Source organism: Lactuca serriola, chromosome 4, assembly GCF_051521515.1.
Source record: "Lactuca serriola cultivar US96UC23 chromosome 4, Lser_US96UC23_V15, whole genome shotgun sequence".
NCBI classification, from domain to species: Eukaryota; Viridiplantae; Streptophyta; class Magnoliopsida; order Asterales; family Asteraceae; genus Lactuca; species Lactuca serriola.
The window spans coordinates 54,307,464-54,379,552 of NC_136411.1; the positions used below are offsets into that span (position 1 = coordinate 54,307,464).

At 36.0% G+C, this 72,089-nt stretch overlaps 3 protein-coding genes and 1 non-coding gene across 5 annotated transcripts; 1 reads left to right on the forward strand and 3 right to left on the reverse strand.

The window, feature by feature from the left end:
* Positions 1-25,188: 25,188 nt before the first annotated feature.
* TRNAL-CAA (transfer RNA leucine (anticodon CAA)) lies at positions 25,189-25,272 on the reverse strand. Its single transcript has one exon. It is a non-coding gene; the product is annotated as a tRNA-Leu (tRNA).
* Positions 25,273-25,356: 84 nt separating this feature from the next.
* LOC145101589 (U11/U12 small nuclear ribonucleoprotein) lies at positions 25,357-27,820 on the forward strand. 2 transcript variants are annotated; one of them, XM_079038816.1, is made up of 9 exons: positions 25,357-25,515; positions 25,886-26,060; positions 26,145-26,500; positions 26,617-26,700; positions 26,783-26,848; positions 26,948-27,020; positions 27,087-27,421; positions 27,498-27,538; positions 27,652-27,820. In XM_079038816.1, exons 2-9 carry the CDS (start codon positions 26,006-26,008, stop codon positions 27,725-27,727), a joined length of 1,086 nt encoding a protein of 361 aa, XP_078894942.1. In that variant the 5' UTR covers positions 25,357-25,515; positions 25,886-26,005; the 3' UTR covers positions 27,728-27,820. The 2 variants fall into 2 exon arrangements, with proteins under 2 accessions (XP_078894942.1, XP_078894941.1); XM_079038815.1 differs by having other exon boundaries at positions 26,161-26,500.
* A 3,256-nt stretch (positions 27,821-31,076) lies between these two features.
* On the reverse strand, positions 31,077-32,062 carry LOC145101590 (RING/U-box superfamily protein). The gene has a single exon (XM_079038817.1). It carries the CDS (start codon positions 31,858-31,860, stop codon positions 31,276-31,278), a length of 585 nt encoding a protein of 194 aa, XP_078894943.1. The 5' UTR covers positions 31,861-32,062; the 3' UTR covers positions 31,077-31,275.
* A 37,175-nt stretch (positions 32,063-69,237) lies between these two features.
* LOC145100129 (Late embryogenesis abundant (LEA) hydroxyproline-rich glycoprotein family) lies at positions 69,238-70,080 on the reverse strand. The gene is made up of 2 exons (XM_079037515.1): positions 69,723-70,080; positions 69,238-69,568 (listed from the first exon to the last, which is right to left on the reverse strand). The coding sequence occupies exons 1-2, from the start codon at positions 70,052-70,054 to the stop codon at positions 69,238-69,240; spliced, it is 663 nt and encodes a 220-aa protein (XP_078893641.1). The 5' UTR covers positions 70,055-70,080.
* Between the last annotated feature and the right edge of the window lie 2,009 nt (positions 70,081-72,089).

Genomic DNA, 72,089 nt, shown 5'->3' on the forward strand with positions numbered 1-72,089 from the left:
CTCTTCCGAACTGAAAAATATTGTGTTGGGTCCTAGCGTTAATATTTCATTTGGGTGTTATATTAAGGACTTAAATCAACTAACTTGAATATCTCCATTGTAGATGTCTAGTTCAGACAACTATGGTCTTCCTAAATCTCTTGAAACAAGCTTTCCTCTTGAAGATGATGTTCCACGATTGGACCGTGGAAGTGGAAATCATGTTTCACTTCCTCCACCTCTTATAATTATTCTCCCTAACCCACAAGTTCGAAGACTTGAAAAGTTCAAGATCACTCAAGCCCGATTGGATTGCAAACACAAGGATGGAAAGTCTGTGTGTGCACATGTCTTGGATATGAAGTCACACATTGACAGACTGAGAATGTTGGGTGTCGTGTTCCCAAGGAAGTTGGCTATTGATTGGGTTCTTCAGTCATTTCCCGAGTCACATAGTGAGTTTGTTAAAGACTACTATGTGACAGATCACGACATGACCATTATTGATCTTACTTATTTGCTGATTGCTGCTGAATCAGCAATGATTTGGCGCAATGGTCAAGCAACTTTGACTGGAAGATCTACCTCTCAAGCTGACATGGGCAATAACATGGATATCCTAGAAATGATTCCTTCTCCTAAAGGAAAGGAATTGGACATGATCAAAATTTTTGATCATAATGGAAAGGCCAAATCTGAGATTGTTCCATATGCCTGTTTGTTTCTATTGCCAAGGAAAGGGACATTAGAATCGAAGCTGCCTTGACTAACTAAGAACTTTAGTCAGATTGTATGGTTCTTCTTCAGGTAAGTCCACTATCTAACTCTGTTAAGTTCCTAATTGTTGATTCTTAATACATGATGGGACAAGGTTGCATTTTGATGTTTTGTAGGATCATGCAAAAGGAAGGAAGCTTAAAAGAAGAGTATGTTGAATCTGGTCGCGAAGATGGAATTCTATCACATGGTTTGATGATCGTATTTTTGAGCTACTGTTTAAAGAGTTATGATAGATTGCTTAGAAATATGTAGTAACATAGTTTTCATTTGTAATTGCATTGTAAGGAAAAGTTTTTCTGCATTTTATAAATAAATAAAATTTTGTTTATTTTTATACTATATCTACTTACAATGACATTTATGAAAATTGATGTTTGTATGTTTCTATTGTTAGCAATATGAATTTGATTCTTTCGTTTGTGGTAGTGTCAAAATTTACCAAATAAGGAAAGATTCTCATCACGCAAGTTTCAATTGGATAGAAACTTGGAATCATGCAACTTGTATTGTGTGATGAATGAGAACTTCATCTTTGGGAAATTAAGACTAATTCCTTGTTCACATGAATATGTGAGTCAAGTGAAGGATTAGGGGATCAGGTACACTGGGTGTGCACTGGTTAGGTCCACCACAATGAACAATAAGACTATTAGTCATGATTTACTAAAGTTAGTAAATATGGTTATTCTTACAAGTTTAAGTATAATTCTAAAACATTGAAAAATTTTCAATGTATGGCAGAACGAATGAGAAGAATCAAATTAGGCAGAAAGATAAAAGTTTCTTCAATCGAAAAAGATGGGAGAGTACTTTAGTATCATGTTTTATGATCATCTTAATGATTATGGAAAACCATGTCACAATTGATCCTCTAAGGATATCTTAATGCATTTTTATGGCTAAGAAGAGGAATCGTGAATTGTTGAAATGGTTAAATCTAGAAGATGAGTCATACTTCATTCCAAAACAAGTCTTAGATTCATACTCTAGGATTGAGCCTCGAGTGACATAATCTTAAGAAAGGTTTATAACACTTATCAAATATAGAGTAAAATGTTTTCTACTCTTGTACATTTGAAATTGGTAAGTTGTGATGTTTTGGATAAGACAAAGACCGACTAAGGTCAATTGTGTGAAGTGTTTGTCTTGATAAGAATCCACACTAACTCTTGAATATTTGTTTGTCAAGTAATGTTCCTTGACAAAGTGAATCTTATATTTCAAGAGGTCAGTGGGAGTCTTAAAGATCTTGAAAGTTTCAAGAAATAATCAAGAGCAAACCTATTGTTAAACACTAGCACACGACTTGAGGTTTGTAACCTATCGTGTTGACATATTCTTGTTTCTGTGCCCATTCAAGTTAAGTTGACTATACATGTGAGTTCTATGAGTTCTCAGTTATTTGCATAACAACTTGGAAGCAATGGTAGGCCTTGAGCTACCAAGTGGCAAGAAATTAAGATTGAACAAGTTCAGTCCATATGGGTTTGGATTTGTCACCAGCCTTGTCTTGTGATTATGGTTATGAAACATTCACATGGATAGGAACACATATACCATAAAATCTAAGTGTCATAAGGTTTCTCTCCAATTCATGAAAATGATTGTGAGGAAACGCTAACACTAAGTAGATTTTAATAGTTAGCAATTGTGATATTTGCATTCTCAAATTTGATTATGATTACGGCATCCCTCTTCATAGTTCGAATTGTGAGAAATGGCAAAAGGTCTAAACATTTGAGACTTATTGTTGTTGATGGGTTTTGGTCCTAAGAACATCCTATGTGCTCATACAAACCCTAATGCTTGGATCTAGGTTTCTCTATTGTACATGCAAGTTATCCAAGACTATAAACCCTAATTCTAGCATACAAGTAATCATATTAACACGAGAATAGGTTTAAGATATTACCTTGATTGTTATGTAGCAATAACAATCCCAAATCTCCTTGTATTGACTTTAGAAAGCTTAGAGTCACAATTGTCACTCCTCTAATGGTTCACAAACACCATAAGCAAGAGGATGAAGAGGAGAGAGGATGGAGGCTGCCCAAAACGTGTTCTAACCCTAGAAGAATGCTTCACCACGTTTTTGGGTCATAAGGGTCTTATATATAGTTAGGCAATTAGGGTTATCTAACAATGAAACCCTAATTTGGATGCTTAAGCCCTAAGCAACCCATGGACTCCTTTAATTAGGGCCTTGGACGATTTCCTTATGGGTTTCCCCATAGAATTCGTCCCACCTTAATTTAAGACAATCCATGGCCCAAATTGTAATTATCTTATATTTACAATTCCAGTCCCTTAAGTTTAATTAATCTCTTTTAGTCACAAAACTAATTACCAATTAATTATTGACTAATATTAATTAAACAATATAATTTCTCCTTTAATATATTATTCTCATAATATATTAATAAATCATATTTAATCCTTTCTCTCCATAATTCATCCTATCAAGTTGCTTTGGTGAAGGCAACCCAAAAGGACCATGCACCATCGGGTCAAGTACATACCAAAATAGTTATGGACTTAGACACTAATCCAACAGTCTCCCACTTGGATAAGTTTAATAACTATTCTGCGTATGACTTCAGATCCTGATCTGCAATCGTAGCTTTCCAAAGCCGCTGTCAACTCTGATCCTATCAGATACGCGTGTCCTTAGATAAGGGATCATATATTCCTCCATTCTAGATATCGTATAAGACATGATTTCAAATCATTCTCTTTGTACTATATCTCGATTCCCGATTTATGACGACTGACTAATTTGAACAAATCAAATTAGCCCTAGCCCGACCGAGCATTTACGTTTGTCATCACAAAATCATCGAAGGTCCCAAAGATATCGCTTTTATCCTACTTTGGATAAAAGGAACGGATAAACTTTGATACAATGCTTGCTTGCACTTACTCACCGAATCACACACAACAATATGTTTTATAACACCAAGTTAATAGTGTGTTTACATATTATCAATGTGCAACCGATTTGCAAGATACAACTCACACATCTCGGTTTCAAGAATATAAGATGTTATCGTCTCACAAATCACTCATGACACAATCCATGGAGTGATCCAAGTAAGCGTGGGTTTAATCCAATGCTCAAATTCATATTCATAAGCACTCATGAACGTTGCAGAAAACATTTGTTTATGTCTAATACTCTTTTAGACAATCCACACACCAATTCACGACAGTCTTCATTCATACCTACTTCCAACATATGAACGACTGTGGCCCGTTTAAATAATTTGACTGTTCTTAACCAATTAATACTAATCCCATATGGCCTCAAACCTTTGAGTATAAATAAAACTCCTTTTATTTATCACCATATTGATTACTCATTATTTGTCATTTCGGGTAATCAACTTCTTACTTGAATTATTACACTTGTCCCATGCTCTTAGCATGCACACAATGTTTACCTGTGGTTCTTACTTTGTGAAATAGACCAAATTGAGCACATTTCCAATCATTCTCATTTCACAACTCCAAATCCTTTTTCATAAGTGAAAGAATATCAAATTCTTGCTACTTATAGAATATGCTAGATTCTAACATTCTATGCAACGATCCTTTCGTAATGTCACTGCACCAAAGTCACAAAGACTATTGCCAATGATATTACAAAGTCCTCTATCGGAGATTGTTACAAGACAATTCCATAGACGTGATGTCTCTCACTCAAAATACATTCTTTGAACATCCTTTTGCATAAAAGTTTCTAATCTAGTCACAGATTTTCAATATTCAATTCCCAATATGGAAACGTGATAGTTAGTTTTGTTTACTTCTTTTTATAGTTTATTTTAGCATATTTCATTCATAATTTAGATAATTTCCATGCATATTTTCCCTTTTGTTATTTTATGACTATTTCGGGTACTTTCGAATCTTGTGAGCATAATTGCAAGTTTTCGAGTCTAGCGGAGCTGGAGTGTTCGGGACGTATGGGAAGCGATGAGATTTGGTAGACAAAAATGATGTTAGGCTTGGTGATTGTGGAGGTGATGCATGGAGCGAGCTTGATGGTTATTTGAAGGCTTGGAGAGAAATAGACTTTAAATTTGCAAGATGCGGGAGTTTATTCAAGCTTGCATAGATTGTTAATCGGGAGAGTGCACGAGCTTTGGAGGATTTGGAGAGGTCAAATTGGGCTTAAAATGAAGAAAAACTTGAAGAAAATGGGCTAGGAGGTGATTGGATTCGATCTGGGCTAAGTGGGCTAAGCTATGGAGGCCCAAAACCTCAAAGATGTTACATCCAGAGACCACCCGCGCAACAGCACGCGGGTCGCGCAAGGCTCTGCAGGGGTAATTTCGGAAATCCATTTGGAAGGCTATTTGAGGAAGGTTGGTGCCCATCTTTTGGAGACTCTTGGACATCCGATTTTTGGAGATTTTCTCTGGAGTTTTGAAGACTTTGGAAGGCCAAGAACACTTGAAGAACATCATATTTTTACCTCTTTATTCTTGCCTAATGTTTGGTACAATTTTCTCTAACTTTGTTTCTTTGAGTTTAGCCATGCTTGGCTAAACTAATCTTGGTTGACTTTTGGTTAATCCTTTGAACTTTTGTTGAATGTTGAAGAATCCATGAACATGTTCTTAAATCTTTATGGGAATGTTTTGTGTTTTAACATCTTATCACTACTTGCATGTTTTATTTCATGAGTTTAAATGTGTTTGTGGTGATTAGTTGGTTAATTTCTTGATTAAGTAAAGGATCCTCAAATTAGCAAGCAACAAATGATTTTTGTGTTGTTTTTGCTTCACACAATCATAAAAACATTTCCTCCAACATGGTGGTGAAAGTATTTGACCCCTCTTGGATTTGGTGACCTTTTGGTTCTTAATGCTAGTTGACTTTCACCAATTACATGCTATTTGGAATTAGTGACTTTGACTAAGGAAATTGTTATGAGCTTCTCTAGCCATTTCAACAATTAAGAAAAGTCTAGGTAATCTCAAGCTCCTTGGATTACTATAGCCAAATTAAGGATTTAAATCAAAGTATTGCACCATTGGATTCTAATGATATGTTCATCAAAAGTCAAAGTGAGGAAACTTTAAGTCAACCATCTCTCCCTTATTGATTTTACATCAAACTCTTATTTTTGTTGCATTTGTCTATTTAAATCATAGTTAATTCTAGTTTGTTTCAAGTATTTCAAAACACCAAAACCCCCCATTTTATTTTTATTGTCATTTTACAAGTATTTTTACAAAGAGATTTTTCATAGAGTTATAAATTGAACCAATCTCCGTGGATTCGATCCCTTTACCACTATACACTATTTTAGTGTGTAATATTTAGGGTTATTATTTGTGTTGGCCTCGACAACCACCAAAACGTTTCTATATTCTCCATATGACAACTCATTTTTAATAATGTCGATATGGTCCATCCAATATGGAAACATTTCCATATTTTCCAATACTATACTTCCAACTACTCACAAGCGACCAATCGTCGTCGAACTTTGGATTGTCCTTTGATAGTTGTTTAATTATTTTAGTCAAAACCGATTCTAGTCCTTTTTCCCTCTAAATGCGCTAGACATTTGGAAAATTTTAGAATGGTCAAATATTATAGCCTATGCAATCAATCCTATACCCGAAGCGTACGGGACATAATGCAAAATGTCTTACATAAAGATTCGATACTTTATCAATCTTCCGCCATAATATTTTATTTGCTATGTTCTCAAAAATTCGAATTGTGAAAAGGAATGCCGTAATCATAATCGAAATTTTAAGAACACACTATGTTTCTTTGACTAAGTTATTAACATTCCACAACCTAAGCCTTTAGATTTGAAATGAAGCATAATATTCTCTCCCTTAATTATAGCAAAACAACTATTCCATCCTTACGACTTTGCAAAGAATGACTCTTGTTTTCTATAATTAATATTGCCAACTTGCAATACTTTCCTTAATAATCATACAATCATAACTTTTATGCTCCCACTATCATGATGATTATTATAAACATAACACTTATGCTCCCACTAGCTTTGACATGTATTCAGAAACAGCTTAACTTTCAGAAAAACAATGCTTATTGAATTTCTTAAGTTCATGTTTCTAATACTTAGTGCTTTGATAATCTTTTATCAAGGCTTCTTGAACTTATATACATTTGCCTTAGATAGTTCATATGAGTGTCTAAACAATTGCCAAACCTCACAATTCAAATTATGGAAAGGGATACCATAACCATAATTGAATTCGAGAATGCAATTTTACAATCACTATCTTCTTAAAATCTTTCTTAGTGAAAGCATTTCCTCACAATCATTTTCATGAAGGAGGAAATCTTATGACACTTAGATTTAAACAGTGTATGTGTTCCTATCCATGTGAATTTGCTAAAACCAAGGTTTACGACAAATTCAAACTCATATGGATCGAACTTTCTTAATCTCGATTTCTTGCCTTATGGTAGCACAGCTGCCCACCATGTCTTCTAAGTAGTTAAGCAACTCACCTTTTCTTATCAATGTACTTTCCATCGATCAAGGTCCTTGCCTTTTATGCATTCAAATGAGAACTCATAGGACTTACATGCATAATTAACTCAATTGGAACGGCACAGAAACAAAATAATGTCAACACGATAGGTTGTAAACCTCAACTCATGTGCTAGTGATGATCGATAAGGTCTATTTGATTTGTTCTTGAAACCTTTCAAGACCAATAAGACTCCCACTGACTCCTTGACATATAAGATTCTCTTGTCAACAACCATTTCTTGACAAACAAATATTCAAGAGTTAGTGTAGCTTTTATCAAAACTCTTCATAAATTGGTCCTAGTTGGTCTTTGTCTTATCCAAGACATCACAACTTTCCACATTTGATGAATGTTACAAACCTTCTTAATACTTTTCACTCAATATCACAATCTTAACTTTAAGACTTGTTATTGGAACGAAGTATGATTGACTTCTTGATTTAACCATTTCTTCAATCCTTGATTCCTCTTCTTAAACATACAATTGTACTAAGACTCACTTAGAGGAGCAATTGAGATATGGTTCTTAATCATTAAGACCTATCATAAAGCATAAAAGGTACTCTCCCTTCTTCTTAGAATGGAGAAACTTTTATCTTTCTGCCTACTTGATTCTTTTTATTCGTTATGTTATTGATTTAAACCTTTTTTAATCAATTCAGAATTACACTTAATCTTATAAGTATAATCATATTTACTAAACCTTTAGTAAATCATGAAGAATATCTTTGTTACTCTTATGGTGGATTTGATCAACACGCAACTTTGTGTGTTCGATCTCCTAGTCCTTCACTTGACACTTTGTCAATGAATTAGTCTAATTTCCAAATATGAAATTTCTCATTCATCGTGCAACCAAGTTGCATGATTCCAAGTTTCTGTCCAATTGAAACTTGGGCGATGAGAAACTCTCCCTATTTAGTAAACTCTCGACTTTCCATAAATTAGATAATAAGAACCAAATCCATTATTGCTAATAATAGAAACATTCAAACATCAATTTTTCATATACGCCATTGCAAAGATAAATAAATAACATAAAATCAAAATTTATTTTATTGCGGAAAATTTTTGTCCTTACAATGCAATTCATTGAAAAACTATGCTAATACATCTTTCTTAGCTATCTAATTCTAACTCTAAGTAGTAGCTCAAGAATCTAATCTTCGAGAAATGCAATCAAAATCCATTCCTTCACGGTAAGATTCTGCACACTTCTTCCCTTAAGCTTCCTTTCTTTTCTTTGATCCTACAAAACATCAATTGCAATCTTATCACATTATGTATTAAGAATCTAGAATAGAAGCTTAAAAGAGTTAGTTAATGGGTTTTACCTATATTAGAGCCATACGTTTCGACTCTCCCATCTCTTAGATCTCTTAGGTAAATGGGGCAGCTTTGTCTCCAATGCCTTTTTCTCTTGGCAATAAAAGCAAATTGACTCTTTTGGAACATGACATGGAACTACTTAAGACATTGCCTTTCTCTTATGATCAAACTTTTCGATCATAGCATGTCTTTCGTTGCCATTGTCTATATCCATAGAGGTCTTGAAGGCAGATTCACCAATCAACTTTGCTTTTCCATTGCGCCAAAACATGTATGATTCAGCAACAATAAGCATATAGGTGAGATCTATAAGGGTCACGTCGCGGTTCATCATATAGTACTCTCTTATGAACTCACTATATGAGTTAGGAAGTGACTGAAGAACCCAATCAACAGCCATTTCCTCACAGACAACGGATCCCGACATTCTTAACCTATCAATGTGTGACTTCATCCCTAGGACGTGTGCACACACCGACTTTCCTTCTTTATGTTTACTTGCCAAAAGGGTTTGAGTGATCTTGAACTTTTCAAGCCTTTGAACTTGTGGGTTAGGGAGAATAATTGGAGGAGGTGGAGGAAGTGAAGCATGATTTCTTGTTCCTCGATCGAATCGTGGAATATCATCTTCATGTGGAAAGCTTGTTCCACGGGATTTGGAAGACCATAGTTGTCGAACTTTGACATCTACAAAACGGGAGAAAACGAATTCAAGTTAGTTGATTGATTGAGTCCTTAGTAAATCACCCAAATGAAATACTAATGCTAGGACCCAACACAATATTCTACAACTCGGGAGAGGGATGTCGTAACCCAAATTGCAGAACATTTGAAGGTAAGTGAATGACGATTCACTAATTTCCATCATGAAAAACGAAAAAGAAATTTAAGTTTTAAATCTATGAAAACTCCTAGATCCTATGAGATTCATTGAACACTTCAACGGCATGTTTAAATCTCGATATGCCCCTCTAGTTTGTGACTGGGATGCCGAGGATCACAAAGCGGGTGTGAATAACCATGCAAACTTACATGGTGTCGTCACATGTTACAGTCACCTATTCGATGTGCCGGTAAACCACACACGCTCCACCGAACTATGACAAACATTGAGTCACCCTTTGCTACCTTTGCTTAGAACCATTTAGTGTGTCGGTAAACCACACACGCTCCACTAACGTCTTCGCAAGGGTACAAAGTGTAATTTCATGGAATTGCATCAATTCACTTTTGCCTAAGTAACTAACATTGGGAATTTTAAAAACATTTAGTTACTTTAGTAATTCATTATACTTATAATGGAAGGTTTTGTCCTATCCTACCCGTTCGGCTAACGACCCTCCACTACTCAAGAGTGTGGTGGGTAAGAGTGGATACCCATTCAATCGCCATTTTATAGGCAATTTCCTTAAACACCCCTTATAGACCAGCTTCGTGAATGAGGCCTACTAACGGTAAGACTGACTTTTACTCATACATATATATAATGTTAGACTTTTAATGTTATATATACAGTATAGGGTGTATTTTACACTTTTAAAAATACTAGGTGGTTTAATTTAACAATTATACTTTTAATTCAATTAAATTGTTAACCTAAACTTTTATGGATTTATTAAACCTCTTTTAATTATACACCTTAATTAATTAATAAAACCATAAGGGAGTGATTTGAACTTTTCCAAACATTACTAGGGTTTTAGAATTTAACATTCCTAATTAAACTTTTAATCAACTTTTAAATTCCAAAACTTGAGGGCAAGTTTTGAAACATTTCAAAAACATTAGGGTTTAGAATTTAAATATACATCAAAATTAAACTATTAATCAAAATTTAAATTCCAAAACTTGAGGGCAAGTTTTGAAACCTTTTTCAAAACATTAGGGTTTTAACTATTTAAATTTCAAAACAACAAAACTTTTGGGTTCAAATTTAAACTATAAAACCTAAAGGGGAAATATGAAACTTTTCATAACAACAAGGATCAAATAACAAATAATCTTAATTAACATTTAATCACATAATTATCCATATTTGATTTATTTAATGATTTCTTGCAAAACAATTTACCAATTTAATCAAAATAATCAATCAATTATCACATAAGGAAACAAATATTTTATTAATTGATAAATATCTTCAATTAGATCAAGAATATAGTCAAATATATCATAAAATTGGATTTATATTGATCTAATATGATAAGGCAACTATCCTTAAGCAAAAATAGCAAGAAATCCCGGAGTTTGCTCCATCTGACGAGTTGACTCGTCGAGTCAAGCATGGACTCGTCGAGTCACCATGGACTCGGCGAGTTCATCTATGGACTCGGCGAGTCCAGCCTCCAGAACCCCAAAAAATCGAATTTTAAGCAACATAAAGCATCAATACAATAGAAACCAATCTAGGCTCTGATACCACTGATGGGTTTTGGTCCTAAGAACATCCTATGTGCTCATACAAACCCTAATGCTTGGATCTAGGTTTCTCTATTGTACATGCAAGTTATCCAAGACTATAAACCCTAATTCTAGCATAAAAGTAATCATATTAACATGAGAATAGGTTTAAGATATTACCTTGATTGTTATGTAGCAATAACAATCCTAAATCTCCTTGTATTGACTTTAGAAAGCTTAGAGTCACAATTGTCACTCCTCTAATGGTTCACAAACACCATAAGCAAGAGGATGAAGAGGAGAGAGGATGGACGCTGCCCAAAACGTGTTCTAACCCTAGAAGAATGCTTCACCACGTTTTTGGGTCATAAGGGTCTTATATATAGTTACGCAATTAGGGTTATCTAACAAGGAAACCCTAATTTGGATGCTTAAGCCCTAAGCAACCCATGGACTCCTTTAATTAGGGCCTTGGACGATTTCCTTATGGGTTTCCCCATAGAATTCGTCCACTCCTTAATTTAAGACAATCCATGGCCCAAATTGTAATTATCTTATAATTACAATTCCAGTCCCTTAAGTTTAATTAATCTCTTTTAGTCACAAAACTAATTACCAATTAATTATTGACTAATATTAATTAAACAATATGATTTCTCCTTTAATATATTATTCTCATAATATATTAATAAATCATATTTAATCCTTTCTCTCCATAATTCATCCTATCAAGTTGCTTTGGTGAAGGCAACCCAAAAGGACCATGCACCATCGGGTCAAGTACATACCAAAATAGTTATGGACTTAGACACTAATCCAACAGTTGTAAGTTCTAAAATTGTTTGGACACACATGTGAGCTATCTAAGGAAAGGTGTTTGATTTTGAGAAGCCTAGATAAAGTCTTATCGAATCATCTCATATCAGAAATCTAAACTTTTTTAAGAAAGTCAATAAGTATTGATTTCTAGAAGTCCAGCTGATTTATGAATACATGTCAAAGCTAGTGGGAGCATAAGTGTTATGCTAATAATAATGTAATTATTATGCTGGTGGGAGCATAATTATTATGTAAACTGTTGCAAGTTAGCAATGTTAATTATAGAAAACAAAAGTTTCAAATCGCAAAGTTGTAGGGTTTGAAAAGTTGTTTTGCTATAATTAAGGGAGAGGAAATTATACTTCATTTCAAAATCTAAAAGCTTAGATTGATATTTTAATCAAATTTAGTCAAGGATATATATATATATATATATATATATATATATATATATATATATATATATATATATATATATATATATGAATGTTATGTTGGAATGGTTCAACATAAGGAAATTCTGTATATGGAAATGTTAATTGCGTTCTCAAAATTTGATTATGATTACAACATCCCTCTTCATAATTCGAATTATGAGAACATGGCAGATAGAAATATTATAGCAAAAGGCTGATCAAGTATCATGTCTTTATGTTAAATATTATGAATTGCGTCCCATATGCTTCGGGTATTGGATCGATTGCATATAGTATTCTCGTGTTCTAAATTTCCAAATGCCTAGGGCATTAAGAAGGAAAATAGGAATAGAATCGGATATGACTAAAGTGGTTAAACAATTGTTAAGGACAATCTAAGGTTCGCCAAGGATTAGTCGCTTAAAGATAGTTGTAAGTATAGTAATAGATGGAACATATTGGCATTATTATGAATAGACAGGATTCTATTAATAATGAGTTGTCGTATGACAAATATGGAATGTTTCCATATTGGGAGTTGGAGATTAAGAATATATGAGAAAGTTAGAAACTTTTATGCAAGAAGGATGTTCAAAGGAATGTACTTTAAATTTGAGACTTGGTTTCCATGGAATTTCTCTTCATTGGAATACTTTGTAATGTCCGTTGCCATGTCTATGTGACTTTGTGCATGGTCATTACAAGAGGATCATTGCATATGAGTTTAGGATCTACTAGATTATAGTAAATTGCAAGAATTTGGTATTCTTACATTTACGGTAAGGATTTGGAACTGTGAAATGAGTTTCATTATAGATGTGTTCAATTGATCTATTTCAAAATGGAAGGACCATAAGCAAACATAGTGTGCATGCTTGGAGCATGGCATATCTATTGTTTTAATTCAAGTATTAAGTTGATAAATCGAAACATTATACAATGAATAATGAGTAATCAATATGGCATTCAAAAGTTTTGGGGCCATATATGATTAATATTATTCTTGTGTTTCACTTTGCATGTTTTGACTTCCCGAATAACTAGGTTATTCATAGGACTGTTCACTATTCGGATAAAACCGAATTATCCAATTGGACAATTTGGATTGGACTATTTGGTTCGGATATTCGGATTTTTGGATTGGTTTTCAACAAAACCGAATTATTATTTTGGATTTCGGATTGGTTTTGGTTTTTAAAATAAGAACCGAATAGTCCAAAAAAACCGAATAAAGATTTATTATTTATCTATTTATAATATATATCTATCGTTATTTATTAATTTTGTAATTTATTTTTTTAAATAGGTTCAAAATGTTTCACCCGATAAAAAAACATTAATATGCAATATCTATAAAATATTTAACTATAATATATCTTTGTTAGTTGTTTATAAATTTCAAATCACAACTAAATTATTTGTTTTTGCTTCTTGTGTAAAGTTGGATAATATTATAATTATATGTCGTTTTAAAATGTTTCGGTTTTGAAAACCGAATTATAAAAACCGATCCAACCGAATTGTAATTGGATTGGATCGGATCGGATTTGAATTTAGTTTGGACAATTCGGATTCATGTTTTGAAAACCGAAATCAATTTGGATTTACTTGATTGGATCGGATCAAACCGATCCATCCAAACGAACACTCCTAGTTATTCAAACCATCCACAATCAATCATACTTTGGAAGTAGGTATTGAGGCAAGACTATCATGAATAGGTATGTAGTTTGTCTAGGTGTTTTAGACATAGATGCAGTGTTCATGAGTACTCCTGGAATAAGATTCGAGTATTGGATTCAACCCACGCTCATCTAAATCACTTCATGGATTTTATCACGAGTGATTGTGAGACGATAATATCTTATATTCTTCAAACGGAGACATGTGAGTTGTAGTTGCGAGTCGGTTGCACGTTGACATACGTAAACGCACCAGTAACTTGGTGTTATAAAACATATTGTTGTGTGTAATTTGATGAGTAAGTACAAGCAAGCATTTGGGTCGAAGTTTATCTGTTCCTTTTACCCCATGTGGATAAAAGTGATATCTATGGTGTAACGCCCGCATATCCGGGCTAGTCAATTTAGAGGCAATAGGGGTCGAAAACGACTTTTCGACAAAAAGATTATTTAGAATAAATAATCTTAACCAAGTTGTAGAATATTTCACAAGGTTTCCGTACATATAAAGAACGCCGAAATCCGAGTTATAACAAAGAAGTTATGATCCGTCGAAGTTTCGCGTCGGAACCGGCACGGCACCGGGAAGCGTAAATAATAAATTTATGATAGAGCGAGATTTAACCTTAGCGCTCTAAACGAAAGTCGTAGAATATGTTAAACTAAGAACATCGATAAAAAGAACACCCAAATCTGACTTCGTATGAAGAAGTTATGATTTTTCGAAGTTTTGGATTAGCGGTGTACAACCCGAAATTCGAATTTTAGATCGATTGTTTTTTTGCCGACACAACCTAAACGAGAATAGAAGATCTCGTTATTAGTAGCGTAACGATAAAAAGACAGACAAAAATGGACATCGGATGAAGAAGTTATGAGATTTTAACGGACCAATGTTGTCTCGGCCTGTTAAAAATATAACTTTAAAAATAAATTGAAAATTAGCCGACGGAGTCTAAACGAAAGTTGTAGGGTACGTTCCCGCCTACGCGTGGATGTAAAGAACGTCAAAAACGGAGTTCGTATGAACGAGTTATAAAATATAATAGCATATTTACGTATTAAAATAAAATATAAATCATATATACGTATACATATATATACAAATTTATATATCATTAGAAAGGTATCGACGATGCGGTTATTATAAGACTATGGTTGAGTATTTTCGATATTAGTTTAATACAAAAATCGTTAAATCTATTTAAAATAGTACTATAAAGGGGTGTTTAGTCGTTTATATAACTATAAGGTCATTAAGTAATTATGGAGGGTAGTTTTTGTAAATTCAATTACTGTAAATAAGAGGCTTGGGCTCTCATATTTTTTGCACCATTCTCTTGATTCAAGAGTCTTTCTCTCCTTATCCCTCGAGCATTTCGGTCGCTCGTGATTCGACTTCTCTTTCTGTAGTTTTAGTATAGTAAGGTGAGCGCTGAAGCGCTGCACGAATCTTTCTTAGAAAGATTTAGCGACGAAGTTCTGCCCTTGCAGAGCCCGACTCCTAGCTAAAATCCTTTTGTAAGTAAGTTATGTTTACCCTATTTTAATATAGTTTATATTTAAAATTAGTATTGTTATTATGGACATATAATAAATATTTGAGCTATTATTATGACTTATATAAGTGTCGTTATAATATCTTTTTAACTACTCCCGGTACGGGGAATCTGGTTTAAAGGGCCGCATAGGGTTGTTGGATTTCAGAAGTGCTATACGCCAAAATGGCCCTTCCCTCCGGTGTTTTATGTTTGGCCCTTGTCCGTACATAGTGGTTGGAAAGTATTGTTTAAACGCTTATATAATAATAATAATAATAATAATAATAATAATAATAATAATAATAATAATTAGTCACGGTAAATATTAGACTAAAATCTAGTGGTAATAATACTAGGTTTCGTCGAAGGAAATTATTTTGAAGTAAACGAAGCGTTGTCCGAGTACCGAGTCACCACCTTCTCAAGTGAGTGCATAGTTACTTTCATCTTACACATAGATATGAAGTATTTAATATATATTACGTGTTGTGAGTGCATGGTCCCTTTCATCTTACACATAGATATGAAGTATTTTACTATAAATTTACGTGCTATGTGTGCATATTGTCTGAATACTTGATGTCTATGCTGGTGAAAGATTTTTATACATGTTTTAAATGATGTAAACTGTATAAAGTATTTTATATCTACAAGATATGTTGGGTAAAACATGGGTAGATGAATGATGAGGGATAAAAGCTGAAATAGAGGAACATTAGTATCATGGACCTAGTGCCCTATAGGTATACATTGGCATCAGTGGACCTAGTACCATATAGATGAGCACTGGCAGCAGCGCCACAACCCGTATATGTTTTAGATCTACGGTAAACGTCCTAGCAGCTACGATCTAAGGACAGTATCGGCAGCTGCGCCTAATAGGGAGCCTTATGACCATGACAGTGGCGTTAAAAGGTCAATACCGGCAGAAGCGCCTCATAGGAAATGTCCCAATTCTGGCAGTTGCGCCTAAGTGACAAGATTAGCAGCTGCACTTGACCAAAGTGTCATTGGCAACAATGGACTTCATGTTGTTTCCTTAGGATGATCCTTAGGAATGAATGAATGAGAAATAGCTGGTTCTTAGGGTAGAGCCTTAAGAATAAAGAAGATAATGGGGATGGGTAATTGGGTTGATTGTTTGATTGTTAAAACATAATAATTATATTATTGTGGGTTGAAAACCCTATGTACTCACCAGGTTTCCCAACCTGACCCACTCAGTTTATTTGTATCACAGGTGTCGATATGAAGTCACATTACACTGAGAGATTTAAAAGAGATGTAGATCACTAGTGTAAATAAATGTAAGTACTGTTTATGCTTATGTTTCCGTATTGACGATGACATCCCAAATGTTTTTAAAAGTGAATAAAAATATATTTCTTTAGAAATGCTTTGATAACGCGATTATCATGTTTTTCTGGGAACAAATTCCGCAACTTTTTTATTAAAAGAAGTACACTGATTTTTATAAAGCATAAACAAAATCGGTATTTTTTGGCCGCGAAAATGGGGATGTCACATATGGGCCCCTCGATGATTTAGTGATGACACCCCTAAGTTTTTGGCCAATCCTGGATTGATTTGATTTGTTCAATTAGTCGGTGTCATAAATCGGAAATCGGGAAACAAAAGATGGACATAGAGAATGATTATAATCCATGTCTCAGTCCATATGATATCTAGAATGGAGGAATATATGATCCCTTATCTATTGGGCGCGTCATTGACTAGGTCAGAGTTCGACAACGACTTTTAAGAGCTACGATTGCTAGTCGGGATTTTGAAGTCGTACTTGTAATAATAGTTATTAGACTTATCCAAGTGGGAGACTGTTGGATTAGGTATCTACGACCATAACTATAATTGGTTTGTACTTGACCCGAGAGTAGCATGGTCCATTTGGATTGCATATCACCAGGACAATTTGATAGGATGGACTTTTGAGAAGAGGTTATTTATGATTTGTTAATACAGACTCTCCATCCTTCATCTTGCTGGTAATGAGGGACTTCACTATTTCGTACCTTTCTTGACGAGCTCGTTGATGGTACTTTTTCATCAAGTCCTTGTTCATCTCATATGGCCAGAAGTCCTCATTGAACCTTTGTAGCTCAGGATTCATAGTAGCCACCATGATGCAAGACACTTTGGTCGCATCATTGCAGTGTCTCTTATACTAAACTATTTCTTCAAGAGTAGTTTTGTTTCATCAATCTCATTCAACTCTTTTTCGAGAACACATTCCTTGTCCTCGAAGCGCAAAGCCATCTTGATGTTGCGAATCTAATCATTATAATTGGATCCATCAAAAGTGACTTTTGAGAAGTTGCTCAAGAGCTAGAAGTGGTTGGAGTTGTTGTTAGAGGACCTAGAAGCGTTGTTGGAAGTTGGCATCTTCAAAATAAGAAAGGCAAATTTTAATTAGACAAGAAAATCCTTAATATGACACCCCAAATGAAATATTAAGTTTGCCCAACTAAATAATTCACAATTCAAAAGAAGGATGTCGTAATCTAATTGCAAATTATTTAAAGGTATGTAAATGACGATTTACCGATTTCACCACGAAAAATGAAATTTAAACGAATTAGGTTTTAAATGAAATTCCTAGATTTTTTGAGATTCATTAAATTATTCAATGGCATGTTTAATCTCGATTATCCCTTTTCCATTTGTGACTGGGATACCGATGATCAAAAACAAGGTGTGAATAGCCATGCAAATCAACTTGGTACTCTCGATGTCATTTATCACCTAATTAATGTGTCGGTTAACCACACACGCTCCATCAATCAATGATAATTTACACAACACCCATTTTCCACCCTTTATTAGTCCATATTAGTGCGTCGGTTAACCACACACGCTCCACTAACGACTTTTATAAAGTGCAATGTGCAATTTCATGGATTAACATCAAATTCATATTTTCCAAAAGTAAATAAGATTGAGAATTTAATAAAAACGTTTAGTTACTTTATTTATTCCATTATACTTATTAATGAGAATTAAGTATCCTATCAAACTTGTTCGGCTAACGACCCTCCACCAATCAAGGAAGCAGTGGGTGAGAGTGGACACCCATTCAACTACTATTTTATAGGCAGTTTCCTTGTAACCCCCTCCCCCCTTATAGATCGACTTCGTGAATGAAGCGTACTAGCGGTTCGACTGACTTAAATATTTGAACTTTTAATATTACATATTGTATAAGGGTGTATTTTAAACATTTCAAAAGACTTTTCAAAATACTAGGGTTTTTAAATTCATTTAAAATTTTGAAAATTAAAAAATATTTAATTTAAATTTTAAAATTAAAAACTTTGATTTAATAATTATCCTTTAATTAAACCTTTAATTAAATTATTAAATCAATTAAGGGTTATCCATTAAATTCAACAAATTAATTTAACCTAATCCCTTACCCCCTAGATTTCGAAAATGGGAAAAGATAATTATAAGATTCTATAATTATCTGGTTAACAATTAAAAAGTTAATTACAAAATATAAATACCCTATCCAAAAACCCAAGATTTCGAAATCCATGACTTGGGGTGGATGGCAAGGCTTTCAACCTTGCCTAATTTTCGAAAACCCTAGGGTTAGGAAACCCTAGATCTCGAAATGTGGAGGCCAAAGGAAAGGGTTTAAAAACCCTTAGCAATTTTAAAAAAAAAAAAAAAAAAAAAAAAAAAAAAAAAAAAAAAACAGGGTTATGAAACCCTAATTTGCAAAAAATCCATGGCCTAGGGTTTAATTACCATAAACCCCAATTTTGTCAAGTTCAACAAATTGCATCAAATCTAATTGAAAATAAAAACCATACGCTTTGATACCACTAATGGTATTTATATATAACAAACAATCCTATGTATGCATGCAACCCTAATTGTTGGATCTATGTTTTCTCTATTAGACATACAAACATTGAACACAAAAACTAGAAACCCTAAGAGGCATGTATGATTATCGAAATTAACATAAAACTAAGGTTTAGATACATAACTTTATTGTTATGTAGTAATAACAATGATTTCCTTGAATATCTTGACTTTCAGAACAAGTGCCACAAATGTAACACCTCTAATGGCTTACAAACACACTAAAGCAAGATGATGATTATGAGAATGAGAAGAGAGGAGGGAGTTGCTATAAAATTCGGCTCTGCTAGGTTTTCTTAGGATGGCCGAAATCTAAAGGGGTGATGTTCCTTTTATAGTCAAGGTTGCTTAGTCCCAAAGCTAGAGTTTTAAGGTGGAAACCCTAATTTCCAGCTTAGGGCCCAAGCAGCCTATGGATCTCCCTTCCTTAGGCCATGGACGAAAATCCTTAGGGCCTCCCTAAGATTTCCGGCCAACCCTTCTTATGGTGATCTAAGAGCCCAAACCACAACTATTAATTAATTGCAAAACATCCCCTAAACTTTTTAATTAATTCCTTTAATCCCAAAATTAATTCCAAATTAATTTCTAATTAAATATTAATTAAACAACATGATTTCTAATTAATATATTATTTTCATAACATATTTCTAAATCATTTTAAATACCAATTTATTATCAAATAATAAATTCAACCTCTTCCTCAATTAATCAACTTGTCTAGTTGCTAGTGTGAAGGAAACCCATACTATCAATTTAAGTACATACCAATTATAGTTATGGGCTTAGACAACCAATCCAACACCATCTCTCATATGCTAGGCGTACTAAACAATCCCATGTATGTGAGGCGTAAGTTGAGTATGCAGGACGTACTCAACCAACTTTGGACTTTGACTTTTGTTGACCCCGTTGATTGATGACTTTTGACCAAGTTTGACTTTAGGTCAAACTTGAGGGTTTTGATTGGTGATTAAGATTTTATATGGTTCTGATGTTAGTGGATCCGCTAAAGCAAGCAGTGTAGCATGGAGCATATCACAATGTTCACGGGTTTCTTCATTTTAGGTGAGTTTCGCCTCATTGTACCATGGGTCGAAGGCAATAATGTCGACCCACTAGTTTTGGTTATCTATTAGTAGAGGGATGTCTTGGGCACTGTATATAGTCATGTAGGATAGACTGATGACTCTTGATCTAGGCTCTTTTACATGTTCCTTGTTTGGTTATGGTTATAGAGTAGGATCACATGTCCGGATGTCTATCTCACATCTGAGTATACATGGTTATAAATTCCTTGGATTGTTGATATTTAGGATGTTGCTATGTTGTAGTGATATGTTAGATTTGTATCCTGGTATTTAGGATGTTGTTATGTTGTAGTGATCTATTAGATATGTGTTCTAGTATTTAGGACGTTGCTATGTTGTAGTGATATGTTAGATCGGTATCCTGTTATATAGGATGTTGCTATGCTGTAGTGATCCGTTAGATCAGTATCCTGTTATATAGGATGTTGCTATGTTGTATTGATCTGTTAGATCGGTATCCTGGTATATAAGATGTTGCTATGCTATAGTGCACTGTATGTTTATCTGTACTTGCTAGTTATTATCGAGTGGAGTGCCCTATGGACTGTATGTGGTCATGTAGGATAGCCTGAGAACTCTTGATCTAGGATTTTGTTGTCTGTTCCTTGTTTGTTGTGGCTCTAGAGTATGATCATCTATTCGGGTGGCTATCTCACCTCTGGTTACACATTTCATAGAGGATAGTAGGTAGAGAAACTGTGTGCGGTGTGAGGACTAGTAGGCGGTAATGAGTTGTATGATTGTTGTTTGTCTGTATTATATGCCTACTTGATCCTAATTGTTTATATGTCGACATATGGTAGTTGTGGGTTGAGGCGGTCCTGCTTTGTGTTGTAGCCGAAGATACCCGGTGCGGGCCGACTGTAAGCCATAGGCACGGAGGCTTTGGAAGAGCATTTGGGTTGAGGCGGTAGGCCAACAAACCCTGGGTATTCCAGCCCAATGGCTGAGTGGACCCGATGTGTGCTTGTATGTTTATCATATGATGTATTTTGGGGGAAACTCACTAAGCTTTGTGCTTACTCAGTTGTTTATTGTTTCTGGTATCATCGGTCATCATGGGAAGGTGAATGTGTAACTGTACACATTCATCAACAACAATGAAGATTCCACGCTTTAATATTATTCTAATTTTTTACAAATGTATTTGAAATAAATGGTTTTCTCCATAACGAATTTATAATTGGGATGCTTTACTTAAATAAAATAAAAATTTCTGGTTGTGAAAATGGGACGTTACACCCTAGAGTGAGCTCCTTTTACTTTGATCTTGTATGGGTATTGCTAAACGTTTCTTTGGCCTGAGGACATGCCAACCCGTTTACATGGAGGCTGCTTTGTCTTTTGATAAAGGTTTACGTGGGTCGATTGAGGACATTGTGGTTTGTGGGGGTCCTTTCTTTTGGGGACATTCAATGGCGACTTGCTTCGTTACTAATTAGGTTTGGTGGTTTGGGGTTGTACTTAGTGGTAGAGGCTTCCTCTTATGCTTTTGTGGCCTCATGAGCTCAATCATGGGTGTTACGAGACCACATCTTATGAGCTCAATTATGGATTCAGATTATGTTTGTGCTTTGGCCTGTCTCCGTGATACGATTCTAGGCTTTGACTTTAGCGGTTTCACTAATAAGGACACCGCCCCTCCAAAAGCCCAACACTCATTGGCGAGTGCCCTTTTTAGTAAATTGTCCAAGACATGGAAGTTCACTTCGACATGACGATTAGGCAGAAAGCAAATTTTGAGTGTCTAAGGGCCCTACATGCTCAGGATTTTCTTATGACTATTCCTATTGACGGTCTTGGCCAGCATATGTCATCAGTGGAGTATCGTGTCATCCTCAAGTATCGCCTTATGATCCCTTTATTTTCGGATGATGAGACTTGCCATCTTTGTTACAAGGCATGCTTGGACTCCTTTTGGGAGCATGTAGTTCATTATAGAGAGCTCCCGAGTTTTAAGTACCGACGCGATCTGGTTAGAGATGTTCTTTTCGACATATTTAGGCGTATTAGAGTTTCTGCCAAGAAAGAGGCACCTGTGAACTTTTTGACTGACCCATTGGAAGGAAGATCAACACTTAGATCAACTGATGTTTTAGTATTTGGATGGGCTGGAGGGAAGCATGTATGTGTGGATCTAACAAGAGTTTCCCATCTTGTGGGCTTGGGGAGTGGGGTTTTCATCGTTGGGGCAAGATGCATTATGCAAAGTGGCAAAACATGAGAAAGTGTGCATGAAAAATTAACACACATTTATACTTTTTGCATTTAATACTTTTGGTTTTCTTGCGCCATAAGCTCTGGAGCTCCTCAGTAAGGTCTAATGGGCCATGCATAGTAATGTTATGACCCCAAAATCTATGGATGTTGTTTTTTAAAAGAATTAATTTTGTCATTCGAAAATGAGTTGTGATACAGCTTATTGGTCGTTTACCCGCTACGTTTATATAAAACTTTCTTCACTTAATATGTTTTAGTAAAAAACTATATATAAAACTTTCTTCACTTAATATGTTTTAGTAAAAAACTATATAACCTCTTGAATACTTTAAATTATATTACAACTTACATAGATCCTCTTGAATACTACATACTTAGAAAGGAGATTTTGTATTATTTCCTCTTAAAATATTTCGAAATAGATTCCTCAAGAAAAACCTAGAATTTTGTAGCGTGTCTCTTGTGGGACATGTGTTCTAGATCCTAACATGCCTTTTCAACAAGTATTCCTTAATATGTACGTCCCTTTATCACATGGCCTTGTTTTCCTTTTCTATTGGTTCCTTTATTATGTGATATCACTTGTCAACTTTCTACGTGTAAATCCAACGACTTATTTCATTTGTCTTATAGTTACTTAAATAAAAACTAAAAAAATGTAGTATAAACTAAAACGGATATTTCATACGTTTTAGACTCCATCTCATATTGTACTAGTTATGTCGACCAAAATAAATACATATATCCACAAGTAAAGAACAATGTCATACGTAATTTATATAATAGCTCAACATGGACTTGAATTTCTTTTTCAGTGATTGACGATGAGGATTCCAATTCCATTTACAATGATTGTGTAAAAGTAATGCCTCGCTAGCCCCATTTTTCTGTCTCTAATATGATTTTACACTGTGCATAGTGCATACGCATACAAATTATGATATGTAATTTTGATGTGCATGTCTAGTAAGTGACTACTCATATTTGACGTATGCTCTCTATATGTCGTCTTCTATGATTTGATGCTTTTACTACCGACATATATCTTTAAAATGACGATCTGATAGGGGGCCATGTGTCTATTTTGGTCTTATGCGAGCTTTATAAAAATAGAAAAATTTAGCCAACAAACAACACTTTTGATTGGGTAGTTGGTATAGTTCCACGTACGTTTCGACATAGATAGTCAGGGATAACAAACGTGTAGATATTTGCTTAATGATAGATAAAAGCCAAGGCTTGTTGGGTACACTTATGTTTCCTATTATTTTTGGAATGTAAATAGAGTTTTGATTTCTATTTGACAACTAAACGAAAAGAGAGATTAATTTGGTTATAAGATTCTTTCTTTTAAAATGCATGATGAAAAATTAAAAAGTAAAACGAGAAACTGTGTTCATTTACGTCAGAAAGTATAATCTCATTAAAATCATGAAGTCAATGTAAACTTTTTCCCGGTATATAGTTTTTTAACTATTGTATTGTTTGATTTTTTTGAACCACTAAATTGTATTAAGCTAGCAAGAAGTTATAATGAAAAAAATACAAAGAGAAAATAAACTATGGTTAAGTTTTACAACCAATCAACCCAATTACGCACCTTGATGTTTAGGACTCAAATTCTATAATGGCTCTAGTGATATGTAAAAGATTTCGACCTACTCATGTTTAATTTTTGCATGAAGGCTGAAGCTGGCTAAGTTATGTTCTTATTGTTAGTATGATCATGTTAAAGATTATTGATGTGGGTTAACATCATCCACGCCAATCACACATGTAACCCGAAATGACGAATTGATGGGTGAACAGTGGATGGATGGATTTGGGTTAATATAATGCACGCTGATCACACACGTAATCTGAAATAATGATTTGATGGGTGAACAGTGGATGGATGGATTTGGGTTAATATAATGCACGTTGATCACACATGTAATCTGAAATGATGATTTGATGGGTGCACAGTGGATGGATGGATTTGGGTTAATATAATGCACGTTGATCACACATGTAATATGAAATGATGATTTGATGGGTGAATAGTGGATTGATGGATTTGAGTTAATATCATACATGTTGATCACACATATAATTTGAAATGACGATTTGATGTGTGAAGAGTAGATGGGTAATGGAGAAGATGCAAGGGGTTTTATCATGCATGTTAACCACATACTAAAAAGCCCTCGTGTAAGCTTGTGATGCCTCTAAACGGAAGAAGACAAATAGTGTGAAGTTAATGGAGTAAAATTAAAATGAACCTTGCAATAAGACATAAACTAATAGTGTGAAGCTAATTGAGTAAAATTAAAATGAACATTGCAATAACAATAAGAAATAAATTGGAAAAATGGATCAAATATGGAAAAGTAATCAAGAATTTCCATCGATGATCTAATAATAACTATTCATGCGTATACTTGAGTAAATTTGATGTAAATGGAATCTCCATCGAGACAATATTTGATATCACAGAGAGACTTGATATAAACAAAAAAAAATGTTAAAATTGTCAGAAGTGGGATTTGAACCCACGCCCTCTCTCGAAGACCAGAACTTGAGTCTGGCGCCTTAGACCACTCGGCCATCCTGACTTGATGTCTAAAAAGTGATTATAATTTATTTATCGGATTATTGCGAGGTTTTAAGGACTTCATCAATGGCTTGATGAACAGTGCTTTACTCCATCTGCTACCTTACGTCTTCTTCTTCTCTTCACCCTCTGCCTCTGCCTTTTCTCCATACAAACAAAAAGCGCGTCCTTGCTCACTACCACCGAAGTCTGATCCGGTGTCCGATTTACGGTTTTGGTTTACGACTGTGGCCTATTTCTACAGGTACAAATAAATATCTCCTTCTTTCTCTTCGTTGTTTCTGTAAATCCTTGGTGTTGTGGGGGATTTGAGTTTGCGATTTATGGTGAAGTGCCGATTTCTGATTTAGGGTTTTTGTTTCTTCGTTGTTTGTGTAAACTGTAAAGAGCTAGGGTTTGGGTTTGCAATTTTTAAACACAGTTTTTCAAATGTGGAACGTATGCCAATACCTATAGTCTATAGATAGATACATACATTTGGGTTTGTGATTTTTAGATTAACTCGAAACTTATGTATTATCACAAAACCATGACTTTTACCACTTTTGTATGCGTTTTAGGGTATCAAGACCTCTGACTTCAAAATGTTCCATGATTTTGTAATTTTTATGCAGTATCTGTTTGTATGAATATGATGATGCGTCCGATGAATCCACCTCCATTTCATCCGGTTGCACCTGCACCATGGGTCCCACCAATGCCACCATTGACAAGTGGCTTTTGGAACCCAACAAATGTGCAAAGCTCCCTCAAGGAATTACAAAACACTCTTCATCTTGCAGAAGCAATGTGAGTATAACTTATAAGATAATCATTTAGTTTTGATTCGTGATTCCAATAATTATTCTCTGATTCCAACTTCAAGTTATTTAGTTAAGAGTTGTTACAGGGAAAAGGAATTGGAGATGCTTATGGCAATGAAAGACGGAAACTTAGAAGAAACAGAGAATACTGATTCAAATGAAACTATAATTGGAAGATTCCAGAAGTTTCTTGAGAACAACATGATGACATTGGATACTCAAGAGAAAATCTCATTAGAAGCAGCAAATGGATTGATATCAAAACTGAACATTGATCTTAAACCATTTAAGATCATCACTGATGATAAAACACCATGGGAGGAGAAATCTGCAGCTGTGAAATTAGCAAATAAACTCCATAAGCATAAAAGAAACAAACTTTGGAGGAAAAGAAAGAGACAACAAATAGGTGAAATGCTTACAAAGGTCAATAATACATCCACCTGCAATTTTAATTTCATTTTCTTTTATATTTTTTTTTAATCATAGTATGAACTTTTTCAGTATGTTTGAGTTTACCTAATTTTTTCATGTTTTACAAGGAACATGAGCAATTTGAGAAAGCTGATCAAGAAGCTGATGAATGGAGGGCTAAGGAAATTGCAAAAGAAATCGCAAAGCAAAGGGTAATATTGGAATTTGAGACTAATCTTTAACTTAAGACCCAAGTTTTTGCACATAATTTAATTAGTTCAAGTTTGTTCACAGGTGGAGAAGATGAAAGAAATTGCAAAACAAAAAGCTAAAGAGGAGCGAATAAGATTAGAATCAGAGGTGATAAACGGATAATAATCTAAATCTTCAACTTTTTATAAAATCATTTTATCATAATCTTAAAAATTCAGATTCTCATTTTTTTTTTTTAAATTTCAGCTAGAATTAGTGTTGATTGTGGAGAAATTACAAGAATTACGCTCGATCAGGATCCAGAAATTAACAAAGCAAGGTTTGTATTTGTAATAAACATAAAGTTTGTTATTATTTCAGTGTATAATTATTAATTCTTTTTCAGGGCATTTTCTCCCAGAGGAGGATGACAAATTTCTTGAAAGAATTCGTGTTGCAGTTGAGGAAGAGGAGAGGCAAGCAATGGCTGCAGCTGATACAAATACTGCTAAAGATGCAATTACAAATTTTTTAAATTCAGAAGATGATCAAAGTTTTGTTAAAAATGGAGATAAAGTAATTGAAGAAAAAATAAATGAGATTGAAGTAAAAGAAGGAACAAATGCAGTTGTTGATGTAAATAATCATGGTAACGGATATTATGATTATTCAGCAAGTTTACCACTTGAATTTTATCATTATTATCATGGAAGTAGCACTGATATGGGGACGCTAATCGAGGTGAGTTTTGTAAATTTATGATTTGTAATAATTACTACTTGGATTTATATAATTATTTATTTAATTTTACTTACAGGTGAGACGAACATGGGATGCATATATACGACATGGAGGAAGGTGAGTTTAAAAAAAAATCATAGAGTTGTAATAAAGTTGTAGATGTGTTTATTTTATTAAATATTAATTTGGTTTGATTTTTATTTTTATTTTATTTTATTTTTTTGTTGCAGTCGAATACCAGGTCATTGGGTTGAACCTCCCCCACCAGCTGATGAAGTATGGGCATCATACCTTGTGAAACATTGATGCTAATTTTTTTTATTTTTTGGGTAAAATATTTAAAAATTAATTTTACTAATGATATCTTGATTTTGGTCATATAAGATTTTTTTTACTTTATTATCTTTTTAAAGCTATATTTTAATGTTTAACTGATTCATATGCAACTAGGAAAATATATTTCTTTTACCTCTGTGTTATTGAGGAATGAGGATGATGTTTTTGACCAATGTACAATGTTTATGAAAAATAATTTTTGAAATTATAGTAATTTTGCTAATAAATCAAAGTAATTTTGGAAAATATAGTAATTCAAGTGGTAAACTGGCTAATAAATAAAAGTTTTTGACCAATGATTAAATGTTGAGTACTTCTTAGTAGAATAAAATAGAAAAACTTAACGACAACTAATATCGTGTAATAAATAGCGAAGTAATGTTTTTCAAGAAATAAATCTTTGAATTATTTTTTTGGACCAAGTATTTATTTTTTTAATTGTTTTTGCCACGACTCAACAACCAAGTATGACGTACTCGGTACTTCTTATTCAGTCATTTTGTATGATTTTCTTTTACCATTATTTTGTTGTTGAGTATGATTACATGAAGTGTTTGGCTGGACGAAGTGAAAGTTTTACATTATATTGGAGTTTAATGAAAAAACGGAGGTAAACAAGAATACATATTTTGTTTTATATTAATAACAATCATGTGATGTAAATATAATAAATAAATACATAGTAGAACATACAAAGACCGGGCTGAACCAGGCTTTTTTCATACCAAGAAAAGACCGGTCCAGATAACCCTGAAGCCTACATTGACCAAACTTTTTTATAAACTTCTAAATTTGTTTTCGGTCGTGGGAGTACCATTTCTTTTTTACTTCTACTTTAACCCTTTTTTAACTTTAACCTCTTACATTCATTGTTTTGAAAACCGTACCAGATCGGCTAGTTCGACCCGTTAAACTGGTCATGTTATCGGTTTTTTGAAAAACAAAAACTTTTTGTATGATAATTCGTGAAAACCGGTCGGTATTTACGAAAACCGGTTCTACCGATACTGGTTCAACCACTAAAAAATGGTTTTAGAATATATATATATATATATATATATATATATATATATATATATATATATATATATATATATATATATATATATATATATTTCCAATTCCTTTTCTAATTCTTTTTAATTAAACTTAATCTAATTTCATTGGAAGTTTTTATACGAACCAAAACCATATTTCTTGCCTCCAGTCTATTTTCAACTTAATTTTGGAGGCGTTTTGTATTTTTTTTTTATAATTTTAAAACTGTTATGATGTAATAATGATGTCATCAAGATTTTTAGACCGGTTCAAACGGTTGAACCATCAAATCGATAAGACAACCGGTCCGGTTTTCAAAACCTTTGCTTATGTTTCATTTTGAACCATTTGAGTTCGTGTGAATGTCAAAGTTATATAATTTCGATGAATGTCTTCATTGTTGATAATAAAATTGTAAATTGATCCAATTAAATTATAATTTGAATAGTTAACATCGGGTTTTAATTTAGTTTGTACTACATATTCATGTTTTGAATACCGAAAACAAACACTATTCATTGGCTCGGATCACATCGAAACTATCTATTCAAACGAATGCCAAGCCTTAGCCCTAATGTTTTAATGACAATGAAAAAAAAATCTTAAAAAAACTTCATAAATTATACTTTTTTTGAATGGCTAATACACACCCTCTAATTCTACTCTTAATCTACTTATTTTATCAACGATCAGATTGGAACCCTCAACTTTTAACGGAGTGACACGTTTTCAAATATTTTGATATCGTTAGACCAAAGACTCTTTTATCATATTAATCTATTTTGTTATGATATTGGTTGTATTTACCTAATTTGTTATGATAATAACAATATTTAATTTTTTAAAATTTAATTGATATATAACTAAGGATCCTTGACTAGTTGTCAAGTAATCATCAACTAGGATGATAATCCATAATCGCTACTTAACCCACTTAATACCACTTTTACAACCTTCGTAAAAAAAGTAATTGGAAAAAAAAATCATTACGTGACAAAAGATTCAGAATAGTTTTGATTCCAATTTTAACCATTTCTATTTACAAATTGATTAATTAAAAAAGAAAATGTGACGAAGCAAACACCCCTACTAACATTTTTTTGTTAGTGTCGGTAGGTACAGCATTGGTGGTAAGCTAAAGGACACATCACAATTAGTTGATTCTTGATACAAGTACAAGTTGGCACATGATGTTTAATCAAAGCCACCTCTTCGTTGTTCCACCGAAGTGACTTTCACACTTGCATCATTAATTCTTCAATAAATATACAATTTAAAATATAGAGTAAATTACATGAATGGTCCCTATGATTTAGGATAGTTGTGATTTGGTCTCAAACCCTCTTTGATTCGCACCATCCAATCCATATAGTTTTGTTTTGTTTCAATTTTGGTGATCAATGTAAAATAACTACTTTGCATATTTTGATTCTTATGCATACATCATAATGTTTTTTGTTGCAAATTTCTAGTTATGTTTCGATTTCACGTTAGGGTTTGATTTTTGTTTCGTTTTGATTTAATTTCAAGTCTAATTTTAGTGACCGGAGGTGAATGGAGTGGGGTTACACCTAATCTTTAACATTGTGCGGAGGAACAGGTCGAGAAAGAGAGTGAATTTTAGTCATTTCAGGTTTGATAAGGACTAAAATCAAAACAAAATCAAACAATAGGGATTGTCTGAATTTTACAAACCACATGGATCATTTGTGTAACTTGCTCTAAAATATATGTCTATAATACACCAATTATCCATATGTTTTAGGGTCTACATGTTGGTCCATTGTCCCTTCATTATATAGTTTTCTGTTTTTCTATAACCAGACTATGAAGCAAATTTCCAAATGTAAATTAAAAAGTTTTCCTCCAAAACCGTTGGTTGGACCAAATGAAAGGTGACCCTGACCCTACACCATACACCATATGCATAAAGCACGAGTCAAGGACATGGGTCTTGACCACTTGGAAAAAGATGTCTTGCCTTTTTGGGATTTCGAACCATTCAACCTTCTCTTCATGTATTTAAGTTTGAAATTAACAAATTGCTTCACAAAAATGTAGATTAATAGTAATAATAATAATAATAATAATAATCATATACCAATGTTAATGATGCCCTAAGATACATAAACTGATAAAAGTTTCAGAGAGAAACAGATATGCAGTAATGGAGTTTGGTACCTTTGATGAGAAGTAGGAAGAATTTGATGTCAGATCTCAAGAATCAAGATCAAACAACTTGATCATAATCCTCAAACAATTCTTCTTCCAATCCCAATAATAAGAAAATATTCAGTATAATATTAAGATCCAAAACAATCTAGATTTACATAAGCTCAAATCAAGCTACAAATATAGGAAACCAATGAAATCAACTAATATAATTCATCACTTGAGGACAGATAAAAGAAACAGAAGACAAGATCTTCTTCTGGTTCTTGTTCCGGTTGGTGAGTGCTGTTACATTGACAAACTGACGATCACCTCCGGCGACGGCCGTCGGAGTAGTGTGAGAGAGGAACAACCTCCGCCAACGGAGTAGATAACGGCGTCGGAAGCGGCGAGCTCCGACAAACAGGACAACTCGCGTTCAGTTTCAACCAAGCGTCGACGCAAGTCAAGTGAAAACAGTGCTTACAATCAGGCAACATCCGCATCATCTCCGCCTCTCTATATTCGCACAAACAAATCGCGCAAAGAGTTTCAATCCCTTTCGGAATCCCTTTCGAGAACGGAAACTTAGGGTACGAGTTGATAACGGACTGATCCAGTCCAACAACAACGTTCAGATCTTCGTTGTTCTCTTCGTCGACGAAAATTATGCTGGGGACGAAGACGCCGTTATCGGAACCACCGCCGTTAGGGTTTCGAATTTGGTTGCGGTGTGTATGACGGTGGCGGAAGCAGATGTATGATGCTAGAAGAAGGGAGGAGAAGAGGACGAGGAATCCGAAAGCGATGGCGATTGCGTAACCGAGACCAAGGTTGGTTATGTAGTAATGAGTGACGCTCGAAAGTTGCTGCTGCTGCGGCGGCGGCGGTGGGTAAAGGATGGTGGTGGACATTGAGGAAAATGGTGGTGGTCCATTTGGAGGGAAAAGAATAGGGGAGAATATGAACGGGAAAGGGGTTTTAGAGGGTGGTGGTGATGGTGGTGGTGGTTGGGTTGCTGAGCTGCAGCATTAAATGACTGCGTAAGAAATTAGAGAAACTCCATTAATGGCGATTCAAACCATTAACAAACGAAACCAAAGGACCCCCAACCGAATTTTTAACAACTTATCCTTGCAAATTTTATAAAAGAAATGATTATTCACATTCACATTTTTATTATTATAAATTATCTATGTTTTTAAAAGTTTTCGAGTTTTCTATTTTTATTATAAAAAAATCAAATTGAAAGAATAAAATTTCATTAAAAGTGTTATTTTAGAACAAACAATTCATAATCTATTAAATATTTTATTTCAGTTTTAATCTTTTATGAAGTTGATTTATATGTAACTTTATAACTTCAAAATTTTTATGAAAATGTTTTTAATCTAATGGTATCAGGTGTATCTTTATTTAGTGAGGTTATGGTTCAATTCTTATCATTATAATATTATAGCATCAAACGAGACTTTTTGTTTAAAACAGGACAATTTTGTCAATCGTTACATTTTCAATATAGGTCATTGTCATCTCTCTATATAAAAAAAAAGTAAAATAATTTCCATCAATTATCATTATTAAATAAATGAGATTAAAAAAAATATCAAGAATTGTTCATTTAAATCAGATTGATTGTTTTTATTTCATCATATTACCCACAAATAGGGGTGTAAACGAGCCGAGCCGAGCCCGAGCCTAACCAAGCTCGAGCTCGGCTCGTTTAATTTGAAGAAGCTCGAGCTCGAGCTCGAGCTCGATTCGAGCCTTAATATGAAGCTCGAGCTCGGCTCGTGAACAATTTAGTGAGCTCGCGAGCCTAAACGAGCTTAAACGAGCCTATATATATATATATATATATATATATATATATATATATATATATATATATATATATATATATATATATAAACACACACTCTCTCTCTCTCACACACACACACACACACATATATATATATATATATATGTATATATATATATATATATATAGGATCGTTTAGGCTCATTTAGGCTCGTGAGCCCACTAGTTGAAGCTCGGCTCGAGCTCGTTTAATAAACGAGCCTCATATTTGGGCTCGAGCTCGGCTCGGGCTCGTTTAATTCGATCTCGAGTCGAGCTTTTAACGAGTCGATCCCGAGTAGCTCGCGAGTAGCTCGGCTCACTTACACCCCTACCCACAAAGTTTAGGTTGAAGTTTTGATCAATCAAATGGTTTTTAACTCAACGGTATTAGATATTGTTCTTATTTCTTAAGATCGTGGGTTTAAGTCTCATATGATATATAAATAGAATAAAAAATAATATAGAAGTGTGTTAGATTTATTGTTCCAAAAAAAATTATCATTAAATTATAAATTCATAATAAAATAGTTATTTATAGGATAGCATACTTGATGAATTAGATAATTTTGAAAGTTATTTTATATTTGTATTATTTTAAACATAAATTAATATAATTGATTATAATCATAAAGAATTATGGAAATTATGGACCAAGACTTATAAGTTATTAAAATTATATTAAATAAAACATATGAATTAGGGAAATTATTCTCAACTAGAAAATAACGGAGGAGGATCTAAAAATGTCAATTTGCCAAACTAAGTATGCCTGTCTTGGACTTAATCTAACAACCATTTTGCTACAGTATTTTAGAAGTAGGTTTTTTGTCACCAACTTAGAAGTTTGACTAAGTTTGTTAGATAACCTTTTAATGGTTTAATTTAAAAGCATTATATCAGTAAGTGACGAAACCAAAAATTTTGATACGAGATACAAACATTGTCAAGACTCAAAATAGTAAATGATGTAGTTTCTTAATATTTAAGTCGTAAATCAAAAATTATATATATAATTTAAACAAAAGTCACAACTAAATCCATCTAGTCACCATGTCTTGAAATCGATCAACAACATCGTCATCAAGAACTTATAAAAACACATCATTCTCAATAAAAAATACTAAACAATTGTTTAAAACTTACTCATCGATGCTGTTTCACAACTTATTCTTTTTACACTTGTTATAGCAACCGATATATATATATATATATATATATATATATATATATATATATATATATATATATATATATATAGTTAGATTCATGTGAGACGACCTAATTTTGTGAGACTGTGAGACGCAATCATAGTCATTCATTTGGTAGATAAAATAAAAAACATTTTTAAAATGCAAAATAATTGAAAATTTTTGATTTTTTTTTAAATATTATTTTCAGAATTTATATTTTCCAAAAAAAATAAAAAATATATAAAAAAAATAAAAATAAATAAAAAAATACATTTTTTTTACATATTCTAATAGAATAAATAGAATATTTTACATATCTGAGAAATCTAGTATAATATTCTAACATTCTAAAAATCACATTAGAATATTTACAGTGTAATATTTTATCACAAATATTTCACGTATTTTTTTAAAAAAAAGGTAATTTTTATTTTATTTTTTTAGGTAATGAAAGTTCCGAAAATAATAATTAAAAAAAGAATTTTTGGATTTTTCCTTTTATTTTGTATTTTAAATTTATTTTTAGATTTGGTCTCACGGTCTCACAAAATTAGTATAGTCTCAAATGAACCTGAACATATATATATATATATATATATATATATATATATATATACCTTAAAAAGCATTTACAAAATTTTGCTGAATTTTAAGAGGTACAAGCTTTTAAGCATCATATACAATAATTTTATGCAACGGAGAATAATAAATTTTATTCGGTCAAAGACAGATTTTGAATAGGTCTTCTAAGCTTATCTTCAAATTGAATGGGTTAAATATGAAAAAGTCAAATAAGATAATGATGATAAGATTTTGAATGGGTCAAAGTTTGACCAAGTGTTCCTCATATTCAATTGAATCGGTAAATACTAAATCTTATCCGGTAAACATTTATGAAAAAGTCAAATAAGATGATGATGATGATAAGATTTTGAATGGGTCAAAGTTTGACCAAGTGTTCCTCATATCCAATTGAATCGGTAAATACTAAATCTTATCCGGTCAACATTTATGAAAAAGTCAAATAAGATGATGATGATAAGATTTTGAATGGGTCAAAGTTTGACCAAGTGTTCCTCATATCCAATTGAATCGGTAAATACTAAATCTTATCCAGTCAACATTTATGAAAATGTCAAATAAGATGATGATGATAAGATTTTGAATGGGTCAAACTTTGACCAAGTGTTCCTCGTATCCAATTGGATCGCTAAATACTGAATCTGTCAAATAATAATGAAAAAGTCAAATAAGACGATGATAAGATTTTGAATGAGTCAAAGTTTGACCAAGTGTTCTTCATATCCATTTGAATCGGTCTAATACGATGTACACGTTATAAAAAATTTCATATAAACTGGAAGATACACATTGATCTAGCATTCGTCTATCATGAATGTCTTGCCATTAACCGCAAAACCTTGGTTCTCTCTCATGCTCGCTACCTCCTCCTTTGTTTTTCTTTCTATTAAAATCGAATAAGCCCAAAAATATCTTACGTTTAATTCTAGCCCAGGTATAAGAAATCTGTATCTGTTCGTCATTTTGTTTAACAAATTTTTTATGTCATTTTGTTGATTCGCACCCGTCGCTTTGTGCGGGTAAACGGCTAGTGTGTGTGTGTGTGTGTGTGTGTATATATATATATATATATATATATATATATAACAGTTTTTTTGGAGATGTTATAGTACCTCTACCGCCCCATCTAGCTCCGCCACTGCATTATCTAGTCATTAAAAGTGTTTCATTAATTTGAACTATTCACCTAAAACATGAATTTGAACCATACAAAGAGTTGAGAAATTACACTAATTATCCTTATCTCTCTAAACAACACTCTCCTTCAACTTGTTTTTTTTAAACCAGAAACATTGCCTCCATCATTAGCTGTTGCCATCATCACCTCCTCTATCAGTCGTGCCAACACTACCATTATGCCCGACCACAACCTCCACCATTAGCTGTTGTTAACGGTAAACAGAAAGCATGAAATATATTTATTGTCATTGATAGGGTTTTGAGATTTATCACCACCGACTAGGCCTGAACAGAAGAAAACATGAAATAGAGAGAGAATAAAGATCGAGGATATGTGTATGTAGTGTTGTTGGTCTAGGGTTTTGAGATCTATCGTCATAGCTTTTTTGTGAGATCTAGTTGTTGGCCACCACCTTCACCGTCATCATCGCCTTTTGTGTGTGTTACCGAATTTGTTCTAAAATCTATTGTTTTTTAGTAAGAGAGATTTTAATGTTTGAAGATCCATGGGTTTGATAAAAATGTGTTCTTAAATCTTGGTTTGATAGAATGTGTTCTTAAATCTTTATCAAACTCTTTGTTGAATTTCCTTTTTTATGTTTGAAGATCCATGGTGTTTGATGAAATGTGTTATGAAATCTTCCTTCCAACTCTTTTGTCGAATTTCTTTTTTTATTTTGAAAGATCCATTTGGAGTTTGAAGATCCATGGGTTTGATGGGCTAGCGGAAGTTGTACAAATGATGGTTGTGAACATTATTTGATGTTTGTGGATAAAAATCAAAGATGTGGGATGTAACATTAAGCCGAATTCTATAATATTAATGTAATATATAGCTTGTAGGAGATCTCAACATTTGCCGCAATATATAACTTCACATGGATCTCACCATTTACCCTCAGAATTCAAGGTTAAGTTCCTCTCAAGAAAGGTAATGATGCATAACATATTGAGGAGTTAGCCCATACCTTCATCGATACATGGAGAAGGATAAAAAAAATATGAAAATAGACCTAACTTTGACATAACTTTTGATCCCTTGTGAGTTGGGAGGTCCACCTTTAAAGAAAAGTTTTCAACCTGTTGGGGCTTCTAAGAAATAGTTTAATGCGGTTTGCCCAACCATTATCTCCAAATTTTGTTGTTTAAAGTTTAAACCCTTAATTTTCAAATTTTCTTGATTGCGACTGATTTCCATGTTTAGATTTATTTTATTTTAATAGCACACTAGTTGTGAGGCCCGTATATTATACGGATTGATTAAAACAAAATGTTAAATAGGAGGAGAAGTTTATTTAAATTTAAAATTTGAAATTATTGAAAATTATGAGAAAAAAAATGCAAAAAGTAAATAAATTAAAATTTTGTGTTTAGTTATCAGATCCATATACTAAACGGGTAAATTATAACAAAATGTTAAACACAAAAATGTAAACTATAAATTTATTTGAAATTGAAATTGATATTTAAAATTTAAAATTTGAAATTAATAGTCGGTAGGTTTAATTTATGGAAACTAAATTAATGATATATTGGAAATGAAAAATAAAGTAAATAACAAGTGAAAAATAAATATATCTCAAAATTATGACAAAATGACATTAGCCAATTGACATGTGACAAATTCATTCTTATTTATTAGAATAGATTGTGTGATTTCCTTAATTTCCAATTTTTCTAAGATGAGGGTATGTAACTTATTACCGGTAATGGAACAAAAAACTCACTTTGGGATTTTATTTTATTTTATTTTAATACGTATTTTATCTGTTCATTACTACCCTTTTGCATCACTAGTAAATCCCAAAACACTAAACATCTATAATCATCTTAATTTTATTTGTTTTTTATATAAACAGACTATTGCATACATTTTTTAAGAATCATACAAATTTTGTTTTATTAATTATTATAGAGATAAGGCATCAATTTCAATAGTTGTTACCAATCGACTTCTCTAACAATCATTCATTTATTGCGATGATATTGAGACAAGTAGTCGGATTTATGTTGATGTTTACCGTTTGTGGGTTTGTGTTATTGTTTTCATACTTTATAACTTTGTTTAGGTGCCCTTATCTTATCATGGAAAGATCCATCTTTGAAAAATCAGATACATTACGTTACAATCTTTATGAAATATTATGTAACAATATATATTTTTTTTGTCATAGATATATTCATCATATTTGAAGCATGGCATTGAGCCAACAAGAAATATAACTAAAAATATTTGGGTTATTCATTAAAAAAGAAAAAAACGCGAATAAAACAAAAAAAGTTTACTTCATTATTATATTTTACTATATTTAAAAAAAAATCAAATTTCCCTTTTTTACAAAATGACATCATCACTTTATGAAATGACTTCATCATTTTGCTAAATAAAAATGTCATTTTGCAAACAGAAAAAATAAATCCGCAAGCATATAATTTCATAAAATCAGTTTTCTGAAATAAATGATTATAAAAGAAATTATTTTGTACTCACCTCCGGTTTGATATTTTTGTGCTTAAAAAAAAACTATTTTTGGTTGTCTGCTTGTCTTTATGATCATTTGTCAAAGATTTGAAAAGACGTTCATAACAAAAAATGAAATATTTGTTTGTTTGTGATAATTGTCAATGGAACAATTAGTTTACATGTTATGGGCCACCTTCTGTTGATCATTTGATAAGGAATAAAATGACAGCTTATTCAGGGGAAACAGGGGGAAACAGAGAAAATGAAAATATTTTACTCTTTTTTATTAATATGAATAATGTATTTATTATTTTATTTTTGATTATCAATTCATTTAAAGTTTTAGCAATTATTTATACATTATTATTATCAATAAAAACAACATATAACTTAAAGCTAGTAAATAATGTTTTATTTTTATCTACAATAACATGGGGATGATGTAAGTGATAATACTATCATGTAACCTAAAATTCATAAAGTTTTTTAAGGGCTGATGTAAGTGATAATAGTATCATGTAGCCTAAAATTCATAAAGCTTTTTACACGTTTTAAATTATATATTATTAGTACCAGCTCTTAAATTTAAACTTATTGCTATTATTAGATAAAAATACATACATCATTATTATAAGTAGAAGATTAATATATTACTTGCATTGATAAATAGTAAAATATTTTGATATTTCTTGTAATTTTCTATTTATTAAAACCAAGTGTTAAAAAAGAGACAAATCTCGATTGTTCTATTAATACATAAATAGTAGGTTACTACCGCCGTTTCGCGAGAGTGACTAAACTTACGACGAAAGTGTAGGGAGCAAACTTACAAATATATAAAAGTCATATGGCGAAAGCGTGAACCAAAAAAGTTTAGGGACGAAACATGACAACATATTGCGGGGACGTTCGGTGGAGGCGTAATCTGCAAATTTTCTGTTAGACATGGATTATATTTGTAATTTTTTTTTAAACACTTTGACCATTTCTATAAAAAACGCATAAGGATGTAACGTCCCAAAAATATTAAGTAAAAATTTTATTTTTAATTAACCAAAACCAACATCCATTCATCTGAATCAAAAGATAATCAAAGTATTATAATGTATCCTCAAAACATCAATGACAAATCAGAAAGAAAATGTAAAATAAACTCTGGGGTATGCAATGTGATCAAGCTGAGCTTTTCTCTTTCGAACTGGAAGTACCTGCAACATTTAAACACAAATCCTAAGCATAAAGTTTAGTGAGTCCCCTAAAATACCATATACCATATAAGAACGGGCCCAACCTAACATTCATGCTTTCGGGCCCAACCCACACATTTGGGCTCAATCCATGCAATCAGGCCCAATCCATATAATCGAGTCCAACCCATATAATTGGGCCCAACCCGTGAAACATACATAAACATGCAAGAGTCACAAAGACACCTAACATCTTACACAATATAGTGAGAAGACTCACCTCATGAAGGCAGTGAGAATCCAATAACTCACATACATAGACGAGGAATGGATGCTAAACACTACCTAATCAATTATTCAAAATGAAACCTTAAATCACTTTCTAAACTAGCAATTTGACCCATAAGTGAACCTAGGTCAAAATCAACAGTCAACGCCCAAGTCAAATTTAATAATTAATCATCAACAAGCCTCCACATTGTGGTCGTGAAAAGAAAAAAACAAACAGGCTGATCCCGTTCGCCACGTCGTGGCAACCTAAAGGCCATGTCGTAGGGACTGAATTTGAACATCTTAACGTGTTAAGTTGTTTTCTCCCATTGCCAAGAGTTTCAAAGCTTAGATCTGATCCTTACCAAGGTCTTGATGGATATAGTTTCCAACTTTATCCATAATGCATTCCAAAAAGGCAAGATCTCTAGACCTAGGTCCTTTAAGACATCAAGAATCATGACTTATCCATTAAGCTCTTTGTAACATCCATAAAATTCATGAAAATTTAAAACTTTTTCAAGCATCCAAAAACTGTTATTTATTACAAAATGTTTTCAAAATAGTTTCACATCAGAGTATCCCAGAAATCAAAATCATAAAATGCGAGGAGGTGCATGATCAAGCCTTCGCCTTCCCGCGATCATCCGAAGTACCTGAAACAACATCCAAAATTGTAAGATCGAAGCTTAGTGAGTTCCCCAAAATACCAACACCATAAAAACCATCACCATGTCATGACAAAAAACATGCATATAGAGTATACAATTTGACTGGACCGCTCTCACCGGGCATTTAGTTTGTCTGGCCCACTCTCAGAACCTTCAACATGTCTGGTCCGCCCTACCGTGCCTTCAGCCTGTCTGGACCGTTTTTCGGGCCTTCAACCTGATTGGTATGCCCCATTGGGCATGCAGTCTATCCGGGCCGCCCTGGGTATAGTTGCCTACAGCACAAAGCAGGTCCGCCTCAACCCACCTCCAAACATACAATCAACACATAGATAACAAATGCTAGCATGTATAAACAGTCAAATCGATCTAACAGATCACTAATCATAGCATCATCCTATATACCAGGATACCGACCTAACAGGTCACTAAACATAGCATCATCCTATATACCAGGATACTGACCTAACAGGTCACTAAGCATATCATCATGCGATAACCAGGATAACAATCCAAAAGAAGGGCCGACATTGGTGCCTTCGACCCTGTTAATATAGTGAGAAGAACTCACCTCACAAGTAGTGCTGAATGATAATGCCAAACTACCAAACGCAACTCCAAAGTCAACAACCTATAATCATCATAGGACCACTTCTATCACACACACTCAAAATAGGAGGTTAGCTCTTGATAACATGCCCTAGCCAGCACGTAAGAACCGCCCCGGCCCCGAGGACTAGCATGCCCGTCAGAACAGACTCAACGGAGCTTAGCGCCCACCAGCGCCCTTAAGGGCAGGGTGCTCTATTAAAAGGTTGGCGCCCGCCAGAGGTGCTCCCGTGAAAGGATCGCGCCCGCCAAAGGCGCCCTCGGCTCCAAGACAAATGATACGGTCAGGTGACAAAATAGGCGATCAGGGCATTATCGCCAGAACCAATGGCAACGCTCTGACAGTTAAAGGAGCACGATCTGTGACATCCCCAATTTCTCGGCCAGAAAAGACCGATTTTTTTATGCTTGGTTTTTAAAATCAGAGTAATCTTTTAAAGAAAACAGTTGCGGAATTTGTTCCCAAAATATGATAAAGATTTATCAAAACATTTCTGTAAAGAAATGTATTTTTATTATATAACAAAATCTCGGGATGTCATGTTCCGATACAGACACATAAGCATAAACAGAACTTACATTATTTACACTAAAGATTTTACATCTCCTTTAATCTCTCCGTGAAATATATCTTCGTATCGATACCTGTGATACAAAGAAAATTGAGTGGGTCAGGCTTGGGAGCCTGGTGAGCATATAGGGTTTTCAACCCACAATAATATAGTTATTATATTCAACCATCAAACAATCAACTCAATTACCCATCCCTATCATCTTTCTTAGGATTTTACCCTAGGAATTCAACTACCCGTCCTTCCTTCATTCCTAAGGATTGACCCAAGGAATTAGCACAAAATCTATTGCTACATAAGGCGCATCTACAAACATCATCCTTTAAGCGCCTCTGCCAGGATTACGTCATACACTATGAGGCGCGACTGCCAGGTTTATGACATTCTCTTTTAGGCGCATCTGTCGACATTATCTTATAAGCGCATCTGCCAAGATCACGACATTCACTACTTGGTGCATCTACCGATATTATTCTCAAGCGCATCTGCTAGTTTTATGACATTCTTTAATTGGTGCATCTACCAATATCATTCTTAATCATCTTTCATACCTCATCATTTTATCACATACCAACTATCTCATCTACCCATGTTCTACCCAACATATTTGTAGATATAAAATACATATACAGTTTAACTCATTTAAAAACTATATAAAACATTCATTCCATACTCATCTCAAATAAAAAACAATATATAAACACATAGCACGTATTTTATAACAAATACTTCATATTTATGTGTTAGAAGAAAGTAACCACACACTCTCCCAAACATATACTTAATACATTCAAACAATACTTGTATTATACCCGTGTTTATGAAAGGGACTATACACCCACACATATAAACAACTTTATATTATACACATAGCACGTATTTTTATAGAAAATACTTAATATTTATGTGTTAGAAGAAAGTAACTACACACTCTCCCAAACATATACTTAATACATTCAAACAATACTTGTATTATACCCGTGTTTATGAAAGGGACTATACACCCACACATATAAAAAAAACTTTATATTATACACATAACACGTATTTTATAGAAAATACTTAATATTTATGTGTTAGAAGAAAGTAACTACACACTCACTTGATCAGAAGATGATCGGGCAACACTACGGCTTGTAGAAGTAGTATTCTTCGGCAGATCTGGAAGATCTTCACAAAAACCGGACTCCTCGCGGGCAGAGCTTCGGCTCGGGAATTTCACTTCTCGGGATCTTCGGGGCCTCGGGACTTGCTTCGGGGCTCGGGAATGATACCGGGGCTTCGGGATAATTCTTGCACGAAAAACGATGCAAAAACGCGAGAAAAAGGGAAGAAATGAGCAAACTACTCGGCTGCCCTCGACACCCTTTTATAGGGGCTGGAAGGTCGATTTACGCAGGGAGTAAATCCTAGTTACGCGGGGCATAACGACGATAAGGTCGCTGACTCCCCCCCATGGATAATATCGGCCAATATATATTTAAATTAAATATCGAAAATATTTAATAAACTTCAAAAATTCATATCTTCCTCATACGAACTCCGTTTTCGACGTTCTTTATATCCCCACGTAGGTGAGACTACGCTCTACAACTTTTGTTTAGACTCCGTCAGCTAATTTTGAATTTATTTTTATTATTTATTTTTAGTAGGCCGGGACAGGAAAACTTCGTTATAAAATCATAACTTCTTCATCCGACGTCCGTTTTCGCCTATCTTTTTATCGTTTTACTACAATTAATGAGATATTCAATTCTCATTTAGATTGTTTCGGCTAAAAACCGATCGGTCTCAAGTGGAGCATTCGGGTTGCATACCGCTAAGTCGAAACTTCGAAAAATCATAACTTCCTCATACGAAGTCAGATTTGGGCGTTCTTTTTATGCACGCTCATGGTTTAACGTATTCAACGACTTTCATTTAGATTGCTAAGGCTAAATATCACTCAAACGTAAATTCACTTTTTACGTCGCGCTGTGTCGTGTCGGTTCTGTCGCGAAACTTTGACAGGTCATAACTTCTTCGTTATAACTCGGATTTTGGCGTTCTTTATATGCATGGAAACCTTGTGACATATGCTACAAATTGGTTAAGATTAATCCTTCTAAATAATATTCTATCAAAAAGTCATTTTTGACGCCTATCGTCTCTAAATTGACTAGCCCTGATCTACGGGCGTTACACGATCCTCCAATCAGCGCCCCTGATCCTGTCGCCTATGGCGATCCTGTCTCGTATGGACGAGCATGAGTGTTGAGTATATAAAGAGATGCTCACGAACCCGACAGGTAAGTGATCTTCGCCAAGCAACACTCATGTACACCCTCAAAACCCTACTAACGTGACCGCTGGAGCATCTTTCCGGGAGCCACATCCCGGGAAACGGTTGACGACCTTCACTTCTCTGTGACCTTGCAGGAGCAGCTAGACAATCGTTGCCGGATTTCAAGCAAAATTAAGGCAAGGTATCATCATTTGGTGCCATCCGTTTGTGTGACGAAAAAAAAAGCTAAAAGCACACTGTTCAACGACAAAAATGGCATCTGACGACACCGGATGAGCCAGTGGAACACCAGCTAGTCCCATTCAGTCAATGACGTTGTTAGACGAAACGATGCCGCCCATAACAGCCAACAGGGAGATCCCAGGCGAAGGTGGTTCGGCCATAAAAGTCGAACCGCTAGATGGCCAACAACTACCAACTCCTGGAGGGCATTTCCTTTCCACCATTGTCTCAACGACGGTCGTCCCAACACAACCACCTCAACCGCCGCTAATGTCATCGGTGGAAATCACTTATGTCACAACACCGATCCCATTTCAGCAACTGACGTTGATTCAGATGACGATGCCACCAACTGCATTCCTTCAAACGTCGCCATTAGGCCAACCAGTAGCGGCGCGAACTGCAATACCCAAATGCCACCGCCATTCGACTCAGTGATGCATGGACAACCGCCAATCCTTCAAACAACGTTTCCATTAAACAAAACTACCGACACTCAACCACTGTTTCACGCGCCGCTGATAAACCAAGCACCGGTAGGAGCGTAACCAACACCTTCGCTGCCACCGTTGGCCCAACCATGGCAACCTATTTGCCAGCCTTTTTCTCTTCACCGCTTGCGACAGGCATAACCATTGTCACTACAAACCCCCATTACCAACAAGCCACCATGATCAACCTCCAAGCCTAAAGTCAGCCCATATCGTCTAGTCACCTGCTTCAACTGCCGTTCCAGCAACAAGTATTTCACGGGCCAAACCCAAGCTATCATGCATCCTACAATAATACAGGTGCACAAACGTACAATACTTTTCACCCATACAACATGCAAGGGACACTAACCATCCCAAACCAAGATTGTTTATCAAGAAGTGTCACATCTCCATTCGTCGAAGAGCTGCTAGATTACAAAATCCCAAACACCGCCAAACTTCCCAACTTGAAAACCTACAATGGAACCACAAACTCGGATAGCCACATAGATACCTACGAATGGACGATGACGTCACTCAAATTTGACGAGCGGTTCTGGTGCACGTATTTTCCAACAACCCTGTACAACAATGCAGGAACATGGTTCAAAATATTACACCCAGTCAGCATCTACAACTTCGGCCAACTAAAATACCTCTTCCTCACAAATTTCATGCAGTTGCGAAAATATAAAGGCGACTCACACACAATCATCGATTGCAAGCAAAAAGAAGGAGAGACGGTGAGGAAATACTTCACAAGGTTTACAAACGCCACGCTCGATGTCCCAGGACATGACGAAGGCTTGATAGTAGGAGCCTTCACGTGTGGACTCTTGCCAAGATGAAGGAGAGGCAACGAAACAAGCATACCTCAATGCCATGACCTTCCCCGCCAAGCGCCACAACCCGAATCACACAGAAGCATTGGGCGGAAGCAGGAATTTCGAACAGGGGAAGTGCTTACAAGGACGTTTCCAACCATTTGCTAGAGAGGATAGGCGGGGCTACCGGCCAGATGTCTACGTAGTCGCAGACAAGCCACAACCGGCGAAAGCAACAAAGGGACGGTACTGCGAATACCACAAGAGCAAAACGCATGACACCACCAACTACTCGGTCCTAAAGAAAGAAATGGAGGAAAAACAATTAAAGGGGAACCTCATCTAGATAGCATGGAACCTCCGCGCCAAATTTGACGTTGAAAATGCTAAGGATACAACAAGAGAGCACGCCCAGCCCAGGGAAATACTCATGGTAAGCGTCAAGAGGGAGCGACAAGACGAATAAGGTGACCCCGTAAGATTCACAACAACAATGCAAGGGCTCACATTTTCTGTAAGAGACCCTAAACCCAAAGGTTGGAAGGGCGATAACCCGCTCATAATCTAGGTGTCCAGAAAGAATGTAACGATCCAAAGGGTCTACATAGACATCGGCAGCTCAGTGGATATACTATATGAACATTGTTTCCGTCTCCTCCCTGACAGATGGAAGGAGAATCTCAAACCCACCACAGGAAGGCTCGTGGGATTCATGGGGCACATCTTGTAGCCCCTAGGCACAATTCACTTACCACTCACGCTGACAAGCTATGACAAGCAGCAAAGGAAAATGACCCTAATCAACTTTGTGGTAATCTGACACCTGCAGAGCACAACATCATCTTAGGAAGGACGACCCTACTCAAGCTTGGCGCGATCCCATCCATAATGCATGGGATCGTAAAATTTAGTACCACCGAAGGGCCGGGCACGGTCCTCGCCACACCCCCAAAGGAACTGCAGTGTTTCGAAATCAGGCAACCAACATAAATAGCGCAGGAGACCAAAAAGGTACGGGTCGAGTCGGAAAACAGAAAAGAAGTAATCAACGAAGCATACTCGGATCAACCGATCAACATTGGCAGTAACTTTCCCGAGTGCACCAGGGGCGCTAGTAAGCTTGCTCAAACAATACAAGCTTGTATTCACATGGACTCCCACAGACATGGTTGGCGTAGATAGGAAGGTCATAGAGCACAAACTAATTATCAAACCAGGAACGAAGGAGGTTAAACAAAAAAAGATAGTCTAAGGAGGGGACCACAACAGGACAATTAACGTGGAGGTAGCTAAGCTAGAAAGAGCAGGAATCTTAAGAGAGGCAGTTTTCCCAACTTGGATCGTCAACCCCGTCATGGTGAAGAAGCATGACGGTTTATGGTGCATGTGCAACGACTACTCCGATTTGAATAAAGCATCCCCTAAAGATTGTTACCCCTTACCAGAGATCGATCAGAAGGTGGAATCGCTACATGGTTTCAAGCTAAAATGTTTTCTGGATGCATATAAGGGGTATCATCATATCCTGATGAATAAAGAAGACGAAGAAAAGACAACCTTTTACACAGATCACGGAGCTTTCTGCTACACCAAAATGCCATCCGGGCTGAAGAACGCACGGGGGACATACCAGCGCTTGGTCGACTCCATATTTGCCAAGTGGATTGGAAGAAACATCAAAGTATACATGAATGACATGGTTATTAAGATCCCGGACGAGGAGAAGTTGATAGAAGATGTCGAGGAAACCTTTAAGACGTTGGAGAAAGTCAAGATGAAACTGAATCCCTACAAGTGCACCTTCGGAGTGGAAGAGGGGCAATTTTTAGGATACCACATCGCTAGGAAAGGAATACAGCCTAGCCCGGTCAAGGTAGACGAGCTCATGGAGACCCCACCACCAAATACCCTAAGATACGCCCAAGGTCTAAACGGAAAAATCACTGCTCTTAGTTGCTTCCTTTCAAAGTCAGTTGAGAAGGCTATGCCACTTTTCACACGCTCAAAGGGTGCATTGACAAAAATAACTTCCAGTGGACAACGGCAGTGGAAGCAACACTCCAAAAAATCAAAGAAGCCCTGCATAAGCTACCCACACTGGCCAGTCCTATCTCGGGCGAGACGTTACAAGTATATCTCTCAACTTTAGCCGAAGCCATCTTGTATGTTTTGATCGTAGAAAGAGAAGGAAAGCAGAAACCAGTTTACTTTGTTAGTCATGCATTACAAGGCCCCGAACTAAATTAACCCATTCTCGATAAGCTAGTGCGTGCGTTTATCTATGTTGCACGACGCCCAAGATACTACTTCCAGGCACACCAAATCAAGGTCCTAACAAACTGCCTGATCAAACAAATATTGCTCAAGCCGAAGACCTCGGGTCGACTCGCAAAATGGGCGATCGAATTAGGCGAGCATGCCATCAGCTACCTGTTGGATTAATGTCTAAGTCCATAACTATAATTGGTAAGACTTGACCCGACCCGGCATGGTCCATTTGGGTTGCATGGCATCATGCATTTTGATAGACTATAATGAGATAAATAACACTTAAGGTTGGTTAATATATTATAAGTTCTAATATATTAATAAGATTATTTAATTAGTATTGATCAAGAATTAATATAGGATTAATTAAGTGATCAAAAGAAGACTAATTAAATATATGGGTTGATTGTGTAAATCATCCATACTTATATAGTGGGCTAATGCTCCATGGATTGTCAAGTTGGGCTAAAACCCATAAGATGCTCCATGGTGTATTTGTACCCATGGATCATGGAAATGAAAGGCCATGACAATTAGGGTTTACATGGTGTAACCCTAACTATATAATGATCTTATTCTTGGAGAAAATCGGCCACTATGGGTAATAAAAAGGGCTAGCCGATTTCATGAAGTGTGTATGTTCTCTCAAGTCATTCCATGTGTATTTGGTGTTGTCTGAACCATTTGAGGTGTCACACTTGGGGCACTAGGAACTCAAGCTTCATGAAGATAATCTACATCAAAGAGGTATGTAATTCTAACTTGATATATTCATTTGAATCAATGTTATTATGCTAGTTAGGATGAATACCTTGGAAAGTTCATATTTGCATGTATAATAGAGAAGACATAGATCCAAGGTATTTAGGGTTGCATGTACACTTAGGAGTGTTAGAATGCTCAAAACCCAACACTAACACCCACGAACAAGCATCAAGGGGCATGCATTCGCAGATTTCTTACTCGAGATTCCCAGGGGAGGAGGAGATACGAACCACGATGGAATACCAACTATAGGGAAATCCCCAAAGAATAACAGGAAATGGACCCTATACACAGATGGGGCATCCAACAGAGAAGGCTTGGGGGCATCGTTAATCCTGACCAGCCTGGAAGGGGAGGATGTCACATACGCCCTCCGGTTCGACTTCCATACCTCAACAATGAAGCAGAATACGAGGCCATACTCGTCGGCTTATGGTTAGCCAAACAAATGGGAGCAGAAGCAGTGACGACACTAATAGATTCGAGATTAGCCGCCAACCAAATCAATGGGAGCTTTGAGGCAAAAGACAAAAGGATGGAGAAGTACGTCAAGATTGCGCAGTGGCTTATCAAATCTTTCAAAAAATTCGTGATCAAACATATAACAAGAAGTGAGAACAAAAGAGCGGACGCCCTGAGTAAGTTGGCGTCAACATGTTTCGATCACTTGTCAAAAAAGGTCTTAGTCAAAGTGCTCAAGGAAAGAAGTGTACACGAGCGACAGGTGAACAGCTTAGCAACGTCTAGGCGCACATGGATGGCCCCATTAATCAAATACCTTCAACACGGTGACCTACTAGACAGTCATGAAGAAGCTAGAAAGATATGCATAAAGGCACCTTCATACACTTGTGAACGGAGACCTATATCGGAAAGGGTTCACGACGCCCTGGCTAAAGTGCATGGACGAAGCCAGGGGTAGAGAAGCACTCCAGGAAGTTGATGTCGGTCAGGCAGACGCACATGAGGGAGCGCGTGCCCTGACTGGGAAGGTACTTCGCATGGGAATCTATTGGCCCCCCACACACCAAGATGCGGTGAAATTGACAAGGAAGTGTGTGGAATGCCAGGCGTATTCTCCGGTCCAAGGAAATCCTCCAGCCCCTCCGATTAATATATCTAGCCCATGGACATTCTACCAGTGGGAAATAGATATCGTGGGGCCATTTCCAGAAGATCCAGGAAGACAGATGATCAAATTTATGTGGAAAAACATAATGAACAAATTTGGAACACCCAAGGTACTCATCAGTGATAATGGGTTGCAGTTCGCCGAAAATCCATTCAAAGACTGGTGTGCCGGTAAAGGAATCACTCAACGGTTTACGTCAGTAGCACACCTCAATCAAATGGGCAGACAGAAGTATCCAATCAGACAAACGTGACCGGGATCAAGAAACGATTGGGGAAAGCCAAAGGCAACTGGGCTGAGAAACTACCAACGGTACTATCGTCATACAAGACGACGTCAAGAACAGGCACACAGGAAACTCCATTCAGCCTGATGTAAGGAGTGGTGGCGATGCTCCCAGTAGAGCTGAAAATAGGCACCTTAAGGACGATTCATACTGAAGAGGAGACTAATTCCCAAGACCTGAGGCTAAGTCTATACCTCCTCGAGGAACGATGAGAATGGTCGAGCATGCGGCAAGCCGCCTACAAGCACGCTGTCGAAAAATACTACAATCAAAGGGTCAGAGAGAAATACTTCAAAGTGGGAGACTATGTACTAAGGCGAAATGAGGCGAGTCGGGCCCAACCACAGGGATAATTGGGCCTCGTATGAGAAGGGTCGTATATAGTCATTGAAGCAAATTGCAACGAGGCATACACATTGGAAACAATGGAAGGGAGGAAAATCCCAAGGACATGGAATGTGAGAAATTTAAGGAAATTCTACTTTTGACCGACCCCACCAAGTCGAACAAGGATAAACGACAGCAAGAATACGAGATACCCGGACAGATAGCCCTACTTAGTGGTTGAGAGGGCAAGTCCACTTCTTAGCGCTTAATGTATTAAGAACAAAATGCTCAATGTAATACTCAGTGTATTAAGAGCAAAGTTTCCATGCCAAAATACTCAGTGTATTAAGTGCGAAATTTTCATACTTAGCCTATCAGCCTTAAATACTCAGTGTATTAAATGCGGAATTTTCATACTTAGCGTATCCGCCTTAAATACTTAGTGTATTAAGTGCGAAATTTTCATACTTAGCGTATCAGCCTTAAATACTCAGTGTATTAAGTGCGAAATTTTCATACTTAGCGTATCGGCCTTAAATACTCAGTGTATTAAGTGCGAAATTTTCATACTTAGCGTATCGGCCTTAAATACCCAGTGTATTAAGTGCGAATTTTTCATACTTAGTGTATCAGCCTTAAATATTCAGTGTATTAAGTGCAAAATATTCATACTCAATGTATCGGCCTAAATACTCAACATATTATAAACAAACTTACCCCCACAATACTTGGTGTATTAAGCCAAAGGCTTTGGGGTACTGAAGGGATATTCCCATTCACAAACTGATAAGCTGAATTAAAGTGCTTAGAGCACCTAGAGAAGTTTTTCCGCGCATGAATGAACTAAGGAAAGGAACAAACATAATAACACAGCCCAAAGGCCACAATCAATTACATAAAAGCAATACACAAAGAGCCAGTACAAAAACTAAGCCAACAAGGCCAAAATCAAAAAGTTGTTCGAAACAAGCTTAAGAAAGATTTTGACACCCCAGAGGGGCAACACACGATACATAAGTACCCTAAGTATCAGCAAAACCAACACCACCACCAACACTTTCATCCACAGGCCCACCGTCACCGTCACCATCACCATTGCCAACACCACCAGTATCCGCATCAACATCACCAACATGCCCACCATCGTCATCACCATCACCAACACGGCCACCAACATCCTCATCACAACCACTTACATGCATATCACCGCCATTACCATCGCCAATATCAACGACAACATTTTCATCAACCACCATGTCCTCAGAGGTACCCTCAGAGCAGTGAAAGCGCAAAGTGCTCGGACCCCCTGAATATCTAAATCTCCCAACCCTAGTAAAGATGTATGATCCATGCTGGCGAAAGAAAGAAGAGCATCATTTACGCTAGGAACAGATTCGGGTTGAGGGGCACCAACGTTGGGATTGATGGAGCTAGAACCTATTTTAGACATAAAGCCACTACGACTGGATTCCGATCCAACAACGAAACTAGAATGGCGGATGAGGCTCACAACACTGGTAAAGTCTGGATGCTCAACCAATTTATCCACAACTAGAACAAGACCCACACACAGCAGCCAATCCAGGTCACGTCGGGTAGCTTCGGCATTCGCCTGAATGGTGGCAATCAACTTGTTGCGATCAATAACATCGCGCTCGAGGCTCTCGTTTTGAATCATCAACCCCTCCTTCACCTATGTGAGGGCATCCACCTTACTCTCCAGAACGGACCTGACTTCCTCCACAATAGCCTTCTCGGTGGCGAGCAACAAGCACTTTTACTCCAAACCCTGGATATCATTCCCAAGTTCAGAAATTTGGCACCTCAACCCAACTTCGTGAACATCACATCCTGCATTAACGGCCTCAATATCACCAAGAAGCTGAATCCGACGAGCACCTGCAACAAGGTAAAACATAGGCTATGCAGCGGCATAAGACATGTTGTGTGAAAGAGAAGAGCTACCCATAGCTTCCATATCAGCAACCACAACAGAAGGGAACGCATGGCGTGCAAACTCCACCGCATTTGCATCCACAGACATGCGAGAATCATTGTTGAGATTCCAGGAAGGAACAAAAATATAAGACCCAGAAGAGTCCCCGACGTTGACTCCACTAGAAGTCGGTGACCGCTCCACACCACCAGAACCCCGGAGAAGGGAAGAGTCGTAAAGAACTTGAGAAATAACTTGAACAAGAACTTCGGCCTGCTCAGACACCCCATGACTCCTCTCAGATGTTAAACGTCATCATCGGGGATCACAACAACCGACTCCGGTGTCGAGGATATTGAATTCAGGAGACGGGAGAAATTGCGCCTCGTGTGAAACTGTTTGCCAATATTGAGCGCACCGGTAACCGTTTCCCCAATGGCCAAGACGAATTTCCTCTTTGCTTATAAGCGATGGACATCTGAGATTGTACCGTCCTTGCTGTCTTTAACTGTGTCCACCGAACTAGAATGGGCACTGAACGGAGGAGCGACGGTTGAAATAGGATGGGCAGCCAAGGGTGTTCCCCCAACTAACGTCGATGCCCCCTTAACCACAGGAGGAACAGGAGCATCCACGGACAAAGAAATCTGATCAAGACAACAGGGAGGGGGAGATTGTCGACCAAATCCACCTCCCGGTGCTCCAACTTCCCTCGGTAGTGTTTCCGCAACACCTCATCCATGGATAACAAGGGCTCAACAGCTACAAAAAACAAGACACCAAGAAAACACACAACCAAACGTGAGGATCAAGCATGCTAACCCCTAACTCTTTTCTCTCTCTCTCTCTCTCTCTATATATATATATATATATATATATATAAGAGAGAGAGAGAGAAGAGGGAAAAAGGAAGAAGAAAAGACAAAAAGGGAGGGGAAGGAAGACGAGGAGATACAGTACAAACTACTCACCGTCAGCAATGGAGAAAAAGACATACATTTTCCCCCGCCGCCTCCAAGAGTGGCTCATCCCCACACCGGCCAACAGCGCCTCGGAGTAATCCTCAGGGGTGACCTGGATACTCTTTAGTAGGTCGGCGACACCATGTTTGCGTGGGAACAGTTTGGGAGTGACATCACCGAAAGAATTAGAATGATACCGACCATTGCCCACCAGTCCATGGTTCACCCACATCCATTTGTCTTGCCAATTTTTAGGGGTCCGCCCATCGGGAACCAGAGTGTTCCCTCCCTTCCGGACGGAAAAGGTGCACTTGTCACTGGTATAACAAAACCTAAAAAAGTACTTGAAGACAAAGTAATCTAGGAAAACGTCGTTAGCATGACAGATCATTTCGAACGCCACTACCTTGTTTATGGTGTTGGGGGTTAACATTTGCACGCTACATGCAACCTACTGCAAGGCCCCCTCCTGAAAGTTAGTAAGGGGGAGGCACAATCCGGCGTCGAGAGTTTTCAGGTAAAACCCCACCTTACCGGGTGGGGGAGTTAGAATGGAAGAGCCAAGTAGCAGAAACTCGACGCCATCGACCGGAGAGAGGTCATACGTCTCTCCATGAAACTTGAACTCAACATCAGAAGGAAGGGTCCCGGGTTGACCAACCATGGGAGAAAGACAGGAAGAATCCTAGAAGACGGAAAAGAGTAGAAAAGAGGTAACGTGAAGAGAAAGGAAAGAAGGATGATAAGCACCCTTATATAAGAAAGGAAAAAGGCGGGATGTTCAAAACCCCTGAAAAAGTGACGTAACTGCTAGCCATGATGAGCGGTCACATCGCCATTAAAACCGAAACGGAAAACGAACCAGGAGTGGACTCGTATAGAGCAGTTAAGTCCAAAGCGTCGTAGCTAGCGCAACAATGCTACGACTACCGGACTAGGGGACTTGATAACGTGCCCTAGCCAGCACGTAAGAACCGCGTCCGGCCCAGAGGACTAGCATGCTTGCTATAGTTAAGTCTAGAATGTTGTAGCTAGTGCAACAATGCTACGTCTATCGGACTAGGGGACTTGATAACGTGCCCTGGCCAGCACGTAAGAACCGCCTCCGGCCTAGAGGACCAGCGTGCTTTCTAGAGTTAAGTCCAGAACATCGTAGCTAGTGCGGCAATGCTACGTCTACCGGACTAGGGGACTTAATAATGTGCCCTAGCCAACACGTAAGAACCGCGCCCGACCCCGAGGACTAGCGTAGTCGTTAGAATAGACTCAATGGAGCTGAGCGCCCGCCAACACCCTTAAGGGTAGGGTGCTCTGGCAAAAGGTTGGCGCCCGCCAGAGGCGCTCCCATGAAAGGCTTGCACCCACCAAAGGCGCCCTCAGCTCTAAGATAAATGATACGGTCAGGCGAAAAAATAGGTAATCAGGGCATTATCGCCAGAATCAATGGCAGCTCTATGACAGTTAGAGGAGCACGATCCTCCAATCAGTGCCCCTGATCCTGTCACCTCTGGCTATCCTCTCTCGTACGGACGAGCAGGAGCGTTGAGAATATAAGGAGATGCTTACAACCCCGACAGGTAAGTGATCTTCTCCAAGAAACACTCATGTACACCCTCCGAACCCTACTAACTTGACCGTCTGAGCATCTTTCCGGGAGCCACCTCCCAGGAAACGGCTGACGGCCTTCACTTCTCTGTGACCTTGCAGGAGTAGCTAGACAATCGTTGCCGGAGTTCAAGCAGAATTTAGGCAAGGTCGCATAAGCTCGATTAGGGTTTGTTTATGGACGTGAAGGTGGTAAGGGAGGCTGGAGGGAGGACTTAAGGTCCTTTAAATAAGGTGGAAACCCTAAAAAATAGAGTTTTCAAGGACAGCCTCAACTCGTTGAGTTGGGTCCTCAGACTCGTCAAGTATGTCTACAAATATGAATATAAAGCTTTAAATTTTATGCCTGGGAGTCAGGATGTCACACTCTTAATCACCAAAGACACTTATCGATGCTTTCCAGAAAGCTTTCCTTCTCCTATTAGATCATAAAGATGGGTGCTTTATGGACATTCATGTCTCTGTCTCTTTTGTTTTAGGTAAAAATATGGGAGAAATGAATCACAAATTATGCATAGTACTAAAATAATCCAAGAAACACTAGATCTATGACATAACACCTCAAAGGGACCTCAAGGATCCATAAAATTGCTAACTTTATGGAATCTCTTCAATCAAGCTTCCATAATAAAGAAGAAAAGGGACAAAAAGCTAGATCTATAAGCTTGGGAATAAAAATCTTGGATCTTGGACACTTACAAGGGTCTAGAGAATGCACATGAGGATGATGAGAATGCTTGCTTGCTGAACCAACACACTAGGAAACATTCTTCTTTTTCTTTTTCAAGTTATCAAGAGAATAGAAATGAGAAAATAATCACCAAGAGAGATAAGGGTTAAGGGTTCGAAGGTTTGAGAGTGATGGAGGTTGAGGGTGAGCAAACCATAGCCTTCTCATTCCTTTAAATACTCAAAAATTAGGGTTTTTATCATCAGGTGGTCTCCACCGCGCCATGTCGTGGCCAATATCTTACCACATTGTGGGGATCAAAATGAAATTCGTGATCCTTCCAGCCATGCCACGTCGTGGCAATCCAAAATCATGATTTTTTAATTAAATAAAATACCTCTAATATTTGGATGTTACAACTCTCAACTCTCCCCCACTTGAATCTGACTTCGTTCTTGAAGTCCGTCGCTGCAAATAACTCGGGGTAATGCTCCCTTATCTCATCCTCAGGTTCCCATGTCCATTCGAAACCCTTTCAGTGCTACCATTGCACCTTCACCAATTCTACCACCTTGTTATGTAAGGTCTTCATCTTCTTGTCAATAATCATAATTGGTCTCTCCACATAATTCAGGCACCCATAAACCCGAATGTCATCCAACAGAACCACTGCAGAATCATTAACTAAACACTTTCACAGCTGAGAGACATGAAAGTGATGTGGATCTAACTAAGCTCATCAGACAGGTCTAATCAATATGCTACCTTGCCCACCTAGGAAATGACCCTGAAAGGACCAATATACATGCGTATCAACTTGCCCTGCGTCCCAAACCGAATGATACTTTCCCATGGTGAAACCTTTAGGAGCACAAAATCCTTGGTCTGAAACTCGAGGTCAGAACGTCGTCGATCTATGTAACTCTTCTGGCGACTATATGTAGTCTTTTGCCGACATCACACCTATTGTATCAACTCAATAGTCTTGAGTACTACCTCATTACTCCCCATAACTCGCTATCTGACCTCGCCCCAACAAATCGGGGTTTGTAACGCCCGTAGATCTGGGCTTGTCAATTTAGAGACGATAAGCATCAAAATTACTTTTTGATGAAAGATTATTTAGAAGTATTAATCTTAACCAAGTTGTATTATATGTCACAAGGTTTCCATGCATATAAAGAACGCCAAAATCCGAGTTATAACGAAGAAGTTATGACCTGTCGAAGTTTCGTGACAGAACCAACACGAACTAGCACGACCCAGCGAGGCGTAAAGAGTGAATTTAAGGTAGATAGATATCTATCCTTAGTGATCTAAATGAGAATTTAAGATCTCATCGATAGTATTTCAACGACGGAAAGACAGACGAAAACGGAGTTCAGATGAAGGAGTTATGAATTTCGAACGAAGTTTTCCTGTCCCGGCTTACTAAAGATATTATATAAGTAATATATTTATAATATATTAAAAATAAATCAAAATTAGCCAATGGAGTCTAAACGAGAGTTGTAGATCATAATCTCACCTTCGCGTCGATATAAAGAACGTCGAAAACGGAGTTCGTATGCAAAAGTTATGAATTTCTGAAGTTCGGGGTGCGAAACCCCAAAACTGTCAGAGACCACGACGTGGCAAGCAGTGCCACGACGTGGAAAGTCCTCTGACACCTCCGGGAGTCCTCCAGATGCAGCTTGTGATGATGCATGCAGTGACAACCAAGCCCACGACGTGGAAAAAGGTTGCCACGACGTGGCAAGGGCCATTTTTGCCCTATAAATAGATTTGAAGGGCCAGTCGTTTAGGGTTGCTATTTTCTCTTCTCTCTCTCTCTCTCGTTTTACCTCGATTTACGTGCAATAAATATCCCGAAGCCCTGTTATCATCCCGAGACCCGAAGCAAGTCCCGAAGATCCCGAAGAGCGTTATTCCCGAGCCGAAGCTCTGCCCGCGAGGAGCCCGGTTTTTTGTGAAGATCTTCCAGATCTACTGAAGAATACTACTTCTGCAAGTCGTAGTGCTGTCCGATCATCTTCTGATCAAGTGAGTGTGTGGTCACTTTCTTCTAACACATAAATATTAAGTATATGCTTTGGGTGAGTATGTGATCACTTTCTTCTAACATATATATATATATATATATATATATATATATATATATATATATATATTAAGTATTTGCTATGAAATACATGTTAAGTGTTTATATATTGTTGTTTATTTGGGATGAGTGTGGAATGGATGTTTTATATAGGTGTTAAATGAGTTAATCTGTATATGTATTTTATATCTACACATATGTTGGGTAGAACATAGGTAGATGAATTAGATGATGTGGGATGATAATTAGGTGATGAGAAATAGGTGATGATAATTAGGTGATGAGAAATAGGTGATGATAATTAGGGGATGATAGATAGGTGATGATAGATAGGTGATGATAAATATGTGATGTGATATGAGAGGAGATACCATAACCTTGACCGACGATGTGGAAATTTGGCGATGTAGTCATCTACCAGAGTATAGATGGCGACCACAGACTATTCTAGATGACCCCGTGGAAACACCAGCAGGCTCATAACCTGTAGGTGATGAATTACGAGTCCAGGCGATGTTGTGGCTACGTATTCATGCGATGATACTCTAACCCCTGGGTGATAAATTACGAGTCCAGGCGATGTTGTGGCTACGTATTCATGCGATGATAGTCTAACCCTTACTATGAATTATGAGTCCAGACGATGTTGTGGCTGCGTATTCATGCGACGATAGTATAACCCTTACTATGAATTACTAGTCCAGGCGATGTTGTAACTACGTATTCATGCGATGATCCTTAGGAAAAAAGTCCTTAGGAACAAACATATAAGGAAATATGATGTAAGGGGATGAGAGGTAAATACGATGTAGGAGATGACCCTTAGGATAATTCCTTAGGGAAGATACTTAAGAAATAAATGGAGATAACGGGGATGGGCAATTGGGTTGATTGTTTGATGATTGAATATATATATATATATATATATATATATATATATATATATATATATATATATGATATAATTTTGTGGGTTGAAAACCCTATATGCTCACCAGGCTCCCAAGCCTGACCCACTCAGTTTAATTGTATCATAGGTATCGATACAAAGCTGCTTTGCACTGAGAGATTAAAGGAGATGTAAATCACTAGAGTAAAATGAATGTATGTTCTGTTTATGCTTATGTGTCTGTATCGGAACATGACATCCCGAGGTTTTATTATTTAATGAAAATACATTCTCTTTGAGAAATGTTTTGATAAGTTTTTATCATATCTTGTTTTGGGAACAAATTCTGCAACTGTTTTCTTTAAACGATTACTCTGATTTTAAAACAAAGCATAAACAAATCGGTCATTTCTGGCCGCGAAATTGGGGATGTCACAGGGTTCGACACTTCCTCCCGTAAAGCATATCGAAAGGATATCGATCAATGTTGGCATGGTAGCTATTATTGTATGAGAACTCAACTAATTGGAGATACGTATCCCAACTCCCACCAATATCCAATACATATGCATGAAGCATTTACTTGAGTGTTTAAATCGTCAGCTCACTCTACCCATCGGTCTGTGGGTGGTAAGTCATATTGAAATGTAACAGAGTACCCAACTCCTCATGAAACACCTTTAAAAATCTGGAAGTGAAAGGAACATCCCGATCTGAAATCACTGACATTGGAACCCTGTACCGTTCAACAACCTCTCGGATATAAATATCTATCAACTTCTCCACAGAGATACTCTCCTGAATAGGAATAAAATATGCACTCTTGGTCAATTGATCCATGATGACCTCTATCAAATCCACCCCACGCATCATCTATGGTAACTTCGTGATGAAGTCCATGGTGATCTCTTCCCATTTCCATACGGGAACGCCTAACATCTGCATCTTATCGTGAGACCACTAATCTTCGGCCTTAACTTTCAGGCAATTCAAGCACTGTTCGATTTACCAAGAAACATCCCTCTTCATGCAGGGCTACCAATAGTCAAGTCTTAGATCCCAATACATCTTCATTGCACCAGGGTGAATCGAAAACCTCGATATGTACGCCTCCTCCATCAGTACCTGATGTACACCTACCAAATAAGGAACATTATGTGTCTAAGCCCATAACTATAATTGGTATAAACTTGAATTGATGTTAGCATAATCCTTTTGGGTTGCCCTCAAACCTAGAAATTGGACATGATGTTTCTGGAGAGAAAGAGTTAATTTATTATTTGATTAATAAATTGAAATAATTTTTTTAATATATTATGTAAATAATATATTAATTAGAAATAGTAATATTTAATTAAAAATTAATCAGAAATTAATTGGAATTCATTTTGGGATTAATGAAATTAATTAAAAGTGCAGGATCTAAAGTGCAATTATTAAATAGTTGAGCAAGAGGCATTCTATGTGACATCCCTAAAATCACGGCCAGAAAAAGACCAGTTTCATTTATGCTTTTAAAATAATTTCAGAGTAAATCCTTTTGATTTAAAAGAGTTGCGGAATTTGTTCCCACAACAAAATATGATAAAATAAAGTTTATCAAAGCATTTCATCAAGAGATGCATTTTCATTATATAATAATATTTGGGATGTCATGTTCCGATAAACAAACCAAAAGCATAAACAAAAAAAGATAGACCATACAACAGTTACATATAACAACTGGTCTAATATCAAAAGATCTTGATAAGTCATCCAACTTATGCTCTCGCGCCACTACCTGTAATACAACAAAACTGAGTGGGTCAGGCTTGGGAGCCTGGAGAGCATATAGGGTTTTCAACCGACAATAAATAATTATATTTAATTTCACCAACCAACCATAACCCGATTACCCATTCCCGTTATCCTCACTTTACGTACCTAAAACAACATCTATCTCAAGGGACCTAATCTTTGATTTTCATCGAGACAGACATTACTGCAAAGGGGTTTCCTCAACAGTAGATGTTCTAAAGGCAACCATGAGGGGGATAGAGTACACCGGTGAACACATCGTTCACAACACCTACAGGTTATGAACCTGCTAGCGTTCTGTGGTCGTTATCCATACTCCGCTGAATAATTAGATCAACAACAACATCGAGGCCTTTCATCTGTTTATCACACATTAACTATCTACCCATGTTCTACCCAACATATTAGTAGATAAAAATATATATTTTTATACATAGTTTAAAACCTGTATAGCATTCTCATTCAATGCATATTTCAAACAACAGATGAGACACATACACATAACACGTATTTCATAGAGAATAAATCACATCTATGAGATACAAGAAAGTGAATATACATTCACACATATAACAACAAAATATACACATAACACGTATTTTGTTCAAAATACTTCGTAATTATGCGTTAGAAGAAAGTAACTACACACTCACTTGATCAGAAGATGATCGGACAGCACTACGGCTCTAAGAGTAGTATTCTTCGGTGAAACTGGGTTCACTTCACTCACCGGGCTTCTTACGGGCAGAGCTTCGGCTCAGAAACTCTTTTCTTTGTGGGATCTTCAAGCTTCGGGTCTCGGGATGATACTGGGGCTTCGGGGGGGGGGGGGGGGTTAAAATAGGGCTTAGAGATGGTATCGGGAGTGGGAGAGTAAGAGAGGAGCAACCTAAATCGGCTAACCCTTGATTTATATTTATAGGGTGAGTTTTCTAGGTTCACGTCGTGAGTTTCTAATTCTCACGTCGTGGGGATTGATCATCATTGCATGCGTCATCGTCCACTTGCTTTGTCAGGTGTCAGAAGTCAGTTCACGTCGTGAACTCTGACACAACTTTGGGGTTCACACCCCGAACTTCAGAAATTCACAACTTTCGCATACGAACTCCGTTTTCAATATTCTTTATATGCACGCGTAGGTAAAAACAAGATATACAACTTTCGTTTAGACTCCGTCAGCTAATTTTGAATTTATTTTTATTATATATTTATTATATTCTTTTTAATAGGCCGGGACAGGAAAACTCCGTTAGAAAAATCATAACTCCTTCGTCTGACGTTCGTTTTCGTCTGTCTTTCCGTCGTTGCACTACTATTGATGAGATATTCAATTCTCATTTAGAAAGTCTTGGCTAAATATCGCTCGATCTCATATTCAAACTTCAGGTTGTCTACTGTTAAGCTGAAACTTCAAAAAATCATAACTTCGTCATACGAAGTCAGATTTGAGCGTTCCTTTTATGTATGCTCTCGGTTTAACGTATTCTACGACTTTATTTTAGATTACTAAGGCTAGATATCACTCTATCTTAAATTCGTATTTTACGTCATTCAGTGTCGTGTCGGTTCTGTCGCGAAACTTCGATAGGTCATAACTTCTTCGTTATAACTCGGATTTCAGCATTCTTTAGATATTCGGAAACCTTGTCACGACCACTACCACATCCTTCATAGATATCAGGATTATCTAACATTTCATTTTGATGCTTATTTTTATCCTTAATTCATTTAAGTCACACAACTAAGCACAAAACACATAATACTCAAATAATACATCTTTATTATTTCAAGACGGGTTACAAAGGTTAACCTAGACTATTACATCGCTATTAATGACAAGCCCAGAAACACGGGTGTTACATTCTAGAACCTCCTTAAGGCTATGGACGGTTTTTAGAGGTTTCTTGGAGCTCAAGAATTATCCTTGGAAAATAATTAAGAAGCTGGATAGTTACCAAAAAAAGATAATGTTATTTTATTAGTTTTGGGATTATCTATGATGTCCTGGTTGCACTATAAAAGGACCCCTAGCCTTCATATTTTAGGCTACTTCTTTTCTCTAAGCCAAAGCTGAAAATTACTCATCCCTCTCCTCAACATCCTTCTTGCTAGCTTGGGTGTTGCAACATCCCAAAAATGACTAGAAAAAAATTTAAACTTTTCAAAACGACCCATTTAATAATAAAGGTGTTGACACAATCATTGTTTCTAAAACATTATTCAAAATTAGAGTCTCCTAAGATCCGATCGATAGTAAAACCAAGGATGTGTACGGTCTCTCCTTCGCCTCGCTATAATCATCTAAAGTACCTGAAACAATAAACTGAAAACTATAAGCATGAAGCTTAGTGAGTTCCCCCAAAGTACCAATATAGCACATAATCATAACAACAACAATAAAAAAACAAGCATACAAAGCCTTCAGCATGACTGGACCGCTTTACAGGCCTTTAGCCTATCTGGACCGCTCACAGGACCTTCAGCATGACTGGATCGCCGCACTGGGCCTTTAGCCTATCTGGACCGTCCTCCGGGACTTCGGCCTGACTGGACCGCCTCGCAGGGCCTACAGTCTATACGGTCCGCCTTGGGTGTCTTGGCCTTCAGCACAAAGCAAGACTGCCTCAACAAACCAACCATAACATGTCGACGTACACATAACTAATAAATATATAACCAAGCATCAGACAACACATACATATTTATAGATCACTACCGCATGCTAACATTCTATCTACTAAGATACAGATCTAACAAATCACTACAATATAGCAACATCCTATCTACCAGGATACAAATCTAACAGATCACTACAACGTAGCAATCGTACGATGAACCAGGATAACAATCCAAAGGTTCGACCTTGGTGCCTTTGACCCAGAAGTACAGAAACAGTGAGGAAAACTCACCTCGCAAACCAGACAAAAGTTGATGAGGTCTTGACTCCGAATCTCAGCTCTAATCGACACCTGCCATCCAAAATACTAAATTCTCAAATACCAACCAAAATATCCTTTAGGTCAAACTTGGTCAAAGTCAAAAGTCAAGGTCAACATTCCATGTTGACCCAACACGTCGTGTTCCCTCGACATCCAAACAATTGGGTAAATCCTAGCCAACACACCGTGTTGTCTTAGAAACACGTCGTGTTTGCCGAAGTTCCAACAGCTAAATACATTAAGTTGTTTTCTTCGATTCTAAGAGCTCCAAAGCTCAGATCTTGTCCAAATTTCGCACTCTTGGTCCAGTTCGAAGACTATAACCCAAAGAGGACTATGCACATAATTTGAGCTAGGTGCTCCAATGCTATCTTGCCCAGCTCATAAGAAATACCCGCCCCCCATGCACATGCTTAGGGAACCTATAATCCCATCCAAAGAGAGAAGAAATACTAGACATAATAGAAATAACACCTCAATCAAAAACAGTGAACATCTTTATGATCAGTTGAAACAAGATCCCAACCTTGATTGAGACTAAACGGCCTCCACCACTACACAAAACATGAATCTGCTATGAACCAAGTTATCCCTCCAACCTTGAGGGTGACCATACCCGAAGACAAAAGGAACATAGAACCTAATGAACTTGATGACATATTGGCCCGACCACTGAATCTCGGCTGACGCAGTTAAACCTTCATGAGAACCTCTACTGATTGATGAACTCCAACAATAGTTGACCCCACGAATGATCTCTGATTGTAGATCCGCTATAATCCACGCATCATTAGATACCGCAAGGAAAACTCATCAACATCTAGCCCTACTAATCCGAAATAGAAATCTAAACAAAGAAATAGCAAATCTCTCAACGGCTAAAGAAATACTTAATCCGAGAATATCGGTTCTCCCCCACTTAGGGATTGACTAGACATGACTCAAACCAGCATAAGCAAATACTACCCTTCCCAACTCTAAGAATTATGAGCCTGCTTACTTTTTCTCCAAACTCGGAAAACTGGAAGGACATAACCCATGTCATGGATAACAAAAATCCAATCCATCAATCAACCCTAATATCATTACAGAATTTGGGGATCAAATTAAATACCTAAGATTTCTTGCAGCTCGACTTTAACCTCCTGAGGAACGTTGAGTGTCAGAACCTGGACTCCCTCCATCCCCAAAGCAGGACAGCGGGACCGAAATGATCTGACTGGTGACAGTAAAAGCATATATGGTCCTTCTTACAATTTCGATGCACATGTCCTTTTTCCCCACACTTGAAACACTTGAACTTGTGACAAGAAAATCTGTGAGTACCTCCACACCTGCCACACACCTCATGATTCTCTTGACTCCCAGTACCTTGGTCAACAACCTCAGTCTCCTTGATTTCTGTTGAGAGAGTCCTTTTCCTCTTCCCTAGTTGTGTCCCCACGACCAGATATCCCTCAGAAACCATCCCATTAGCAACAACGCCCACAGATTGCAAGGTTGCAATATGCTCCTCGAGCCTGACAAGAACCCTATCAGTGATCTGATCAACGACACTGGTTAATTCTTCTTGAAAGATTTGAAAAACCTCCATGGTAATCATCTCTCGCATCTGACCAACAGACACCACCCGCCTATCTTGGCCGCTAGTTCTTGATTCTGATTTGGATCTTGCCTCCAATCGTCTTGTCATCACCATGCTAAACATAACCATGGAGATATCAGATAATACGCATATCATAACAGGGAGGCCAATTGCCAACAAGGCCCTAGGGGTTGTGACTTCCTTGATATGCGTACGGGTCCTATGCTTTCAGTAGTACGGGCCCATACTATCTTCCACACCTACCCGTATTTGTCTCAAGGATCATCACAACACCCTAACAATACCCATAAGCATAACCATACATTCAATCCTCACTCCCTAGAGGAAGACTAAAATCTCACAACTGGCCGAATGACCCCACACAACTCATCATACCACTAGCTGCCACATGACCTTCTATTGGTGCTAGATAACTATTGCATGAATACAATCACATATCGCACAACTTAAACAATCTTAGACTGAAAGATTTAATCTTACAACGGTTGGACTCAGACAAGAGTTGTGCAGCAGAACCAAATCCCTTATTCTAAGATCATTTAACCCATGTAGCATGTGAATTAGCGTATTCACTCAATAGTCGATTCACACGCGAAAGAGTCATACAACAATCAATCAAGTACTCTACAAGAGATAAGGCATCATATATCAGACAATCCTATCATATTCACTAGCATGTTGTTCTAACATATCACAATATCAAATAATAGTATGGTATTTTGGGATCTACTTACTGGCTCCGGCTGATCGTACACATCACATCCTTCTTGAGTATTTTGAAAACCATTTGAAAATCTTTTCCTTAGTTTGATACTAGATTCACATGAGTATTCCTCCAATTAACTCAAACCAAGGCTCTGATACCGACTAGTAACATCCCCCTCTGGCACGTATCATAATATTGTTTGCTTTGGGCTCTCGGCATGAAAAATTCTCAGGGGGTCACCCATCTGTGGATTGCTCTCACCCAAGCACACTTAACTGCAGAGTTCTTATGGGATTTGCTTCCCTCACGGCTTTAAAACGTGTTGTGACAAGGAAGGTAACCACACCATTTATAAGGAAATGTTTCGTTATCCTTCCAAGCCGATGTGGGATCAGGTGCAACCCACCTTTACCCTCATTATAAGGTACGATGTCCCTGTCGAACACATCGACACGTGCCCCAACTCTGAGGGTTGTTTAAAAAGTTTAAAATTTTCAAGAATTTTATGACTGTTTTAGAAGAACAGCCAATCTCGACTCTTGAAGACCACATCAAGAAACCTTATTCTCCATTTTCAATCTCTTGAGTAAATCGGTTTTATGTAATTCGTTCATCCCTTAATATTTAGAGAAAGAAGTTTCATGAGGAATTCATGTTAACACCAACTCCATTGACAACATCCAAGAAAGCTTGATATCCACTGTCAATTTGAAATCCCACTTAAATACCGACATCGATGGTACATTCTAGCTCACATGAAGAAAAAGACGAAGATTTTGAGGATGAATCAATGGGGTCATCTTTTTCCCCACCAGATGTACAACCAACAACCCGATTTAAGTCAATGGATCGGAAAATTAGAGACATATGATGGTCACGAGCACCGATTCCATTATTTTTTTTTCATACGACGCCATTTAAGAGCAGAAGCACCGATCTCGAATTCTGGGCTACTTTGTGTAGACTAGAAATGGGTCTAGGCGAGTTTGACCCAACATTAATACCACCAGGTTGGCATTCCAACCTATCCGGAGTGGAACCTATCAGATTAAACCCTAAGCAATTCATCTTATCACCTTTAGAGCTGTTGAAATGTGTCGCATGGCCCCTGTCATCAATGCATGAAGATTTCCTAAATGACGTCTCATCATTTTCTGCATGAGCGTGCATGGTCTTGCCCATTCCAATACCCTTCAGAGAGTTCACCACCTTCGGGGTTACTAACGTCCTCCTGCATGACCGTTTTCCTTTGGATCGATCTCACCATCTCCACGGTACATATTACCATGTATCCAAGTGTCAGAAATTTCATCAACATCATCCTCAAGCTTGTCGTCCGACTTCTCAATTGATTCCTGCGAGAATGACTTGAAAGGAGTCCAATCATCATCGATTTCGATTATACCAATTCTGCAAGAAACTCCATCAAAGAAAACATTCGCCTCATCATTGGTTCTCTTCCTAGAAGTCGTTAGAATACAAAGTTTTCCATTAGAAACATCATTACGATTCCAAAACGAACCTGTGTTTACTAACACCTTCCTAAAATTACAGGCAACAGTTTCGAAATTGGGCTCATCCCAAGATTGAAGTGGAATTCTAGTGATCTTGACCTAAGCAATTCTTTCAAAGCGAACCAATTTCTTCCCTATATGATCCACCTAGTTAAACCATTTCAAACAAATGCTTTTATTTTCCATGAACACTTTAGCTGCCCCCATCTGATTTGAATTTGATGATGATTTTCATGCCTCCAAGATATTTGGACTACACCTCATCAAATCCCTCTAAGTCCAACAATGACGGGAAATTGCATAGTGTGTCAAAGTTCTTTGCTTCTCCAACAAGAACTGAACCAGAAGTCCAAGTCTGCACCTTATGAATGGAGGAAAGGGAAATTGTCAGAACACCATCATTCTTCTTTTTCACTATAGCAACATCAACAAAAGACCTAGAGTCTCTAGTTGCGTGGTTAAGAGAAGTAGGAGCAACGAATGTATTTCTGATAGGATTGGATTTCACACCATCATGTGGATGCTTTGCACAATTCGCCTTTAGTTTCCTTCCACTACAAATTATTTCATTCAAGTTTTTTTCAATGGTGCTAGGATCAGTCACCTCAGAGAATCTAACGAAAACAAAGAAAGCACCGAAGGCGTCCCTCCTACCATTAATGTACATGTCAACCAACTTGCCTAGCAACAAACATAACTTCCAAATCTCCTTCTTCGTTACATCTCCAGGAGGGTTGGAGACATAGAATGAAGTAATTGAAGGAAAACTGTTTCTCCAATCTGTGTTCTTGAAGCCCTCAGACGAAAAAGAATTTTGTCGCCATCGTACCTCCGTCCAAGCTGTGTATGACTTATTCATATTTAATTAAATTGTAATCCTATTACGCCCTTTTATATATATATATATATATATATATATATATATATATATATATATATATATATATATATATATAAATGGTACATAATTGTTTTCGTGTTTTCAACATTTTCTCGTTCTCATTATAAATTTATGGAAGCTGATCCGTACACATCAATTTTTTTTCCATACACAATAATTGTTGTTTTAAAATGTTGTATTATATAACTATATAATGTATAAATTGTTGTATATGCCAAAAACTGTTAACAAATCATTTCCCTAAATTTATAGTCTCCCTCTCTCTCTCTCTCTCTCTCTCTCTATATATATATATATATATATATATATATATATATATATATATATATATATATATATATATAAGGGTTTTATGGAAAACAAAAAAACTCTAAAAAAAACCCTAAAAATGCATAAAAAAAATACTTAAAGAGCACAAAACTTTTTGTTGACCTTATATTATGAAAAATCATAGCTTTTCTTCTAAATTCGCTGGAAAAAAAATTAAAAAATCGATTTTTTTTTAGTTTTTTTTTTCAAAAATTTTTTCAGCAAAATTGCATAAAAAGCTGTGATTTTTCATAATATAAAGTTAAAAAAAATTGTGATCTCTAAGTATTTTTTTAGGTATTTTTATAATTTTTATGCATATATATATATATATATATATATATATATATATATATATATATTCAGGTTCATTTGAGACCATTCTAATTTTATGAGACCGTGAGACCAAATCTAAAAATAATTTTAAAATGCAAAATAAATGGAAAAATCCAAAAATTCTTTTTTTAAATATTATTTTCGGAACTTGAATTAACTAAAAAAATAAAAATAAATAAATAATTCCGTTTTTTTTTTTTGAAAAATACGTGAAATATTCTAATAGAATATTACACTGACATATTCTAAAAAATAATTTTAAAATGCAGAATAAATGGAAAAATCTAAAAATTCTTTTTTTAAAAATTATTTTCGGAACTTGAATTAACTAAAAAAAATAAAAAATAAATTACATTTTTTTTGAAAAATACGTGAAATATTCTAATAGAATATTACACTGACATATTCTAGAAAATAATTTTAAAATGTAGAATAAATGGAAAAATCTAAAAATTCTTTTTTTAAATATTATTTTCGGAACTTGAATTAACTAAAAAAAATAAAAATAAATTCCATTTTTTTTTGAAAAATACGTGAAATATTCTAATAGAATATTACACTGTACATATTCTAAAAAATAATTTTAAAATGCAAAATAAATGGAAAAATCCAAAAATTCTTTTTTTAAATATTATTTTCGGAACTTGAATTAACTAAAAAAAATTTTAAAAAAAATAAATAAATAAATAAATGCGTCTCACGGTCTCACAAAATATAGATGATCTTAAATGAACCTAACCCTATATATATATATATATATATATATATATATATATATATATATATATATATATATATATATATATATATATATATATATATATATATCACTATTAAAAATGTAAAAGAAAATAGTTTCGTCTCGTAATTTATATTTTGACTTTCCTCTTACACATTTGGTCCTCAATTGCTCTATTGATTATGTTGACTTTCATGGTGCAATTCATGCTCACAGTAACTTGTTTCTTAATAATAGTTAAAAGTTTGACCCTACCACCAACTATTGTGTAGCTGCTCATGCTCAATAAACCTGTACTAATCTCACTTTGTAAATTAGGGTTTCCGAATAGCCTATCAACCATGATGTCCATGGTAATGTTCATCCTTGTTGTTCGTCGTGCCTTGGACTGCCCTGGTGGCCCTCGTGCCACCCCTATCACCACCCCACGGTAGTAGAGGTTTGTCGTCGTGTTCTTGTACCTACATTGGTAAAAGTTGTTTTTTTATCCAATATTTGATAACTCATTCTATTAACAAGTATTAAATGAAATATGAATTACAAGAACCATTAAATCATAAATCAAATAGCTGTAAATTATTGAAAATATAACAATCAAAATGCGTTTGTTCTAACCTGAAAGATTCAAAATTCGGGTTTTTAACCGATATATCTGTAGTTAAAGATATATTGGTCCCGGGTTGTAGAATTGAGCCATTCATAAAATCGAAATTGTTGACCATCACATCATTCATCTTGATCTCCGGTTCTTTAATCTTAAATACCATGAAAATTAATATCACAACAACCACCGCTAGATGGATTATGCTTGCAATAATGCAACTTAACCACTTAACGTATTTTCTTGGTCGTGTGGTTTTCTTGTAAAATGTGTCTTCATCGTCACTGATGGTTTGGTTCTGGTCGATGGATGGAGCCAATGGTTTCACCTTTTCTTTTTCCACCATCCTTTAATTTGTAAAGATGTGTAGAGGGTTTGGAAGTTGGAATTGAGTGATTATGTGCTATGTGCTTTCATATTAATACAATCTTCATCCAATATTTTGACTTATGAATTTTAAAAAGTCAAATATGTTGATATTATGATTTGAAATATGAAATCAACTTAAGTCACTAAAACTGATATTATTAGAAAACTTTTAATGTGAAATTAAGTTTATATTAATAAGCATTATAAGTAAATATGTGAAACTATAAGATAAAAAAATATTACAAAGAATTAACAAGATTTATTTTAATAAAATATTTATTTTTCTTATAACCAAATGGTTATTTAGAATATTCCACTTTTTATTTTTATTTTTATTTTTATTATGTATGTATTACTAAATGGTGTATGTAATATGTATGAATGAGTGACTGAGCGTTTGACCGTTAACTAATATAATTGAAGGCTAATAAATATGTTAGGTGTGTTTGTTAGTAGGTAAGTGACATGTGTACCACAAGTGGTCCAATAGTTGAAGTCTTGAGAACTTTAATTATCAATAATTCATATTTTGGTTTTCTAAAACTACAGATTTTTTGTAGACGTTCAAGTTTTTCTAAGGCGTATTAAATACAAATTGACCAAAACTACCAGCTGACCATATCTAACATGCATGACAAGCAATAAACAAATCATCATACAACTTATTCGAGCTTCAATCATCGAACCACAAACTTAACAACATTTTGAAAAAAGAAACCAAGTCCATTAAATTAAAATAGTAATAATACTTAAAGAAATTCCAACTAATACAAAGTGAGTCATAATGATGGTCATAAAAAAAATTATGAAGCCGTTTGATAAATAAAAATTAAAGAATTAAGTCGCTTAGAATTAGGCTAGCATAGTTGAGTGTGTACTTGATGACAATTGGTGTAAGCTTTAATTTTTCGTTCTTTCATTATGGTTTATATACATACTACTAAAACAAAAAGCTTTATGTTTCTTGGTGGTGGCATAGGTAATTATAAAATTCTTGTCAAAAATCTTGCAAAGAGAAAAGGTTCGATATAATTTTATTTATAAATGATTTTAGGGATATATACACTAAAATCCTAATATTTTTATCGATTTGATAAGAAAGTGCTAAACTTTATTTTTTTTAACAGTAAAGTCTTAATTACCTGCAATTTTTGACATATTTACCTTTTTTTTCCGGTTAGCCGGTAATCAGGACTTTATTGTAAAAAAAAAAAAAAAAAAAAAAAAAAAAACTTAGGACTTTCTTGTCAAATCGTGAATTGAGATTTTACTGTAAAAAAAAGATTAAGACTTTCTTGTCAAATCATTGAAAATATTAGGAAATTTAATGGTATGATGGTCTAACCAAAGAAAGGAATATATACAATAAAAATATTAGGAAATTTAATGATATGATGGTCTAACAAAAGAAAGGAGTATATACAATAAAGTCTCAATATTTTCAACAATTTGACAATAAAGAAAATGAGGATTTTGAGTATTTGATAAACTCACACTCAGAGAATTATTTCATGGATTTTATCATTAGTAATTTTGAGAAGATAATATCTTATATTTTTGAAACAGAGATATATGAGTTGTTTACAATTCAGGTTGTGCATTGATAATACGTAAACACATCAGTAACTTGATGTTATAACTTATAAAACGTATTGTTGTGTGTAATTTGATGAGTAAATAGTGCAACCATATGAGTCGAAGTTTATCCGTTTCTTTTTCCCTAACGGGAAAAGCGATATTTGTGGTCCCCTTGATGATTTGATGATAACATCTAAAGTGCTTGCCAAGTCTGGACTAAATTGATGTGTTCAATTAGAAGTCTGTTTATAGTCATCATAAATCAGAAATCGGGTGTTGGGTCAAAAATATGGTTTATACTTTACTTTTCTAGGCAAATGAATTTTTCTGTAATATTTTTGGAGTTTACGGTCAGGTTTACGGTCAGTGGGTGTTTATAACCGTAAACAGGTTTACGGCCGTAAACCCATTTAAGACCCATGTCCACCAAGCCT

Excerpts from the sequence above, each read along its gene's own strand:
- LOC145101589 (XM_079038815.1), top strand. The coding sequence starts at position 25,897 with ATGAATATGATGATGCGTCCGATGAATCCACCTCCATTTCATCCGGTT. Across the intron at positions 26,061-26,160 it reads CTTCATCTTGCAGAAGCAAT|GGAAAAGGAATTGGAGATGC; the intron begins GTGAGTATAACT and ends GAGTTGTTACAG. Across the intron at positions 26,501-26,616 it reads TAGGTGAAATGCTTACAAAG|GAACATGAGCAATTTGAGAA; the intron begins GTCAATAATACA and ends ATGTTTTACAAG.
- LOC145101590 (XM_079038817.1), bottom strand. The coding sequence starts at position 31,860 with ATGTCCACCACCATCCTTTACCCACCGCCGCCGCCGCAGCAGCAGCAA.
- LOC145100129 (XM_079037515.1), bottom strand. The coding sequence starts at position 70,054 with ATGGTGGAAAAAGAAAAGGTGAAACCATTGGCTCCATCCATCGACCAG. Across the intron at positions 69,569-69,722 it reads CCGAATTTTGAATCTTTCAG|GTACAAGAACACGACGACAA; the intron begins GTTAGAACAAAC and ends TTACCAATGTAG.